General features: G+C 40.8%; 1 protein-coding gene across 6 annotated transcripts; it reads right to left on the reverse strand.

Annotated features, from left to right (window-relative positions):
- Positions 1–15,458: 15,458 nt before the first annotated feature.
- BACH1 (BTB domain and CNC homolog 1) lies at positions 15,459–57,965 on the reverse strand. 6 transcript variants are annotated; one of them, XM_084628602.1, is made up of 9 exons: positions 57,748–57,965; positions 55,658–55,684; positions 52,060–52,181; positions 49,895–49,991; positions 48,744–48,905; positions 39,321–39,618; positions 35,911–37,296; positions 33,302–33,508; positions 15,459–18,427 (listed from the first exon to the last, which is right to left on the reverse strand). In XM_084628602.1, the coding sequence occupies exons 6-9, from the start codon at positions 39,558–39,560 to the stop codon at positions 17,969–17,971; spliced, it is 2,292 nt and encodes a 763-aa protein (XP_084484728.1). In that variant the 5' UTR covers positions 39,561–39,618; positions 48,744–48,905; positions 49,895–49,991; positions 52,060–52,181; positions 55,658–55,684; positions 57,748–57,965; the 3' UTR covers positions 15,459–17,968. The 6 variants fall into 6 exon arrangements, with proteins under 6 accessions (XP_084484728.1, XP_084484729.1, XP_084484731.1 ...); XM_084628603.1 differs by lacking the exons at positions 55,658–55,684; positions 57,748–57,965 and having other exon boundaries at positions 52,060–52,922; XM_084628605.1 differs by lacking the exons at positions 49,895–49,991; positions 52,060–52,181; positions 55,658–55,684.
- Positions 57,966–72,089: the final 14,124 nt, after the last annotated feature.

Below are 72,089 nucleotides of genomic sequence, written 5' to 3' on the forward strand. Positions count from 1 at the left end.
CAAAGTAATAATTTTACAACATAGGGGGTCATGACTCAGTTCACAGCCCTTTAATTAATAGCTGCAATTAATAGTTTAAAGGAGATGTTGGGGGAAAAAAAAGCCAAATGCTTAAGAATTCCCTGAAGGGTCTCACTCAGTATTGGGTGGGTTGGAGTGAAACAGAGCAGGTCATTTTATGAAAATCTCCCCCCTTCCCAGCATCCATGGCGAACAAAGGCACTGATCCTGCTAACATGTAAGTATGATTGTGACATGGTATAAAAGTGCTCCAGCGTGTAAGGGGTTACCTGATTCCTATTGTATAGCTGATCTGGGCAGAGTTATAAAAGGAAAAAAGAGGTTGGTGCAAAGGAGGCAATCATGGGGGGAAGACAGAATGTCCTCTCCCCTCCCAGCTGGCTGTAGTTAGAAGTGCCTCAAGTGATTATTAATCAGAAGTTTGAGTTTATTTTGGTTTTGGGGTTTTTTTGAGGGGGGAAATGGAGCATGAAGTTATGGTATATTCCAACACAGGGGCAACACATGGGGTGGCATGTGGGGTCTTGTTCCCTCCTTCCCCCATTTGTTGCTTGGCTTGTACTGAGCATGCTCAAATGGACTGAGCATGCTGAAGGTGGCTGCCCTCACTCTGGCCCCCATTACCAGCAGGCACAGGTCATCTGTGTTCCAACATGAGGAATATTTGTAGGGTCAGGCCCTAGGTCTTACCCCCAAAATAATAGACAAGCAGTATATCTGGATTAATGTTTTATTACTTTCTTCCATCAGGGTTACAGTTATAAGCCCCTATTTTCAGAGTTTTATAACCTAGTAATAAACATTTTGTGGGCTCATTTTAAGATTGGAAATAATTTATTTCTTTTAAATTGTTCAAACTTTTTTTTTTAAAGGAAAAAAAATACCTGGTGAAAACACTTGTTGGGAAAAATGCAGCTTGGGGCTTGATCCTGCACCACTGAACTCAACAGGAGCAATGTCACTGACTTCAATGGTAGCAGGATTAAGCACAATTTAACTTTAAGCTTGACTTCACTGGAACTCATGCACATGCTTGAAGTAAAGCATCAGCTTAAGTGCTTCCTGCATAAGGATGTTTTCCTGAATTGGGGCCTTATTGCTTAATGTGGATTAAGGTCTGGTGGCATTTTCATGAAAACATTTTGTAGCCAAAGAAATTACTATATTAAAAAGTAGGATCTGTCCTTGAAGATAAATATCCTAATAGCTAAAGAATTTCCCATATATCTAGGACTTGGTTTCAAATCACTGAATGCCCCAAATAATTAGGCTCATCTGATACCAGTGGAACATTTGTATCCCCTCCCACTTCATTTGCAATTAATGAAGCATTTATAATGAGCCCAAAGCTCTGCTTCACAGAATTTATCACATTGTGTCTAATGAAGCCTCAATTATTAACTTTACTCTGGCTTCTGTTTAAAAAACCCACAGATTAGTATCAATCATTTGAATTTAGAAAATGCAAGACTGTGGTGCCAGACTCAGAGTTCATTGCTTCTTTCAGATTCAAAGGCATACACATTATTTCAGCAATGTGCTGCTGCTGCTGTTTTAACAAGAGGGTCCCCCTAAATGGTCTCCTTTAAGTCTGTGATTAACCCCATATACTGCAATGCTTGTTAAGAGGTGTAATCACATTGAGTTTGGGGCAGGAGAATGCATTAATCCTACAGTAAAAAACAAACAACAAGAGAATAGGGAAAAATGTACAACTTCCCCAAGCATATGAGGGAGGGATAGGAAGATCTGTTTTCTTGTTTAAACAAAAATGGTTTATCTTCATAACTAAAGAGGGAGTAACCATGGGGACCTTCAATAACTAAGGATGGAGGCAAAAATCACCTGACAAAGTTTCTATTCATCTGCACTTTGTTTATACTTCATTGCTGGCATATATGGAGAGTATAGCAGAGTACTCAATTTATGTAATATGAGAAGTGGTAATCTCTTCTCCAAGGCCTTGGTTTTTAAAATACCTGCCCCATGATGTAACCTAGCACATTCCAAAAGATGATATATTTGGTCTTCTGGATCTGCTTCTGAAGAACAAAGATAAGTCATCTTTGGCAAAGATTATTTAGCAGTATCCTGGAAGGAGGTAAAGTCGCCCTCCCTTCCCTTTCTTGGTGGAATTTTATTAAGGGGCTTTAAAAGCCTGTTTCGCACATCACTGTGTTGTATGTGTACACTAGCATGATCACAAATTTCTAAACTACAAGCAATGTTACCATGGTGTAGATGAGAATAGGATCAAGCCTAAGAATGTTTGGAAGTTTCTTGTTTGATTTTCAAACTGTGTGATATTTCCATTCTTATATGGACTTTAAGGCTCTCATCCAGCAAAGCACGTAAGCATCTGTTTCACTTTAAGCATGTGAGTAGTCTGATTGGGACCTAAGAAAAGCTTTTAACATACTTTCTATCCAATTTTAAGCAGAGATGTGCAGTATACACAAACTGCAGTACATTATAAGTTATTCCCCTGTGTTTTTACCTAATTATGTACTTTGTTTTTTTCTACCTTTAATAGTCCTAAAAATTGCAGGTGGCTTCTAAAAACAATTAAAAGGGTAGTCTAAGCTTTTAGAAATTGCCAGTTGACTAAAATGGCAATAACATGAGTCTTCTGAATGCTTCAGATGTATTACTAATCTGCTGAACAGAACAAGCTATGTTTAAAAGTGTTAAATCTAATTTTATGGAAGCAGAGGCTGCAGGCTGAAATCACTTGACTGTATATGAATAAATGTGATTGACTTTTTTTTTAAGAAAACTTTATTTGCTAATTTTATAAATGAATTCTCTGCTCAGCTATAAGTTAGTGTGTAGTAGTGTGCTGCCATCTATAGTTTAAAAAAGAAAATGGAGAGTCTACTTCAAGCTTAAATAAACTGCTGAGCAGATTCACAAAACGGTGGTGATGGTGTGACACCTCTTCCCCTCGCCCCATCCCCACAGACACACCCCTAAGGCTGCTTAGTCCCATGGAAAACATCAATAAAAATATCAATAAATAATATCTTTATTAAAGATACAGGAAAAGGAAAACCAGCTAGAGCACCTGAAATGTAAAATATTAAGTAAGGCTTTTCATTTCCACAACATCCCTTGTTTCCCAACATCCAGCGTGGCGAGCTCAGCAGCAGAGGTGACCATGCAGTCCCAGATTCGCGAACAAGCTCCAGCATGGACCGAAGGGGAGACACTGGATCTGACTGCTGTATGGGGAGAAGTATCTGTGCAGGCTGAATGCTGACCAAAAGATGTGCTTATATTATATATATGCCAAAATCGCACAGGACATGTTGGAGAGAGGCTACAGCAGGGACACACAGCAGTGCTGCATGAAAGTTAAAGAGCTCAGGCAAGCCTACCAAAAGACAAAGGAGGCAAACGGGCACTCCGGGTCACACCCCCATACAGGCTGCTTCTATGATCAGCTACATGGCATTCTAGTGGGGGGGACCCTACCACTACCACACCACTGTCTGTGGACACCTGCAAGGGGACAGTCTCACGCAACAGGGAGGAATATTTTGTGGATGAGGAGAAGGAGAATGCGCAGCAGGCAAGCGGTGAATCCATTCTCCCCGGCAGCCAGGACCTTTTCATCACGCTGGACTCAATATCCTCTGAAGGCGGGATCCCCGACCCTGAAGCCAGAGAAAGCAGCTCTGATGAGTGCACATTTGTAACAACAGTACAGAGTTTAAAAACAATAGTGTTTTAATGTTTGATTTACCCCATTCACACTGGGCTGTTTGTGCTTGGCTAAAAGGGATTATCCCAGAGAATAGCCATGCGGTAGGGGTGAAGGGCTCATCCCAGAGGATAGCTATGCGGTGGGGTGGGGGAAGGTGTCTGCTGCATATCCACCCAAAAACCACAACCCCTCCTTTTAAATGTGATAAATTGTTGCTTGCTATAGGAAAGGATGGGGGTGCAGTTTGAAACCATTCCCACATATTATGTGTAAGAAGCCAACCCTGCTTACCCTGTGCCTTACCATAGCTCCCTGGAAACTGAATTCTGCTGCCCAGCCATGTGTGATGTGTCACCATACCGGCAGGCACTCAATATAAAAGGCAAAATGTGACCTTGTACCTAAAGCACATGTGCTATCTGCTGTGAATTGCCTGATTCACTGTGAAAGTCTCCCTTTTGTTCTCAGAAATGTATCATCTTAAATTTTACTGTCCCTTTTTATCTCCCCCTCCCCAGGTGCAAATGTTGCTCTGGTCCTCCTATCATCTCCATCCCTGAGGTTATCGCAGATTAGAAGTAGAAAAAAAACAACGCATTCACAATGACATGTTTTCCAAGCAGTCTTCCCACACTGATAGGGCATAGCTTAATACATGGAGGCATTCAGTGTTAGGCCAGGAAAGCATTAAGTGAGTGTGAAGAGCAGAGGCAGGAGGCGATGCTGAGGCTAATGGGGGAGCAAACTGACATGATGAAGTGTCTAGTGGAGCTGTAGGAAAGCCACCAGGAGCACAGACCCCTGCTGCATCCATTGTATAACTGCCTGACCTCCTTCCCAAATTCCATATTCTCCTCACCCAGATGCCCAAGAACGCGGGGCGGGGGAGAGCAAGCAGCACACAGCAAGCAGCAAAAACAATGGGAATGTTGCTTGTGCTGAGGTCTAACCTAGTCAGCAAACAGCACCAACGAGTTTTTAAACGTCCAAAGGCACATTCTACCACCATTCTGCACTTGCTCAGCCTATAGTTGAACTGCTCCTTACTAGTGTCCAGGCTGCCTGAGTAAGGCAGCATGAGCCATGGGAGCAATGGGTAGGCTAGGTCCCCAAGGATAACTATTGACATTTCAACATTCCCAATGGTAATTTTGTGGTCTAGGAAGTAAGTCCCTTCTTGCAGTTGTTTGAACAGCCCGGAGTTCCTAAATATGCAAGCGTCATGCACCTTTCCCAGCCATCCCACATTAATGTTGGTGAAACGTCCCTTGTGATCCACCAGTGCTTACAGCACCATTGAGAAGTACCCCTTGCAGTTTATGCATATCCCCACCTTGCCAACCAGTACATTCCATCTATCGCCCCACCACAGTTAGGGAACCCCTTTGCAGCAAAGCCATCCACTATGACCTGCACATTTCCCAGAGTCACTACTCTTGATAGCAGAATGTCAATGATTGCATTGGCTACTTGGATCACAGCAGCCCCCACAGTAGACTTGCCCACTCCAAACTGATTCCTGACTGACCGGTTCCAGTCAGGCATTGCAAGCTTCTATAGGGCTATCACCACTCACTTCTCAACTGTTAGGGCAGCTTTCATCTTGGTATTCCTGTGCTTCAGGGCAGGGGAAAGCAACTCAGAGTTCCAGGAAAGTGGCCTTACGCATGTGAAAGTTTCACGGCCACTATGAATCATCCCATACCCACAACACTATGCGGTCCCACCAGTCTGTGCTTGTTTGCCGGGCCCAGAATTGGTATTCCACTTTATCAACCAGCCCCACTGCCGCCATGATGTCTCAATTGCCAGAGCCCATGCTTTCAGGAATGTCTGTGTCCATGTCCTCATCAAAATCCTCCTCATGCTGGTGTCTCTTAGCCTGGTTCTGCATATACTCCAGAATAATGTGCGAGGTGTTTACCAATGCTCACAACAACAGCGGTGACGGTGAGCTCGGACTCCATGCTTGCCATGGTATGGTGTCTGCAGGAGAGCAGAGTTGCAGCAGAAGCGGTGGATGACAACGGTTAGCAGACCTACTGCACCGTCTGCTGACAGCAGCACCCAGGACACAACAGCCACGGTGACGGTGAGCTGAGCGGGCTCAGTGCTTGTCATGGTATGGCGTCTGCACGGAAAAAAGGCATGAAACAGTTGTCTGCTGTTGCTTTCATGGAGGGAGGGGCGACTGACGACGTGTACCCAAAACCACCCGCAAAAATGTTTTTGCCCCATCAGACACTGGGAGCTTAACCCAGAATTCCAAAGGACGGCAGAGACTGCGGGAAATGTGGGATAGCTACCCACAGTGCACTGCTCCATAAGTCGATGCTAGCCACGGTAGTGAGGAGGCACTCCGCCGACTTAATGAGCTTTGTGAACATATGCAATCAGCTGTATAAAATCAATTTCTAAAAATAGACTTCTATAAAATCGACCTAATTTCGTAGTGTAGACATACCCTGAGTTTTTACTCATCATGATCAATGGGATTTTCTTAGACTGAATTCCTCCCTGCCTCCAACTGTGTTTACTGTAATTGCTGCTATGATCCAGTTTTGACTTTTATGGATGATCAGGAAGAAGATACTGAATCCCCGTTCAATGTTTATTAATTGTAAATATTTGCTTATAATGAAGGGAAGTAAACAAGTGGTGCAATTTCCAGTGTTATAATTGCAAATAGGAGGGGAAGTAGTCTATCCAATGGTGAATGGGAGGGACATGTCCATTAGGCAGTCTCTCACGATATGGAAGAATCTAGTAACTCATGTATTATGGGGAATGGAACTCTATAAATATGCATATAGATACATCAGTGCGTTTAACACTGAAGCCTTATTTTATGTACTAGTTTTTGGTCAGGTTTGCTAGACAATTTTCTTCAGGTGTTTCTTTTTGTCTGGTACAAAGGCAGGAAGCATCTAGAATAAAGCAAGGCAATAAACATCACGTATTCTAGGAATCAAGACAGGGTGATGCAGTTGTCTCTAGAGGGAAATGTCTGTGACAACAGTTGAATCATTACAGATGGAACTGAAAAATCTTTTCCAGTGAAATTTTAAATTGCTGAAAATACACTGATTATATTTAAATATACTGAATGGACACTTCACCAATGTTGCTTTAAAGCATTTATATATTAAATAAGAATTATGCCCATAGGTTGAAGTGAGGCTTTTAATTTTTTACGTTTATACTAAATGCTTTTCTAGTGAAATAAATTTGACAAATAACCAGGAGAAAGTAATAAATTGAGTTTATAACTGACTTTTTCCCCCCAAGAATCTGTAGTCTTTTTTCCTTTAAAGAATCCACAGTTTAGAATTAGGATTACAATCCCAATGAAGTCATGATACAGATTAAACAAAGCACATACCTCTGTGGGCCAGTCCTGCACATCTTCAGTGGAAGAAAGTCCCCTTACATTTAATGGTTCCATGGGCAGGGAGGGGGATGACAGAATCAGATCCTTTACTAACAACTGAATTAAGGTGTGATACAAACTATAGCTATGAACTGCACAAAGACACAGATCCTTTAACTAGAATTGCGCAAGTCACATCTACACACTGTGGGGCATCTAATTTTTCATAACAGACTGCATTTAATGTTTAAGGAAGGAAAAATTATTACAAATGCAATACAAAATGAAAAGTTGCATATTTGATGTAGTCCCAAAAAAGAACCTAGAAGTTACAACATTTTATAGAATTTGCAATATTTGAAGTACCACTAATTTAATATTCCACTAGATAACCTGCTGGGAAATTGAATAATTTATTTTGCCCATTAATCAGTATGTTTTGCTACAGTTTTAACAAACATCAGAATTAGCTAGAGTCCATTTGTTATACCAAGCCTTTTAAAAAAATTATATCACATGATTCCAAAGTAAATCAAAGGCCTCAGCTTTGCCTGTGGGTGGTCTGTATTGCTAGAGCGATAATGGATTGTACTTTAATTCCATAAAAATTCTGGATCCGATATTGGTTTTTAGTTTACTCCTACCACCACTTATGACATTAGCGCCTCAACTTGTTTGTTTAAGGGACCTTGTGTTCAAGTAATTCTGTCACAGTTGCACGCTGATGCTGACCACTTCTGGATGAAGGGACCACTGGTGAGATGAGAAGGTCCTGCTGAGGCGATCTGCCAAAAAGTGTTCCTGGCCCCAGTGAGAGGTGCAGCTACGAGATGGATGCTGTGTTGTACACAGAAGTCCCAGAGCCTGAGCGCTTCTTGGCAAAGGGCAGATGATCTGGCTCCACCTTGCTTGTTGATATAGAACGTAGCTGTTGTATTGTCCGTCAGGACCTGGACCACTCCGCTTTTTATGTGAGGTAGGACGGCTTGGAGGGTCAGGCAAACCACTCTGAACTCCCTGACATTGATATGTAGGGAACAATCATAACTTGACCAACAGCCTTGCATGCTGAGATCGCCCAGGTGGGCTCCCCACCCCAGGTCCGAAGCATCAGAGACTATGGTCACCGAGGGGCACAGAGCTGCAAAAGGAACTTCCCCCAACACCAAGGCAGGATTCTGCAACCAGGTGAGTGATGACAGTAGTCCCGGACAGACTACCCGGTCCATGCTGAGTCTGTTAGGTATGAAGACAGATGCCAGCCATGCCTGCAGGGGCCTAAGATGGAGCCACACATGTCAGACCACATGAGTGCAAGCTTCCATATGGCCCAATAATTGCAGGCACATGTAAGCGGTGGTGAGAGGTTGTATGCATGAGATGAGGTCCGCCATAGCTTGGATCCAAGCCTCGGGGAGGAAGGCTCTGGCCTGACTAAAGTAGAGGACTGCTTGAATGAATTCTGTGTTGCACTAGACTTAACGTCGACTTTCTCATTAACAGCCCCAGGTTGCGACAGGTGTAACAAAGCAGATCAAGATGCTGCCGCACCTGCTCCTGGGACTGACCCTTCATTAGCCAGTTGTCGAGGTAGGTGTAAATTTGAACACCTCAGCGCCTCAGGTAAGTGGCCAGTGGTACTATGCACTTAGTGAACACTCTAGGGGCTGCAGAGAGACCTAGTGGCAATGCCATGCACTGGAAATGGGGTTGGCCTAGCATAACACAAAGGAAGCGCCTGTACCACAGAAAAATGGAAATTTGCGTCCTTCAAGTCGAGGGCAGTGTACTAGTCTCCCGGATCCAGGGAGGGGATGATGAAGTTTCGCAAGGTCCTCCTGGCCTCCAACTTCTTGAGAGACTTGTTGAGATGACAGGTCCAAGATAGGTCTGAGGCCCCCTTTTGCTTTCGGGATCAGGAAGTAGCAGGAGTAGAACCCCTTTCTTTTCATGTCTTGAGGGACCTCCTCCACCGTCCCAAGGTGCAGGAGGTTCTCAAACTCTTGGATGAGGAGTTGTTCGTGAGAGGGGTCCCTGAAGAGTGATGGGGAAAGGGGGTTGGGAAGGAGAGGTTGGCCACGAACTGCAGAGAGTAACTTGAGCACCCAACTGTCCAAGGTCAGCAAAGACTAGGTCAACCAGAAGAGACAAAGGCAGTTGAGGAAAGAATGGGAGGGTGGATCCTGGGAGGTAACTGGGGCGTTGTCCTCGAGCGCACCCAACTTCTGGCCTCCTTGGCTTTTGGAAGGCCCAGGCTGAGCAGACGAAGACGACAACGGGTGTTGCCGCTTGGACCGTATCTCTATTCTTCCTCCTGTAGGTGCCCAGCCAGGGAGTCCCCCAGGACCTAGACTGTGGAGACTGAGGAGGCAGGGGGGTGGAATGGCTTCCTGGCCTGCTGAAGAGTATGGAGGTCCAAGGAGCGGAGGGTACACAGGAGTCTAAGGCCATGGAGTGTCAAGTCCATGAGCTCAGAGAAGAGCCCCATCACTTCAAATGGGAGGTCCTGAATAGTGGCCTGCATCTCCTGGAACAACCCAGAGGACTGCAACCAGGAGCTGTGCCTCATGGCCCCTGCAGGGGTGACCACCCTGTCCACTGACTCAGCGATGTCCCAGGCCATCTGAAGGGCCCACCTTGCCACTGCTGTGCCTTCGTCCACCAAAAAGGTGAAATTCTGAGCTTGCTCCTGCGGGAAGGCTTCCTTAAATTTGTTAAGGGAGTCTCAAAGGTTAAAATTGTACCTGCCTAACAGGGCCTGGTGGTTAGACACCCAAAATTGCAGGCTTGCCATCGAATAAATCTTTTTGCCAAATAAGTCCAGTCTCAGAGTCTTTGTTTTTTGGTGTGCCACTGACTTGGCCCTGCCTCTCCCTTTCATTAACAGCAGACAACCAGTGACACCGCTGGAAGGTGTGTATACAGATATTCTAATCCTTTTGTATGGATGTAATACTTTTAAGAAGGCGGAAAAGTAGTAGGCAGAGTCAAAGATGAGGTTTGCCACAGTGATTTGGCAATCTTAAGGACCCCTGGGTGGATGGGCAGCACGACCCAGGCCAGGGTGGAGGAAGACATAATGTTAAAGAGAGCATTGGATTCCTCTAACTTCCTCACTTTAAGTTCAAGTTGGTAGCCACCTTCTTAAGGAGGGCCTGGTGCTCCTTGACGTCGTCAGGAGGGCTTTGTTCTGGAGATGACGATGACAACGACAACTGGGAGACCATCTGGCAGAGGGTGACTTGTGTGGTGGCAAATCTTTGGTAAGAAGCTTGCTGGGACTGGCGGTATGGGGACAGGTGCCTTGACTCTAGTGTCCCAGGTCTCGTGGTGGGAGAGCGCTGCATCGGGGACCTCAGTCTTCTGACTGGAGACCAGGAATGTGATGCCAGGGTCCCAGGCCTTGGAGACTGGGATCTACACCTGCAGTCCAGGGACTGAGGGTGCTCCACTGCCCTGTGAGGCAGTCTGATGACCAGCTTGCCCTTAGGTGTTGGGGCCTTAGCCAAGTCCGGCACCTGGCACAGTGTTGGATGGCCTGCTTGTTCTTTAGCCGCTGGGGCTGCTTTGGGCAATGAGGGCCCTAGGAGAAGCTGTGGTCTCCTGATGCTCCTGGGAGTCAGAGGCAGATCCCTGGCCAGGCTGGGGGTTCTGACCTCAGCAGTACTCCTATGAAGCCCCAGGTTGGACACAGGGCCTGATGTAGGTCCTTTGACAGAGGTCCCTTTCCCTTCCAGTGCTGGAGGGCTCCTTTTCTTTTGCATCAGCGAGGGGAATGGTGCTGGCGACGTGCTCTGCACAGATGCCAAGATGCTCACCGTGGGATCTGAGTGGGAAGGCTCTGACACAGGATGAAGCGCAGCATCCACGAGGAGGACCCTCAAGCGGCTATCCTGCTCCTTTTGGGTTCTAGAGCAAAAGTTCTTACAGATTTCTGCACTTGTCCTTCCTCTGGGCCTCCCTCAAGCACTTCAGACAACTGTCATGAAAGTTACTAATAGGCAGTGGCCTACTGCAGGACAAGCATGGTTTGAAGCCGGGAGAGGGGGGGCATACCCCGCTCCAGGGTGAAGGCGCAGCCAGGACTAACTACCAAATGCTTAACTTAAAGGCTAAACTATATACAAAGAAAAACACAATGGGCTATTGAAGAACCGCTAATGCTCTTGCGATTGTAAGACAAGGCACTCCGACCAACCGTTACGGGCAGTAAGAAAGAAAAGAGGGGGTAGGGTCAGTGGTGCCTATATATTAGTACATGGGTGTGGCACTCAAGGGGACACTACATCTGACCCTATGGATATCACTTAGGCAAAAAACTCCGGTTGCACACGTGGGTGTGCTCACACCTAAAATGGAATAGACCTGAACAAGCACTCAAAGTATTCTTACTTACATTTTGAAGTGTGAGTGTAAACTTATATTCCACTGTTCAAATTGCATTGCGTTGATCGGAGATTTTCAGTAGCAGTGCCTGGTCGGGTCACAGGCGCTCAGTTGGTATCTCCTGTCTCGTTAGAATCTTCCTGAGCGCCTGCATCCCGCACCCCCCTCAGTTCCTTCTCTGCCGTGGAGTGATTATACTAGTACATCAAAGTAGAGGGGAGGAGGATGGGGAGTGGAGCACCCACAGGGACACATCTCTAAGACCTTCAGTTACTGCAAAGTGAGTAACTTCCCCTTCTTCTTCAAGTGCTGTCCCTGTGGGTGCTCCACTCTAGGTGAAAGTGTAGCAGTACCCACTATGGTCGGTGGGACTTTGGAGATGCGGCAGTGAGTACTGTAGAGAGTACTGTATGGCCTAGTGTGGTGTCTGCCATGGTATCTTGTGTGATAGCACAGTGTTTGGCAAACGTGTTCAGATGACCACGTAGCCGCTCTAAAGATGTCAGAAATGGGTACGTTATGTAGGAAGGCAACGGATGTTGAGACAGCTCGAGTGGAATGAGTTCTAATGCCTTTGGGCAGTTGAATATTTTGAATACGTTAAGAGGATCTGATGCAGTCAGAGATCCACTTGAACAGATGTTGTTTAGAGATAGCAGTACCTTTCAATCTTTCGGTGATGGAGACAAAGTTGTGGAGATTTACGAAATGGCTTAGTCCTATCTAAGTAAAAGGCAATTGCTCGCCTGACATAGAGAGTATGTAGGGATGCTTCGTGTGGAGTCTTGTGAGGTTTGGGATAAAAAGTAGGTAAGTATATCGGTTGGTTAAGGTGGAAGGTGGATACCACCTTAGGGAGAAATTTAGGATGTGGTCTCAGACTGACTTTGTCTTTGGAGAAGATTGTGTAGGGAGGATGGGCCATCAGGGTGCTTATTTCACCTACTCTCCTTGCTGATGTTATTGCAACTAAGAAAGCTACCTTCATGGACATATGGAGAAGAGAGGAGGTAGCCAAAGGCTTGAATGGAGGTTAAGATTCCATGTAGCTGCCGTTAGGTAAATTTTAGGATAGAGATTTTGCAGGCCTGCGAGAAATCATTTTATGGTGGGGTAGAGTAAAGAGTGAATAACCTTCTAACTGGTCGTGGAAGGTGGTAAGCACCGCCAGGTGTACTTTGATGGAGCTGAGTGAAAGTCCGTCCTGTTTTAGTCTCAGGAGGTAGTCTAGAATGTTAGGGAAGGTCACCGTATTGGGCGTTAGGTGATTACGTGAGCACCAGAGGACAAAACGCTTCCACTTCTGCAGATAAGTTTTATGAGTGGAGTCTTTTCTACTGTGCAGAAGGACGTATTGGACTTGCTCGGAACAGGCTAGTTCATGGGTTTGGAACCATGAAGGAACCAGGCTGTCAGGTGGAGCTGGGGTTGAAGAACCAGTCCGTTGTCCTGGGAAAGGAGATCTGGCCTGTTTGGGAGAGCCCATGGATGACGGGAGGACATGCGGAGTAGGTAAGGATACCAAGTCTGTCTCGGCCAAGCCGGGGCAATAAGGATGGCCCGGGCCTCGTCTACGATCTTCCAAAGAACCCTGTGTAGCAGAGGGATTGGTGGGAAGGCATAGAGGAGAGAGTTGTTCCACGGGATGAGGAACGCGTCTCCTAGGGATGCAGTCCCGAGTCCCGCTCTGGAGCAAAACTGCTGACATTTTCGATTCTGGGATGTGGCAAAGAGCTCTACTGACTGGGTGCCCCAGAGGGAGAAGAGATGAAGTATTGTGGGATGCAGTTCCCATTCATGTTCTGTTGAGAAGTGTCTGCCGAGTGCGCCGGCAGTAGTGTTGTGGCAGCCTGGTAGGTAGGAAGCGACGATTTGTATTTGATGTTGTATGCACCAATTCCATAGTCAGATGGCTTCCACGCAAAGGGAATGTGATCGGGCTCCCTCTTGTCTGTTGATGTAGTACATACATGCTATGTTGACTGTTAAGACCCGAAAAGATTTGTTCTTTATGAGGGGAAGAAAGTGCAGGCATTTTTGCTTCACTGCTCTGAGCGAATTATGGGTAGGTGCGTCTCTGATGCAGACCACTGGCCTTGTCCCCTGCGTCCCCCTAGATGCACTCCTCAACTGATTAGGGAAGCGTCCGTGGTGAGCATGAGCATTGGGGATCGTTGCTGGAAGGAAACCCCCGTGCAGTGGTTTTCTGGTCTTGTCCACCAATGTAGGGAAGCTAGAACATTGGGAGGAGGAGCTAGCAGTGTCCCTAAGGTGTGTCTGTTGGGTTTGAAATTGGAATTGAGCCAGCCCTGAAGACATCTCATGTGTAGCTTGGCATACTGGACCATGAAGGTGGTGGCTGCCATGTGACCAAGGAGCTGTAGACAGATTCTTGCCTGTGTCCTGGGACAAATAGAGCACGTGCATATGAGCTACATGATAAGTGAGGGATCTGTGATATGGGAACGAGGCCCTGCTCTGGATTGAGTCGAGATGAGCTCTGATGAACTCAATCTGTTGTGTAGGTGTCAGAGTGGATTTTTGGATGTTTATTTGGAGGCCTAGGCTGTGAAAGAGGGAGATGGCCGAACAGGTAGCTTGAAGCGTCTCACCATAGGAGTTGCCTTTGAGGCAATCGTCCAGGTAGGGGAAAAGCGTGATTCCATGTTTGTGGAGGTGAGCCACGACCATGGCTAGAGTTTTGGAAAACACTCTTGGCGCTGAGGAGAGGCAAAAGGAAGAACTGTATTGAAAATGGTCGTGACTGACTGTGAATTGTAGGAAGCATCTGTGAGCTGGATGAATTGATATATGAAAATAAGCATCCTGTAGGTTGAGGGCTGTGAACCAGTCCCCTTGATCCAGTGCAGGAATTATTGTGCCCGGTATGACCATCTAGAATTTTTGTATCCTCAAGAATTTGTTCAGTCGGCATAGATCTAATATAGGCCTCCATCCCCCGATCTTTTTCTGGGTCAGGAAGTAATGGGAGAAGAATCCTTTCCCTCAATGTTGCGGTGGCACAGGTTCCACTGCACCTAGCTGGAGAAGGTGAGCCACTTCTACATGAAGTAGGTGCTCGTGAGAGGGGTCCCTGAAGAGCGATGGGGAAGGGTAGGAGAATAGGATATGAATGGGATAGAGTAACCGGACTGAACTATTTCGAGGACCCAGCGATCCTGTGTAATACGCTGCCGGGCACGTTTGAAACTCTGGAGGCAGTGGCCAAATGGGTAAGTAGGCTGTGGAATCAAGGAGTGGTCGCACAAACTCTTGACCAACGTTTGAAAATTGTTTATTCCCAGATGAGTGGGAGGTGGTTGCTTAAGCTTGATTTTTGTCTGCGCTTAGGGGGTCTAGAGCGATTCCTATTTGTCATATGGTTTGGGTTGAGGCCGAAAATGTTGTTGTGTGCATGGTCTTTGGTAAGGTTGGTATCGTTGTCTCCTGGGAAAAAATGGGTGAATACCCAGGGCGTGCAGTGTTGCTCTAAAATCTTTCATAGAGTGAAGTAGTTTGGTGTTTTTTTTGGAAAACAGTTTGTCTTTATCATAGGGGAGGTCCTCCACTTTGGTCTGCAGATCTTTAGGGAAGAGACGGTTGAGAAGTAACTGAGGGGGGTGCGGGATACAGGCCCTCAGGAAGATTTCAACGAGATGGGAGATACCAACTGAGTGCCTGTGTCCTGACCAGGCACTGCTACAGAAAATCTCCAATCAACAGCACCGAGACACACAGACACCTAGAGTGGAGCACCCACAGGGACAGCACTCAAAGAAGAACAATGAATTTCTTCAACATGTTAAGGATAGTCATCTTTTTTCCTCCCTCCACCCCCAACAAACAGCAAAATTCATAACTTATTTTAAAAAGTCCACAGGAAACCCTCAAAACACAGGACACAATGAATATCAAACTTTTGGGAACTTTATTCCAATTCCGTAATATTTGCTATTGTATTATTCAGGAGTTTGTAAACTGTATAAATAATGATGCTACTGTTTCCAGAGATCAATTTTAGTAGTACTAAATAAATGAGTAATGTAACAGTAAACATTAGCTTCGCACTGCAAGAGATGTACATAAAATGGAAGCCTTTTTAGAAAGGACATTGGCTTTTATTGTATTTTTAGAAAATATTGGATTATGAAAGATACAAAATCAGTTGTAATTATTTCACTTTTTTACACGCTGTATGCCATTTTACTGATAAGGCTTTACAATATCTTGCCCAACAAATTTAAAAGGTATTTTTAAACATGCCTTAAAGTATTTTTACAAGTTCAAAATTGAGTATTTCAACTGAAACAATATTTACCTGAGAATCCTATATCATAAAATTGCCATTCATTCTTAACTTTAGCAAGTTGATGATGTAGCCTATAGAAGTCCACATGCAACCTGTAGGTCTATTGTATTAAATAATCAAAAATGTATTTAGATGCAGCTGGTTAGGCAATGAACTACCTCAAACTTTTCAAACCAGGCTGGTATTAGAAAATGTTGAAGTTTAAGCACACAGGATGAATTTCACCATACTACACACAAAACCAGAGCTGTTGGTTTTGCACTGGGAATCCTGAGGGTTTGTGGGATAGAATTCAGACGCCAACCTATGAACAGGTGGCAGCAATGTAGCACAACACCTCTGTGGTGGCTATTCTAGCCTTAGGACTTAAGTGGTGGTCACTGCTGACCCCCAGTCCCAACAGTTGTCGTTTTGGCCCACTAGATATTCGCAAGACCCTGGCCAGCCCCAGATAGCCCAACCAAATGGCTTTAAAAAATAGATCATTCCTATTGATAAAAATCTGACTATGAAGTTGCAAACCCATGATTTAGTCTCAATTCATTGTATTATGCCATTTTAGAATATGACCTACTTTAGAATGTTATATAAAGGGCCCTAAGTTGTTAATGTAAGTAGAAAAATGTGGTGGCAAAACTGACTAATCATGGGGCATTGGGATAAGAGGGCTAGTGGGTTGCTGGAGAAGACATCACGTGATCTTCATAAGTAAATACATTATAAAGTCACAAAATATAAATGCTAGTCATTTAAAAAGTCTCCTCTCAATAATCTGAAGGGAAAAGATACCCACAACCAGTAGAACCCACATCATCAAGTTGTATTGGAGTAGTACTTTTTTCTAAAGTTCAGTTATTTTAAACTTGCATATCACAATGCTATGCAACACTAAAAAATTCGTCTTGAAAAAACAAATCTATCACTATAGATCTGAATGAACTTGAAATCACCTGGATATGAGGTAGTGTATTTACTTGTATTACATATGGTTATTAGAAGTACTGTTGAGATTTGTCAACTCTTTTATATTTGGCCAATGGTTCATAATACACTTTTATAATATAAATCTTATTAATGCTAAATTACCTATATAGAGAGAGCTTAAATCAAGCACCTTATCAGAAAGGGTTATGTTTTAGTATCCTGGAGGCAAAAATTCTGTCTCACCATAAAATAAGATAAACCTGCAAAGCCAATATTTACAGTCGCAATTGGAGCAAAAGATGACCTTCCATACATGCACACCAACATAAAAAGGTTAATGTACACTGAGGTAGAAAATGAATTCCATTGGCTTGTACAAGATTCTTCTATGTTTTGTTATGTAAACCAGCAAAGTGAATTTTTTTCTATTGTGAGGTTCGGTACTTAAAATGTCTGGTATCAGAACAGCAGCTAAGCAATGAGGGAATATTTGTATGCAATTTGCCTCTAACACAAGGCGAAACAAAAAAACCCTACAGCAGGGATTATTCCTCCCCTCCCCCCATTTGTCTTATTTTAAAGATTGGGTTTATTCTTTACAAAATAAGTAATGAACAAAACCCAACTGGCTCATTTTCTTTTTATACTTGTAAAAGGTTAGAATTAAAGTACAAGCCATTGAAAATGCACTGAAAGTTATGTTTACCCATAAAGGTAACCTGATTAAAAGTTATTTTCAAACACATCCTCACTGGTCCCAATGACTGTAACATTTATAAGCCATCCTAGTCTTTCAAAATACTTTGTTTTCTGACCCTCATATGAGACATTTTACAGGGAAGCATAAGATCATCTGCTAGCAAGTCATTGTACAACAAGAATAGATTTTTGAAAGTATCTGGGGTCGAGATGCCACAAAATCAGGAAAGTAGTTCTAGTACTCCACTAGTCATCATGATGCTGGTATCCTAATCCAACTATAAGTAATCCCATTTATTTGCACTAAAGGGCTGAGCGCTCGTACAAGCTTTTAGAGATGGACGCATTTCTTAGAGTGATGTAAAATATTATGCCCCGAAATTACATAAAATAAAGCCAAAGATCTGCTGAGTAATGTAGATGGACAGATACTAGTTAATGCACTTGCAAAATATAAAGTTTTGCCTTTCCCTTCACTTAAGGCATTTTATAATAATGCTAAAACCCTTACTTTAAATCCCATAAGTTTGAGGTTGGCAATCACAAAACAGATTTATTCATCTGTAGTGCATTTGTCAGTCATCTGCTGACAGAAATCTGTGATACCACCACCCTGTCCACATTGTTCCACAAGTAAAGTTTTCTCCGATGTTTTCATAGAAATTGGACAGAGTTCCTGCACTTGATTATAAGTGGTATCAGATGTGCCTCTTACACATGGATAGCAAGAACTCTGTTCACTGGCCGACACAGCACCTGAAAGCCCACTTGGTAATTCTATACACAATGGGATCACAGGCTTGCCATCAAGAGCCGTTCGTTCTCTCTCAGAAATTAAAAGTGAAAGTGGACAATCCAAGGTGGAATACTTCGCAAGTATCTGTATTTGCTCACGACTCAATGCCGCTTCCTTACATACTTGCTGGCAAAGTCCAGTCAGATTCTGCTTTGTCTCTCCCAACGTTGACAAAATGTGATCTCGCTCCTTTAGCAAGCTCGCCTTTTCATTTTGCTGCAAAGAGACACATGGTTATTGACTCTGTACATTTTAGTGCTCTGAAATCAAAAGTATAGTTTTACTCTTCACCAAAGCTGAAACAAATATTGAATCCAATAGATGTGTATTTTGTTTTTCTTGGAAAAAAGATAACATGTTAAAGTGATGATAAAAAGCAACAGACTCAAGTGTAGCTTTTTTGCAAAGAGCTGATTTTGATTTGAACTTTACAAAACTCCACCTTTTTACATTTAAATAAAAACTATTTTCACCTGAACAAAATGCTAAAGTTTCAAAAGTGATCCCAGGACAATGTGTGAAAGACGTCCATTCTCAAATAATTTCACATTTTCTGAAAAACATTTTTCAGGCTTTTAGAATTTAATCTTTTAGATCAGTCCAAACAATGAAGTTCTGAGGTCATATTTCATCGGAACTATTTTGCACAATTCTATCTATAATCAAATTCCTCTACAGAAGTTCTGAATAGTGGTCATGTGGAGACTGAACTATGAAAAAAGCCTTGCAAATGAAGAATTCCACCCTTGTACAATTTATGCCATCACCTTAGTGATTCCTCAAATGCTATTTGTGAGGCAGCACTAATTTTAATTTATTCTTATACAAGTGTTTAAAGATCTCAAAACTTGACAGCAGAAAAATTAAGGTTTTACTTGAAAAACAGAACCTACAAGTGAAAAAAGCTAATTCTTATTTAACATATTGCATATGCATGCCAAAATTAGTCATCACTATGGTCATGTAATTAAGATACCATGTTTAAGGCAATTACTACAGGATCAATAAAATTGCTAAATGGAGTGATCTACCAAAGTAGTTATGTTAACAAATTAAACATTTAATACCAGACACTATACTCTCACTGAGGCCAGTATTCCAAGAGATAAGTTTAAATCCAGATTTCACACCATATTGTGTACCTCTGTGGTATTGTACCTCTCCTTCCACTTTGTGTAAGTAAATGTTTCTGAATTGGGGAATGTATGTCTTCTTCGTTGCCACTTCCCTTTTCAGGGCTGGTGACTTCTATAGCCTTTGTGACTGTTGTGCAAATGGAACTGGGGAAAATATGTAGTGAGCGTAGGTGGATAAAGCAGAGCACTCTGTAATCCTAACCAAAATATCCTCTCTGACAAACTGTCAGTCAATACAGTTTCAAAATACTGTCTGGAATGGTGTAACAACTGTGGAGAACTTAAACAGAGGATGAAGTAATAATGGACAGGAGGAGACTGGTACTATTTCTGTTGCTGTACTTAAGTACAGAAAATACACTGCTGAAATAGTATATTAAGTGAGGATGCCAGTTGAACATTTGGGTTATTGTATTTATTCACTGATCATCCATAAGCATAATAGGTTGTCAGACAGACACAAAAAAGAATGTTCCTGCTCTGAAGAGCTTACAAAGTAATTACATATATAATGCAAGAGTGAATTTACAAAAACTGGGAGACTGAAGGGAAGACAAGGGTTATTGTAGAAGATAAAATTATTACAAACCTGTTCAGTTTCTGGTATTCTTTGAGATGTGTTACACAGGTCACGTGTGCACACTAGCACGGCAAAGCAGATCTTTCTCCCACAGCAATAATTTTGGGACAGCACATGCGCACTCTGCATGGTTATGCAGCAAACCTCTTCGAAAGAGGACTGATCAAAGTGCATTGATGAACTTCTTACTACCCTCACTAACAAGAGCTCTGTAGTCCTCTTTAGCATTATCTAGCAACTTTAGGTCTAAATTGGATTACATAACAGTTTGAGGATGTCATAGAGCTTGATTTGAAATTCTAAATTGTAATCTCGATAATGAATAAAACCTCTCCCCCAAACTAATCCAGTTTCTTTGAATCTGTCTTTGGGAGTAGATTTAGATCATCCTTGTCTCACCTTTTTATGCATGGCCATTGTTACCAAAGATCCTGTGGCTGGGTACAAATAAAAGTACTCCTATCTCTGGGAACAAACTTGGAACCTCTTTGGTCCTTTCGACAATAAGTGTCAGACAAGGGAGGGAGGGGATGGATTGCCAAAAGGATTTTGGTAGGTTCCAACACAACCTCATTAACAGGTAAAGTCACTTGAGCAGACCCTGTATCTCCAACAGAGATGGCTATGTTTTTCTTAAGTTTCTAATACATCTTATGAATGTCTGGAACTGGAAAAGATGATTCAGAGACAGTGGCATCATTGGGAAATGATGAGGAACTGTTTAATGGGGGCACTATAGAGTCCACCTGTTCTGCCATCTGCTGAAGTGCTGTACCAAAAGAAGCAGGCACTGGAGAAATAGATCATCTGCTTGGTGGGTATTTGGATCAGTACTGGGTAGAGAACATTGCCTTCATGGTAACAGACATACGGCACAGAGTCTGGAGGAACCACAAAAGATTCCAAAAGGGCCACTGCTGTACATGATATGGTACTTGGGCCAAGCCACAAAGTATCCCCTCCTAGGACCTGCTATTACACAAATGAGGGTGCTGAGACCAAGGATAAATGAGAAGAAGCATATGGCCTTCTGTGATGGGATCCCCAAAGGTAAGAATCCACCCTTAACTTTGAAGGGTAAGCATAATCTGAGGGCCAATGTGATGCAACACTGGACAGCGGTCCTGCTGAAGGTATTGTACATCTGCTCTGTTAAGAGCTTCTGGTCACTATGGCACCAAGTGCTCTGTCTCTAATGGTGCTGAATAAGTAAATGTTGAAGAGATCCCCAGTACCAGAGCTTGTGTAGCAGGAATAATTGGTACCTGAACTTCATCCTGCATCAATGGTGAGTCTAGCACAGACAGGGAAAAGTGGTTCTGGTTGCCATGTATGCTTCAGGAGTCATCAGTACCAAGGGCATAAGATGCATCGTAGGTGAAGTCGATATCATAGAAAGTCTGGAAATGGAAGCAGTCTCGACAGTAACACGTTGTATGCTGGAGTCAATGGCTCTACATTGCTAAACTACAAATGGAATATTAGGGAGCACCTAGCTGGAGCTGGCTTAGCTCTAAACCTTAGTACTGGTTTTCTTCTTGTGTGATTCTGTTGATCATCTAGCCCTAGAAGATGAAGAGGGCTTCTTCTAGCTAAAAGAGATCTAAGTACTCTATTTCTGCTGCATGTGAAGTACTGGAGATAGACAATGGCAATGAGGAGATGCCACTGAGCGTAGTCGTACGCTCTTAGATCAGTAGAGTCAACCTCCATGTACTGAGCAGCAGGATTCTGGATGTGCGTGCATGCAAAGTTGCTTCCACCAAGAAATGTCAAAGCTGAACTTCTCAATCCTCGTCTTAACCTACCTACAGATAGGGCACTTGTGCCTCACGTACCCTTCTCCCAAACACTTTAAACAGTGAGAGTGGGGATCGCTGATTGGCATAGATTTGTTACAGCAAGAATAGCAGAAAAATCCTGGGAATTTAAGCATGCCCCAGTACTGAGCTTAAAGCTAGAAGGAAACGCAACAATTTTTTTTTAAATGTACCGTTAATTAGAACTATGCTAAAACTACCTATGTACTACTACTACAACATTTAGAAAAACTTTCTCTAAAGAGAAATTGGGAAAGAGCATAACTAGCTCAAACATGCTCTGAATGCTGACAACAGGCAGTGAGAAAGAATTAGGGGGAGCACTGGTGTTTAGGGCTCTGTGACCCTTGATACCTTCGCCCAGCAGAGCGTAGTGGGCACATGCACAACCCCAACAAGTTCCAGTGTGGGAAAAAAATCTCTGGTTTCAGTGCACTTGTGCTCACACACAAAGTGGAATGAACATGTGCAAGCACTCAAAGAAAATGCACTTATTCAAGCTACGTACATATTCATATGGTATGGAGGGCTCAGATAATTTAACAATGCTTGTGGGGTTTTTGTTCATTTTGTACTAAATTGTGACTGTTTACGGGCTTTTAAGATGGATGGTGGAAGTGGAGGCTACCAGGGTAGGAGAGGCTCAAGAAACGGACATGGAGATGGCAAGGACTGACTGATGGGACAATTAGGATGAGGGGAGGACACAGAGGAGGATAAGAAGAAAGAGTGGAGAAGTAGGAAAAAGCAAGTTAAATGAAGCAGGTGGCAGTAAAATCAAGTTGTGATTAACCTGGAATTCTCCAGATGGTAGAGATGGACTAGGCTAGAGGCAGGGGGCTATGTAGATTAAACAAGCGTAAGACTTAGTGGTGCAATATAATCGGTTGATGCAGCTTTAAACAAATGAATTTCTCTCCAAAAAACAAAAAAAACCTAGACTACATACCCTGTTTATCCACCAGCTCATATGCTACATTGACTCCTTCGTTCATAAACAATTTAAATATTTTTAAAGTTTTACTTCCATATTCTCTCCTTTCCTCCAAGCTTTCCTTTTGCAACAGAGCTTCAAACAGCATCCTTCACTACTATCTCCCTGAAAAAAACTGATGAACTCTTTAGTGGTACTTTGCAGGGAAGCAGGTGCTGCCAGTCCTTCCCACGTCAGCTAATCAGTAACAGTGTTTTGCTGCCCCACTTCCACTAGTTAACAGAGGGAAGCAAGGCTGGCAGGAGCTGCTGCTTCCTTTCTGAAGTCAATCAATATACACACATCTTGTGTATGCTGAGGCACTTAGTTGCATATTGTATTGGTAAACTGATGTGGACTGTTACTTAGTACTAAATCCTATATCTCCCAAAAATATTTCCAGTTAAGGTATTTTTCTATCTACAGTGAATACTAATTATTGGATATAACCAATATTTTAACTAAGTTAGAAGGAGCTCTTCCAAATTAGCAGCACTAGTTTTAATTACCAACATAAAAATACCAATTAATTTTGAGGTTACCTGCCAGTAATTACTGCTCAGAGTGTCACATCCCCATATTCAAACTTGTGGAACTGGCATCTCCTGGTATTGAGCAGCAGAATCTTCTGGAGATAAAAGTCTGCTGGGAATACTCACCCTTTCCTTTCCTGCAGAATTCCAAGCGTACAAGAGGTGGTGGCCCCAACCACATCTCAGTTCCTTCCCTAATTTTGGAAACCTTAGCCCAAGACCAAAATGAGGAAAGTGGGTTGGGAGCATGAATATACAGAGGCACCATTCCTCAAGTACAGTTACTGGAAAGCATCCTCTTATTCGCATGGCCTCTGCATATGCCCACTGGTTGGAGATTAGCTAACGGTATAAGCCCCCCTTGGAAGGTGGCTGAGGAGTTCTACGTGAGTAAGGATGGCAAGACTACCAAAATATACTTTAGGTTAGGACTGCAGGACATGAAATAACTGCAATTTCACTTCCCTTCTCCCAGATCATACTTCAGCAAGGAACAAAATTTTTACTTCAAACTACAAACAGAGTTTTCAAGAAGAGTTTTGCAAATTCTGTGAAAGAGACAGCATGAAGGCATACAATGGATGCTATCATTGTATTAGCTGAATGCTACACTGGCAAGTGTTGGGGAAAACACACAGGCTAGCCCGCGCAAAATGGAACTGGGGATGAGGACACCAACCATGTCACATTTCCCACACAGTCTACAATATTATAGAGGATTGGCCATCTCCAAACTCTGTGAGCTGTAGCTATGGGTATGAAGAATGCCCTCTTTCACAGCGGTATAATATTGCACATCTGAGGTTAACTGCACCTCTACCCGCTTTAGGTCTCAGACCTCAGCCATCCCCTCTCCATAGGTGAGGATCCACATCCCTCTTCCTCCAGACAAGGGATTTAGGTTTGCATTCTTCCTGAAATTCACTACGACTATCCCAGCAGTTCTGTCCTTTTTTCAGCACCTACGGCTCGCTCTCTTAATGGGAGACATTGTCAAAGCCTGTGATGAGCCAGCTTTCACAGTTCATTGCAGAGATAACATATAATAAAATAAGCAATCTACATACATACTAAGCTTAGCAGGTGTCACCCATCTTCCACATGGAGACCCTGGCAGGTTCCAATCCTTCCAAAGTGGTTTTGTCCTCTAAGTTACAATCTCATGTCAGCTTCTGGATCAAAACCAGGGCCATGCAGCCGGGTTAGAAAGACTGTTCCTACAAAAAGTCCTTTCTTCATCTCCTGGACCTCTTGAACCCAGTCTGAATCCATATATGTAATTCCACCCCAGGTATTTATACTTCTCTGGAGTGGTTTACCTGTCCTGGGATCTGCTGTTAAACCCCCACAACTGATTTTAGTTCCTGGGGGATAGCACAGTAACCCTCTCCATAAAGAAAAGGAGGACTTGTGGCACCTTAGAGACTGTTAGTCTCTAAGGTGCCACAAGTCCTCCTTTTCTTTTTGCGAATACAGACTAACACGGCTGTTACTCTGAAACCTCTCCATAAAGCTACAATACAATCCCCAGTTCACAAAAGACACACACCACATTTATAGATTCAAAAGTTTATGCCTAATCCCTTGGCCATGTTGGGCCATCACAGTATAACAGGTTTGTGAAGTATCCATGCTTCCAAGATCTCACATCTGTCACACATGGTACAGATACCACCTTGAAAGACAGCAGACCAGAGGTTCCAGGAGCTCTGCAACACAAGACTGACCCCAAAGCAAAAACACACACACACAGAGGGGAAAATCCCAAGGGCAGCTAAACAAATACATCTGCCCCACGGTACCCACAACATAGCAAAGCACATCGCTTAGAAGAAATTTAATTTCCTTTGCTTTGCTTTGATGGCTGGGCCAGTACTTCATGCAATGCCCCCAGTGGAACATGGAGCAACTTTCACAAAACTTGATTATAAAATGAGTCAGGACTGTTGTCCCAAGTAGGAGGATGGAAGCTGAAATCACAACCCATATAGCCTGGTAGAGTTCAAAGTGTCAATAGATAATGTTCAAAGCAAGAGATTAATTTAGTCAAAAAGTTCCTATTTTTCAGTAGCAGCCACCAGACTTCTGAAGAATTTGTTCTCATCAAGCATTTTGGCAATCAAGTAGTTAAGATGTCAACCTGAGAATATTGAGGCTCAGATGGATTGTTTTACCCCCACCTGAAGACAAAAGATTCAGCAAATTGGAAAGTGGGGCAAACAGACATAGGGGTTTTGAAGATAATAGCCCTGACCAGGCCTTGGCAGTTTTAACTTGCTGACTCCATACTGACTGACCTGCAGATAGATCTCCTGAACCAGTGGAGGCAGGGGGAACCCAGAGGAACTCCTAATTCCAATCCAAGAAAGGAGAAATTGCCAGTGACGACGGGTTACATCTGACCCTGAAGCAGAGCTGGAGACAATGGACCTTCTCGTCAGTAATAAAGAAATCTAGTCAGGACTTAACTCCCATTGCATAATACAGTGCCAGACTCCAGCCCAGAGTTACAAGGTCTCAGCAGGACTTTCCCTGAAACTACAGCTCCCAGAAGCTACAGAACAGGCACTGAAACTGAAAGCAGGGAGATTGGCCTTTGCTCTTAATGAACCTTCTACTTGTGCCACCGAGGCAGCACAGAAAAGGAATGTGCCTGACTTGAACACAGACAAGAGCTGGACTGTGGGTGGGAAGGCGAAGGAACAAATTGGGATAAGGGGTGGAGAAGATACAGGACTGGGAAAGTGTTATGTTGGAGGGGATGATGCAGAAGAGTGTGACCACTACAGAATACTCCCCTTCAGCATCTGGAATGAAACTCAAGATTTCCAAGACTCATCATTACTCTGCTTTTAGCAAATATCTATGAAACCCTTTGACAAAGTGCATGTGTCTCAATCTCCTCTACTGCTGGTTTACACAGAGGATGACAACCTAATACTGCGATCAGTTACTTCCTTAATTCAAATAGGAGAGGTCTGTGCAGTGGATTTAAAGGTTCCAACCCTGCTGGTGACCTATAGGGGTGTCAATATTTGTCATGATGGAGTTAGTTTTTTTCAGTATGTTTAAAAGATTAAAAAAAAAGGGGGGTCATAAGGAGAGTTTATTCATCTTGTATAGTAATAGAGTTCCAGATGTGTCCCCTTATGGGAGCTGCACTTCAGGTGTGCAAGTGCCCTGGGCGACCTTGAACAAAGATTTCTGGTAGCAGTACCTGTTTGGCCTGAGCATGTACCCTACATTTGAGGGTGAGCTACCCTAACTTCCTTCTCCATCACAAAGTCCCACCGAAGAAACTCTTAAAGGGGAAGGACATGGGTAGAGGAGCACCCATAGGGACTCATCTCGAGCAACTGCAGTTACTGCACAAGCTGAGTAACTATTCCTTTGAGTAGTGTCCCTATGCATACTCAAATTCAGGTGACTATCGAGCAGTCCTCACAACTGGAGGAGGGAGCTTCAGAGCCAAATCCATGAGTAAAGACAAGACTATTTCCAAGGGATGCATCTGATTTAGAAGAATGAACTATCACAAAGTTTGGAAAAGGTATGTACTGAAGATGAAGGTGCAGCTTTGCAAATCTCCAGAACAGGAACACATTTGAGTAATGACAGAAGTAGAGAGAGGCCTTGTGGAATGGGCCAACACCATAAGAAGAGGTTGTATAAACTGGAAGATTGATAAATACAACTAGAAATCCACCTTGAAAGCCTCTGGACATTGCAAACCCTACAGACCTTTCAGAAGTAGAGACAAACAATCTAGAAGACTTTCTGAATGATTTGGTTCTGTCCAAACAGAAGGTGTGACAATAGAAGGCATTTTTATGGAAACATGCTTATGAACGTATATATGACATAATTAGAATGTGTTTTATGCTACTACATATGCCATGTAACATATCTCGGTAAAAGTTATGATCTACTGAATCTATTAATCCTATTTGTATGCATGTATCATTTTTGTATTTGAAGTTATGAATACTGGCTGCATACTTGTTTGATTCTAAGGTTTTAGTGAAGCAGTTGGTCAGCTTCATGAGAAAAGATTATTCTCAGTAAGTGCCCTATCAAGAAACCCTTAAGCCAACAATGAACTTGGAGACACCAATCCACATCTGGGCTTTTCCAGGAATGTGGCCTGGCTGGTAAGGAACTCAGTCATGCATGGACATGTGACTGCCCAGGTGACTCCAAAACTCCATTTTGTAGATGGACTTTGCATAGGAGAGAGGAGGGGGTCTCCACCCACAAGAAAAAGTCTATTAAACCCCTGGGAGACCCCTCCATTTTGTCTTCAGCTGGCTAAAGAGAGCCTCTCCACCCACAAGGATACCTGAAAGAAACTGGAACAAAGGACAGTAACTACAGGGGGTGTGAGTGATTGCTGGACCCAGACTAGAAGGAGACTAGTCTGTAAAAGGAAGTTTACTGGGTGAGGATTTTATCTGGATTCAGTTTTATTATTGTACTAGACTCAGACTTGCATGTTTTATTTTATTGTGCTTGACAATTCACTTTGTTCTGTCTGTTACTACTTGGAATCACTTAAATCCAACCTTCTTTCTTTAATAAAATCACTTTTTACTTATTAATTAACCCAGGGTATGTATTAATACTGGGGGGGGGGGCAAACAGCTGTGCATCTCTATCAGCGTTGTAGAGGGCGAGCAACTTATGAGTTTACCTTGTATCAGCTTTATACAAGGTAAAATGGATTTATTTGGGGTTTGGATCCCATTGGGAGTTGGAATCTGAGTGTTAAAGACAGGCATACTTCTGTAAGCTGCTCTCAGTTAAGCTTGCAGTTTGTGGGACGTTGTTCAGACCTGGGTCTGTATTTGTGGCCGGCAAGCATGTCTGGCACAGCCAGGCAGAGTTCTGGAGTCCCAAGCTGGCAGGGAAGGCAGGGGCAGAAGTAGTCTTGGCACATCGGTTGGGGGTTTCTGTGATCCAACCTGTCACAGAAGGCTAACGCCCTCCTGACATCCAAGGTAAGACTAGTCAGGACTCTGCCTTTCGTAAGTGGCTTTGGGGGAAAAAAAAGACAGGAGATGGATAACTTGGTTGAGATGAAATTCAGACAATAGCTTGGAGGTAAACATTTCACATGTGGTTGTAACGATACTTTGTCTTTGAAGAATACTGTAACAAAGGGAGGGTGTCCCCTGTTAACATCCCTATTTCCCCTACTTTTCTGGCAAATGCAATAAAAAATGGTTACCTACCTTTTCGCAACTCTTGTTCTTTGAGATGTGTTGCTCATGTCCATTCCATTCCATTCTAGGTGTGCACATGCCCATGCACGATCAAAGATTTTTGCTTTAGCGGTATCCGTTGAGCGCCCCCATGAGTGCCACGCTCATGAGTCAGTATATCAGGCTTCACCAGCCCTACGCCCTCTCAATTCCTTCTTGTCAGCAACTCCGACAGAGGGGCAGACAGGAGGGCTGTTATGGAATGGACATGAGGCAACACATCTCGAAGAATAACAGTTACAAAAGGTAGGTAATCATTTTTTCTTCGAGTGCTTGCTCGTATCGATTCCATTCTAGGTGACTCACAAGTAGTGTCAGTGGAGGTGGGCTCAGAGTTCATGGTCTTGCAGCATGCAGCACTGCTCTGCCAAAGCCAACATTGTCCCCGGTCTGTTGGGTAAGTGCATAATGGGACATTAACGTGCGGACGGATGACCAGGTAGCAGCTCTACAGATCTCTTGGATTGGCACCCGAGTCAGGAAGGCCGCTGATGATGCTTGCCCTCTAGCTGAGTGCGCCTTGACTATTAGTGGTGGCACTTTTGCTAGCTCATAGCGGTAGTGGATATAGACCGCGATCCAGAACAAAATCTCTGCTCCCCCTCTTTGCTGGTTGATGTACAATATGCAGACTACAATGCCTGTCATGATTTTGATGGATGTGCTCTTGATTAATGGCAGAAAGTATAAGCAACCATTCCTGACCGCCTTCAGCTCCAGGAGGTTGATGTGTAAATGAGCTCCTTGTGTTGACTACCTGCTCTGAATGCTGTGCATCTCCAAGTGTGCTTCCCATCCGAGAAGACTCATCTGTTATGGTAATGATTGGAGGATGCTGAACCAACGAAACACCTACACAGATGTTGTGGGGATCCTTCCACCAACTGAGGGAGTCCCATCTTTTTGAGGGACCAACACCAGTCTGTCTAGACTGATCTGTCTGGAGTATAAATTGTTCTGGTCCACCCCTGGAAGTGGTGGAGATATAATCTGACACGCTGTGTCACAAGGCACAAGCTGCCACGTGTCCCAGTAACTGAATACAATTGCTTGTGGATGTCTCTGGGCTTATTTGAATCTCTTCCACTAGATTTGAGAGAGTCATGAACCTGTTCCTGTCTGATTGTTACAGCATTTAAGGAAGCTCTTATGAACGCTAACCTTTTAGTACTGGTGCCAAAGTGGACTTTGATGTTGAGCTGGATGCTGAGCTAACCTGAGAAACAGGGACAGTGCTGAAAACTTCATTGTAAGATCAGCCTTTGATCAGTCAATCAACAAGATATGGAAAAGCTATTGTCTCCAGCTGAGGAAGGTAGGCAGTGATAACTTCCAACACCTTGGAGAATACCCTTGGAGCCAAGGAAAGACTGAAAGGAAGAATCTGATGCTGGAAAGGGTCTTGACCCATTATAAATCAAAGGAATCTCTTGTGAGATGGATGAACTGCAATAGGGAAATAGGTGTCCTGGAGGTTGAGGGCTGAAAACCAATCCTCTGATGGAATCAGAGCTGCCAGAATCACCATCCTGAACTTTTATGCCTTGACAAAAATGTTTAGCAGTCTCCACTCCCGCATCCCTCATTATTTTTAGGACCATAAAATACCCTTCACCTGTGCTGAGGTAGAACTGGTTCTATCACTCCTAACCAAAGGAGGGAGATGATTTCTTGTCTCAGCAAGTATTTGTGCAAGGGGTCCCTGAGAAGGGATAGGGAAAGGGGGTGGGTTGAGTGATAGATGTACTCTAGATGGAGTAATCGGATGTTATAATCTCCAACTCCAGTTTGTTTGATGTAATCCCGTCCTATGCTGGTTAAAATCAAGAGAGATTGTTACCAAAGGAAGGAAAGCAGGTAAACTGGCATAACTGAAGGATCAAAAAACAGCACTGTTCCAGAGTGTAGACTAGTCCATCAAATTGACATTTCAGTGATGAAGATAGTTGAGTGGCCAAAGCAGATGTAGTGGGTGGTCTCTTATGAAGCCCAGCCTCTTCCTAGGAGGCTTGGCACATCTGCAGAACTCCTAAAGTTGGGCAGGGTGGGATCACTGCATTTGCTAAATCTTCATTTGTTTGCAGATGTACAGATCTCCGAATCTTTCAACATGTATGGCAAGTCATCAGTTGTCTCAGAGAAGAGCTTCAGTCCATCGAAGGAGAGATCTTCAACAGTATTCTGGACCACCCTAGGAAATCCAGAGAGTTGAAGCCAAGATGGTAGATGCATCATGACAGCATAGACGAAGTGAACTGCGCATAAGCTGACCCTTGGCTATGCTGGCCTGGAAGTGATCACAATATTCTGCTGGAAGATGTTCAATGAATGACGTGAATGTTGAATGACTGATATGATCATATTTTGCAATAATGGCTTGATAATTTGTGATCCTGAACTGTAGGGTCACAGATGAGCAAGCCTTACAGCCAAAAAGATCAAGGAGTTTTTTATCTTTGTTGTAAGTGTTCAGTTTAGCATGCTGCCATCTGTCATGTTCATTTACATCTTAGCTACCAAGGAATTAGGTGAAGGATGAGAAAAATAATAATAAGCTTATCAATAGTGAAGCAGGCATGCTGACACTCCATCTCAGTCAGAGGTAATTAAGAAGAAACTGAGGGTGGTTTGCCTGTACAGCCCTATATACCCTTGGTGAAAGGCATGACAACATGTTGGTGCATGTGCAGTCCGAATGAGTACTGCTACCAGAAATCTCTGATCAAGGCCAGGTGGGATTCACCAGCACCTGAAGGGGAGCACCCATATGGACACTATTCAAAGAAACAAAACTGAAACATGAGGAAATGAAGATAAGTTGTACTCACATTGATTTTCTTGCTGCGAGAGCTTTAGGTCTCCTATGCTTAAATGCAATTACTGCATTAAATCAACATTACCCTTTAAGAGGAAAATATATGGGCAACTGAAAAGAGACCAAACATCTACTCTCAGTTCAGATTTTATTATATCTGGGTAAGAAAGTTAGTAAAAGCATCCAATCAGTTTTGTATATAGTTTAGTTTACATTTAATTGTTTCTTCTGCTTAAGGTATTTCAAGTAAATACAATGCTATTTTACAAAAACACTGTGTAATAGATATGTCCTTGAGTAAGATTAAGTCCATTTACAGAAGCAAACACTAGCTGTGTACGCTATTAGCTCTATATTGACTTGCAGTGACATTATGGCAAATATTCAGTGCCTGCTTTGCCAGACATATCTCAAGTATTTTGTGAGTGGCTGCCTTTCCTAAATTATTCTAACAAACACAGAACATGTAGGCCAAGTTCAGCATCCTTCTGAGATTTGGCTTGATTAACAGATCATTTAGGTTACAACAATCACCTCAAAACTTCTTTCCAGGTTTGGCTGCTACCAGCATTCCTCCCTCAAACAATTCAAAGTCCACACTCTGGATTCTCTCTTATCTCCCTTATATTTAATAGGGTAACAGGTCACCTGCCTAAGGTCAACCAGCTAAAAAGGTGGGGATATTTCAGGCAAACACTGCTTGCTTATTGTAAAATTAGTCTACATTAGGGCTTAATTTAAATATTTATATGAACATTAAAGTTTCAATGGCCTTTTCCTTTTAGTCTATCTTTTTCAAGATATGGCAAGTGAAACTGAAAAATATCTATTACTTTTTCAATTTGAAGTCAGAACTGAAGGGAAAAGAACAAGCCTATCACCCTACACAGTTTTTTCCAAGTTGACAAGAGTAGAATGTTTATTTGTCCTGGGAAGGGAGCAGAGCAGCCATGCACTGATCTAATAGTGGCCTCCTACATCAGTACTTAATCTGAGGCCATCAGACTACTACAATGGATTTATAGGAAACAAACACTAACTTGTTACTGCAACTTACTACTGCAGATAAGAAGCTGCTCACTGTTTTGAGACCCACCTTACCTCTCTTGCTCCTCCAGTAGTCTTAAATACTGCTTACTACAAGGGAAGCTCATGTTTATGACACACAAAACTCAAGAAGCATCTCTCCAGCCCAAGCTAAGTGTCGGCTCTCACACCACAAAGCTCAACTCACAGTATATGTCCAAGCTGTGTGCTACTCAAGGTTGGGATGTCAGTTGACACAGTGGAGCCTAGACATGTGCTGTTAGCTGATCTTTATGGTGTGAGAGCAGACCCCCCAGGGGACCAAAAAAAAAACTAGCTAAAGTAAGGAGTATCACAACTTACAAATTATTCCATATAAAAATTCTCAGCAACTTCATTACACAGACTGCGAATCACTGTTTCAGGAAGTAACTAACTACATGGGAATACATAAGTCCTTGTCTGTGGAGTCATGGGACAAAAGAAAAAAAAAAGTCATTCTGTAGTTTGATTTTTTAAATCTTTTAAATAAACATGCTTCTTCAAGGAAGCCTATAAACAGTTTCTACCCCTCCCAAAGAAACATTAAAACAGATTACAGAAAATATGAATTACAAATCCAAACAAAAGTTACAGTACCAACAAGGCTTTCGGTTTTGGTGCTACCCAGCTACATAGTGTCTATTTAGACCTGTAATTTTAAAGACAATATACCCTGTTTTGATCTATAGAGTGCCTAATATTTTATTTAATATAGCATCAGTACAGCAACATTAAATTACTGTAGGAAAGTGCTGTATGTGAACAAAATTTTCAAAGTTGAGTGCCTAACATTAGGCAGCTAAAATCACACTTACTCCACATTTGACCAAGCTGTCTGACCCAAAAAAACAAAACCTAATTTGAGGGATGAGTCAGATCTCATTAAGGAATTTTCTATACATACCAGTTTTTCAATTTCAGATTCAAGATTCTGTATGCAGTCAAGTTTTCTCTTACGACAGCGCTGTGCAGCAATTCTATTTTTACTTCGTCTTCGGATATCATGAATACAATCCAGCTGTTCAGGAGTCAATTTGTGCATTTTCAGAAATGACTGAAAGTCATTTCTAGAAAGTGAAATGATCCTTTGTGAATTAAATGGCAGTTTTACCTAAAATATAAAATATAGTTTTGAACCAAGGAGGAAACTGATACAAGCAAAATTAAAATTAGCTAAACTGGACAGGTTTCTCGAAATTAATAAAACACTTACAAAAAGCAACTTCATTGGAAGAACATGAGCAGAACTAGAACACCAATATTAACCAGAGGCGCAAAAGCAATGTCATCACGTTTGCACAGTCACATAGATAAAATCCCGAGATTTCAGACAGATATCTTGATAGAATCCAGTAGATGTAATCCAAAGATTTTGCACATTTAATCTCAGGTTTTCCAAAAAAATATTAATTAAGAGTAAAATTTACTTCTGTGCAGTGGATCACAACATGTCAGGTATCAGTTAGTGCAACGATTCTCAACCTTTTTGGGCTCAGTACCCATTTGTAAATGTTTATGTCCTGTCACAACCCAGTAAATAGTCTGGGGGTCAAGGCCCCCCATGGGGTTGGGTCCTGCCCCGCCATGGGCCCACAGTGGCATCTCCTATGCTGTGGGGCTAGCTAGGCTTGGCTCTCAGTGTTGCAACCTCCAGCGTTGCAGTGCTGCTCAGGTTTGGCCACACCCACCTGACTGGACCAAACTGGAGTTGTGGAATTGTGACCTGGCTCATGAGGTTGCAGTGCCACTCACTCAAATTTGGCCGACTTAGACTCCCTGTCATCATGGCTAGGCCAAATCTGAGTGCCCAGCCAGCCCTGGGGGACAGGAGCCATAGGAGCTACCACACAACCCTTTGAAACATTTTGGCAACCCAATTTTGGGTCCCAAACCACAGGTTGAGAAATCCTGAGTTAAGAGCTTCTAGAGGCGTCCCCCAGCATAGTCTGAATTTCACCCTAAATCATTAGCAATATATAATATTGCATATATATTTTACATCTATAAATGTGTATAAAATTGTTTCTATTGTAAGGGTAACTGGTTGCAACTCCTGTATTTAGGTTGCTTAACACTTTCTATTATTATATATAGAATTGAGCCTCCCCCACACTATGCATGCTTGACCTTTGGGGACAGCAGATGCCACAAATATGCACACATACCAACATTATAAGGCCTGTCACCAATGCTTGGTTCATGCTGAAAGCCATCTTCATTTTTCAAATGCAATATTTATATTTTAAAGTAAGCAATAAAGAGAATATATGCAGACTTAAAAATAAAAATGTCAACAATAATATCAGCTTACTTTCACCTAAAGAACTGAATGCAGGGAGGGAGTCTTTCAACGGGTTTCTACTACTACCACCAGAGACATCATTAACACTAAAGAAGCGGATGGAATGCTGCTCCAGACAATAATGCCATTTACCATTCCATGAATTTAAGGAATAGGACACATTCAGCACTGGAGTTAGCTAGTGTAGCTTCCCCCTTACTTTCAATGCAAGTTGTGCACTGCTTATATTGGGAGGGCTGAATCAGTTCTTAAATCCTGAAAGGTAAAACACTTCTTTAGAGTTCTATATGACAGCATCATATTGTAACTTTAGAATTTCTAAAAATCATATAAATTTCCATTTTTTCTACATAGTCTGTGGAAATTGATTACTTACGACATTCAGCTGAACGTAAAAGTTTACCATATGAACAAAAAAACAATGCATTGAGAGGGATGGGGAGAACAGAACAGGAAAAACAGGAGTGCTTCACTTCATCACAAAAACAAGCATTAAGCAATTTCTGCAGTTGAAGACAGATAATATATAACCAAAGCAGCAGAAACATGCACAATATAAAAGTAGTCTGGAATTATACAGAGTACAGCTTGTCAAAAACCACAATCCCCACCGCCCTTCTAAAAAAATATTTGCCGCCAGATTGCAACAAAATCCAAGACTTCAAAGTTTCCAGTGGAATGAAAATTCCAAAAAGTTTTTAATATGAAACATTTTGTTCTGGCAATACTTAATCATTTTGACACTTACAGTATATTTTAAAATGTATTTAAGTCAAAACAATTCAATATCAAACAGATGGAAAAGTCATTTCAGTTTTTTCCCCATTGAAAATTTTGTCAAAACCAAACATGTTCACGCAAAATATTCAATTTTAACTAAACTGTATATTTGATAGAAAATTTTTCCTTAGGAAAATTATGCAATTAGCTCTATAACCGACATGTCTCCTCTCATCTTGCACATTTCCACACACTTCAGAGACATTATGAATTTCAATAAACCTCCTTTAACAACCTAATTATTTAAAATTACTAGCTGTATTCCCAACAGATTTTTTGACTATTTTAGACGGAGAAATAAAATGGTACTTTCCCCCTAGTGTTTTGAAACCAAGCAAGAAAACTGTCTGGAACTAAGAGGGTCTAGAATTAGATTTCAGAACAGAGCATACAGATGTATGGAAACAAAAATATAGCCAGAATGTCCTCACCTCACATTCCTGTTCTCTTGCTGAACATGACTCGCTGTCTCCCTCAGTGTCAGTTTCAGAGTCTTCTCCCAAACTTATCACACAAGTATATGGACATTGTTCTTGTTGTGGTTCCTGGATATAATCTCCACTATTTATCTCTGGGCTGTTTGAGCATACTTCAGTACCAAGATTACTTATAAATGGGCAGTTGACAGAGTTCAGAGTTGTAAAAGTTCTTTGAGAACAAGGTTCAGGGCTCTCACTGAGACTGATACCTAACCATGGGCATTCTGACTTTTTTCCTGAATATACTGGTTCTGAGCATTCTTTTGCTGTTGCAGGTGACAAACGCATTTGACAAGCAGTCTCTGTATTGTAAATATCACTCCAGAAACCTTTTGCTAGGTGTTCAGCTACCTCTCTCTCCACACTGCTTCGGTCACTAGTTGATGTAATGCTTATGTCTTCTCGAGTGCACAAATCAGACTTCAAAAGCGAATCATCTTGATTTTCACTGACTGGTTTATCATTCCTAACTACAGTACCTGTCACAGTTTTTTCAGCTACAACTGTGTTTTGCATACTACTGAAATTCAAGTTGCTGTATTGCTCATATGCATTTAGAAAAGGTGCAGAATAAAGTTCATGAGGTGCAACAGAAAAATTTTGGGGAAAAGAAGCAACATCTGTTTTCTCCATAGGATATGAGATACTCTGAGACACAGATTCTCTCTTCAATTCCTCTTCTTTCTCCCCCTCTTCCATTTCTACCTGAGTCTCTTCACATTGTGAGACCAGCTGCACAGCTGTGCACTCCTGAGCTTTTCGTATGGCATCATTAAATGATTCACTCTGATGAATGGATGTAGCTGATGTTACCTGATCATCTTTAATACTGGAACCAATCTCTGCAGTATGGACTTTGTCACTCCCAAAAGCTTTCTGGAACTTCCTATATTTTGGGCATAGGGAAAACAAGCCAGAAACATTATCTTTTTCTAAATATGCAGGATCGCATGTTTGATTGGTATTATCTTGGAGATGAGGAGATACTTTTGCATTTTCTTCACCTTTGCTGAGCTTTGAATTAGGAGTTGCAGTGTATCCGGTTTCCAACAATTCCTCCACTTCGTCATCTATTTCTAGGCCCCCATCATCCACAAGGGCAACGTTAACGTTTGCTTTCTCACAGCGTGAGGTACAACATTTCTTTCTAGGGCATTCCTGCTGGTCTGCTTTACAGTCCAAAAACTTGAATTTGAGAAACTGGAAGCAAGATTCTTCAATGTTATGTACTCCCAAAAATTTTGCACACTTGCAAACTTCAGACACATTGTCTTTATTTAAAATAAGTTTGGCAGTATATGCAAACTGAAGCAAAGGAGCAAATCCTTTAAGTGTCACCTGTTTGGTTTTTTTTTGTTTTTTTTTTTTTAAAAAAAGAAGAAAGAACAAACATGTTAGTATGGCCCATTTCTTGTAAGGCTGACACTTGACACAAACCACAGTCTTGTCACTCTTATATAAGAGGTCAATATGAAACGGACTCAAATCTTCCCTGCCCAATGACATGCGAGCTACTTATCCTGGTCCTACAACTGTTTGCTGACAAAGATTTGGCGTCTGGTCTACCTGGGCTTAAGACAGCAAATGGGGGCTCCTATCACAGGAACATTCCCTGCTCGGTCACGTCAAACAGGAATTAATGAACAAACAGATCCAGTCCTGTGGGGAAATGGTGAGCAGAAATGAGGAGAGGAGAGAAGGTGGTTTTCCTTAAAAAGAAATTAACCAACACTTATATCTAGCCAACTTCCCTTAAAAATCCATCTTTGATATGACAGGATTTTATTGTGACCCTTTTATAGTAGCGTTCTACTTCACAGTGTTAAAGAAATTGATAAATTCCAGTATATTACTATTCCTCAAAGATTAAAGTATCACTGTTCACTGAAGAGCAGTAAACAGATGCAAAAGCAGGATTATATTTTCAGGTTTCCTTTCAAAACGCAAGGTACTCCAGGATAATTTACTGGCAAAGTCACTATACTCCTGACATCTAACACACTCCTTTTTAAATGCAGCCGCCATTATTCATTCACAGTCTAATGTGTTACGGATTCTGATATCAGTCAATAATAGTAATTTGGTCATAACTGGTTATTTACTCCTTTAGTACAGGGTACACCCTCCATCCTCAGTTCCTCCCATTAAAAGGAAATTTGATTTCTGTCTGAACAGATAGCAAACTGACAAATTACTCTTAGTTTAATGACTCACTGGAATCAGGTCGATTTCTGAAAGCTCCACACCCTATTACTACAAGCCCTATTTCTGCTAGGGATCTGAATCATCTCACAGAGCAATACAATACTCACTGAATACCCCCCAAAAGAGTCCAAGAAATTTGTTCTCTTCCGTTTTAACGCCAATCTCATACTCTTACTTCCATAAAGGTTTAGGGAGAGATTCCGGTTCCTTCTACGAACCCTTCATGTTTAGTACTAACTTATGCCACGAACAGATTCACTGAAATCAAAGGAACTACTTGCAGAGTAAAGTACTACTCAACTTAAAGGTGGCGGACCGTGACAGCGAATAAAATCAGGTTCTATTATACTCTACAATGTGATTGGGACGACTATTTTAAAACAATCATAACGGTATGCTGCAGAGTGTTCCAAACACATGGGGATATAGATTTTAGAGGAATCCTGAAACATCTTGTGACGTTTCTAACTATTTTGGAGCATGCTCTGAAGACAGTGTACAAGACAGTTTGCACGTGGCACTGTTTATAATCAGCACACTAACTTAGCTTCAAACACTTGTAAAACCAAAAGGGGAAAGAGGATGTCAACCTTCTTATCTTCAAATCCCAAACATATATGCATTAGTGGCAAATAATTAAATCTAACTAGTGACCTGATTTGTTGAGTGCTAACAAAGCACACTGCATATACGAACTGAAATGGTGAATAATATAATGTATTCCAATAATCCAAAGTATTCCCTTCTCACACACAAAGCACAGTGATCTACAATCAGCAGCATTTGAAGCCCACACAAGCTTGGGGAACATGAGAATGTAACTTCTGTGCTGCACAAAATATTTTTCAAACAGAAGCTACAATCCTGCAAGCAAGCAATATTAATTTCATTTACAGCTTTTTAAAGACATAATTTGATGTTAAATAGCTCATATTCATTCTCATTTGAGTGTCCCCCACATCCTTACACTGAATGCCTGATAAATGACAATTCTGAAGCAGCGGTTTGTTCACCAAATAGTTTCCCAGTTCCTAAACCACTTAAGATTATTAGTTACTTAAAGTTAACACCAGCCTATTGTATAGCATAATTTAATGTAATGGTGTAGAAACATAAGTATGGTGATGTACAGAAGTATGCCAATTAGTGCCACTCACCTCTTCTGGTAAAGTGATGAGAAGATCAGCATCCAACTGTCCCACAATTCTTGAAAGAAGATAGCTGCTGCAAGCTGCAAGCACAGACCGATGAGCCCGAAATCGCTGATCTTCCACTAGGATAGTAACATCACAAAGAAAATCTTGCTTTCTCTGATCATTGAGACGGAGTAGAACATTGGTACTGTGTACCGAAGACTCATATGCAAAAACCACACTATTCTTCTCGCTTAAAGGCATCGTGTATCAGCAGTGTTAGTGCTATTCTCAGTGGAAAGCATTCTTCTATTCTTCAAACCTGAAAAGAAACGTGAAAATTTACAGAGTACATAAGTATCTGATAGGAATTCAGGGATAAGAATACTATGACTCACAAGAGGGGACAATTTAAGTTACACATATTGCACCCTTAAGAAAAATAAGGTCACTGTTTAAGTATACAGATTCTAAGCTAAACAAAATGCAAACACAACATAGTTTAGATACTTATTTTTAAGCAAGTTTCTAAATACATTCTTTAGTAAGCTCATGTTTCATTATATGATTTTTAAAAATAACTCCTGCTCCTATTACTCATGGAGGAAAAATACATTTGAAAACACTTGAAAAATGAACACAATTGTTTTTGGAGATGCATGTTGATTAAAAGTGACAAATTTACCATGAAACTCTATGACATGAAATAAGTATCTGTATTTAAAGATCTTTTCCTGACTGCAGCACTACAGAAATTGAAAGGAACAAGTATAGAGGCTCTAGATCAAAGTTCATCAAGATACTACATAAGCTGCTTTTGTTTGTTTAAATGTGGTGTACACTCTACGTTCTTCTATGAAGAGAAAACAAATTCAAAGAAATCCTACAATATGCTACTTAAATACAGCAATAATGACTCAATAGCTCAAGTGATCCCACAATAAAAAAAATGGAAATAAGATATGCAACATTTTGCGACTAGTTAGTTGGTTTGCATGGCTGCTTGGTGGCCTATGTGGAACATGCTTGCATTTTCAGGGAGAAAGCGCCTGCATCATAGACACTAGAAACAAGCTTCCTCATTGGCAGTCTCAAAAGAGGCACCTGGAAAAAAAGTTGAACAGCCATGGAAACGGAGCTACTATTTGAAGCCCAGAGATGGTCCCTCAGAAGTCACAAAGCAGTTTCACTTAAAAAAATTTGCATACATACATTATTACTACATACATGACGTCACTAAACATGACGTTTTTAAACTTTTTTTCACATGGCCTTGGAAAATAGCAACATTTTTCTTAGGGCTGTCAAGCGATTAAAAAAATTAATCGCAATTGTGCAATTAAAAAAATCAATCACAATTAATCACACTGTTAAACAATAGAATACCATTTATTGAAAATTTTTTGGATGTTTTTTAAATTTTCAAATATATTGATTTCAATTAGAACACAGAATACAAAGTGTACAGTGGTCATTTTATAGTTATTTTTTATTACAACCTAATAAAAGTACTGTAGTGCAATCTCTTTATAATGAAAGTTGAACTTACAAATGTAGAATTATGTACAAAAAAAACTGCATTCAAAAATAAAATAAAGAAAAACTTTACAACCTACAGGTCCACTCAGTCCTACTTCAGCCAATTGCTCAGACAGACAAGTTTGGTTACAATCTGCAGGAGATAATGCTTCCCATGTCTTTTTTATGTCACCTGAAAGCGAGAACAGGCATTCGCATGGCACTGTTGTAGCTGGCATTGCAAGATATTTACATGCCAGATGCGATAAAGATCCATATATCCCTTCATGCTTCAACCACTATTCCAGAAGATGTGTCCATTCTGATGACTGGTTCTGCTTGATAATGATCCAAAGCAGAGCGGAGCGACGCATATTCATTTTCATCATCTGAGTCATATGCCACCAGCAGAAGGTTGATTTTCTTTTTTGGTGATTCAGGTTCTGCAGTTTCCGTATCGGAGTGTTGCTCTTTTACAACTTCTGAAAGCATTCTCCACACCTCGTCCCTCTCAGATTTTGGAAGGCAGTTCAGATTCTTAAACCTTGGGTTGAGTGCTGTATCTAGCCTTAGAAACCTCACACTGGTACTTCTTTGCATTTTGTCAAATCTGCATGAAAGCGTTCTTTAAAATGAACACGTGCTGGGGGATCATCCAAGACTGCTATAACATGAAATACATGGCAGAATGTGGGTAAAACAGAACAGGAGACATACAATTCTCCCACAAGGAGTTCAAACACTTTTTTTTTTTTTTTTTTAAAAAAAAGCATCATCAAGCATGTCCCCTGGAATGGTGGTCGAAGCACGAAGGGGCATATGAATGTTTAGCATATCTGGCACCTAAATACCTACAACCCTGGCTACAAACATGCTATGCAAATGCCTGTTCTTATTTTCAGGTGACATTGTAAAGAAGCAGTCAGCAGTATCTCCCGTAAATCTAAACGGACTTGTCTTAGCGATTGGCTGAACAAGAAGTAGGACTGAATGGACTTGTAGGCTCTAACGTTTTACATTGTTTTGTTTTTGAGTGCAGTTATGTAAAAACAAACAAAAAACCCTTACATTTGTAAGTTTACACTTTCATGATAAAGAGATTGCACTACAGTACTTGTATGAGATGAACTGAAAAATAGTATTTCTTTTATCATTTGTACAGTGCAAATATTTTTAATAAAAAATAAAAATATAAAGTGAGCACTGTACACTTTGTATTCGGTGTTGTAATAGAAATCAATATATTTGAATATGCAGAAAAACATCCAAAAACATTTAATAATTTTAAATGGTATTCTATTAACAGTGCAATTAATCAAGAATTATTTTTTAAATCACAGTTAATTTTTTTTGAGTTGATCACGTGAGTTAACTGTGATTAATAGGCAGCCCTAATTTTTATTCAATTGTTCAAAATGCCTAACATTAAAAGAGCATTCTTTTTAAGTCAACTGGCAAAATTCATCCTTAACTTCATATGCTGCTATGGAGTAATACCAGAAACACACGTTGTCTAGTATTTGATCTATATGATGGATTGAGGGATACCCAGCAATAGTGGCAATGGTAAGAGCTATTGTTTGTTTTTATAATCTTGGGGGTTGGTATACGGACAATTACTTGTAATTTTGTCATTGCATTGGCAAGGTTTGTAAGATACCTAGAGATTGAAATAGGTGTTTCAAACCTGACATGGCAAGCGTGCACTGTAATGACTATTCCTCTCTCTAGAAAAGATGGACCCAGTTCCCTCTACAACTAATCTACCAAACCAATCAAGGTAACTAACTTTCCTTTCCACTTCCCAGCTGATCTCTCTACTTCTGTCCTTTCCTTCACACTATTTTCTTCCCACCTCACTTCGTTTGCATGTGTTCTTTTCTTCTACACCTATTTATCACTGCTGTCTCATTTCCCCACAATGCATGATCACTCTCTCTTCCTCTAATTTGTCTGTCTGTGTTGGATGAGCAAAGGCTCTGTACAACAAAAACAGCACGTCTCCCAATATGCGCAAGTTCATATGTTTGAACATGCAGTTTCAACAAACCAAAAAACACCAACACATTCTTTCATTACCCATTGTTATATTGATGTCACCTGACATCATTTAGTAGAAGTGTCACCCCTCCATCCCTAATGGGAAGGAAGAGGAGGGAACTACAAGAGTAAGAACGATAGTTTCCAAAATATGGCCTTGATGCCAAAATTTGTTTAGACTGACATGACTGATAATGTTAGTATTCCCACTAGGCTGAGAGATTCTGGTTGGTGGAAAAGCTTCAGATTATCAGTAAATCACTATTTAAGGGAGTACATGAATACATGATTTAAAACACAACTTTATGACTCATAGAAGAGCTCATGCACTCCATTTTCCTACAGATATTCCTAAACTCTCAGGAGAGAACGTGTGTGGAGAAGAGGAGAGTACCCAAGGAAAACAAAGATAGCAGACATCCTAGCCTCTCCACCCCTTGTTATCTGCTCTCTTCCAGCATCTAGCACAGACCAAGTTCACTCACATTCTCCAGTCCTATCTCTATGCTATATTTGTACATCCCCACCTTCTTTAGAGACAGACTCCTGATGGAACACAGACGGTCATGGTTGAATAAAGTTGTAAAGGCAAGTTGGTTGATACCAGGCTGCCCAGTTTTTTGTAGACCATGACAATCTATATTCAGCAAGTGTCAGCTAACCGCAATTAAAAGATGCTGGGGCCAGAGTATGTCACATTTAGCTGACAAGGCTGAACACAATTTGTCCAGACAGCTGCATTATGGGCAAGAGTGTCACTTAAATCTAATCTTGACAACTGTGTTCAAACACATCTGAGTATTATAATGTACACAAGGTCACTGTCATTTAACTGCGGTAGAAAATCCTGCATTCAATCTACCCTGCAGCTTACAGTGTTGGTTGCACGGCTGCTAGAGAATTTTCTTAGTGCAGATACACCCATAAAGTTAAGATACTTTAATCTACCTTCATAGCCTAATGTCAGCCAGAGTTGTATTTTTCCACTGGGGGATCCTATAAGAAGTCTGTATGGTTTTGTCAACACTAGGGGTTTTTGTTTTTTTTGGGTTGGGTTAGGAAGGGGGTAATAGTACTAATACTGGTAAAAATGCCACAACCCAGTCTGTTAGCACTCAGTACAGTGTTAGTGTTCTAGTGGGAGATTCTCCCTTCATACCCCAAAAACTAATCCAGACAACCTATCAATGAAAAATACAGAAATTATGCTCGCTATTTTTAAACAGTCACCAACATCAGTGAGGTATCAATGACACCAATAACGAGAACCAGAAACTCCCCTGCACTACACTTAACATTAAAGGAAAAGCCACAAGTCCCTTTAAAACAAGCCCCCATAAAATTGGATCTTGAGAACATAAGAACAGCCATACAGGGTCAGACCAAAGGTTCATCTATCCTAGTATCCTGTCTTCCGACAGTGGCCAATGCCATGTGCTTCACAGAGAATGAAAGAACAGGTAATCAAGTGATCCATTCCCTGTCGCCCATTCCCAGCTCCTGGCAAACAGAGGCTAGGGACACCATCCCTCCCATCCTGGCTAATAGCCACTGAGGGACCTATCCTCCATGAACTTATTGAGGTCTTGTAGAAGCAAACAGCTTCTGAAGAAAAGGAGGTAAAGTTGAGCACAGCGTCCAGAATAGTTGGCTGGAAATTTTTTCCACAGCTGGAAGGGTATATCACCTCAACTGAATATCTATCACAGGCCCCCCATTTAGACAGTGAAATTACTCACTGAGGTAAATGGGGTAGAATGAGGGACAGATTCATACTCTTGATGCTGATGTTGTTTGGCTGGAAAATCTTCTGCAGGGCTGATTTTACAGCTATGTAGCCTATTATTTTACATTGTGAAGACCAACTTTGTGACACCAACCCTGCCTTGATAAAAAGTGAGGATTTTTAATAATACAGTACAGCCTCAGAGTTATGAACACTAGAGTTACGAACTCACTAGCCAACCACACACCTCATTTGGAACTGGAAGTATGCAATCAGGCAACAGCAGAGACCCAAAAAAAGCAAACACAGTACAGCACTGTGTTAAACGTAAACTACTAACAAAATAAAGGGAAAGTTTAAAAAAATGATGAGGTAAGAAAATTGTTTCTGTGCTTATTTCATTTAAATTAAGATTCTTACGCATTTTTCTTCTGATTAGTAAAGTTTCAAAGTTGTATAAAGCCAATGCTCAGTTGTAAACTTTTGGATGAACCACCATAATATTTTGTTCAGAGTTATGAACGTTTCAGAGATACGAACAACCTCCATTCCTGAGGTGTTCCTGAGGTTCTATTGTACATCAACTGGGAAAAATAGCAAAAACTGCATAAAAACAAAAAATTAAAAAAGAGTAGAAGTTTTCATGTCAGGTTTTCCACGAATATACAGCCACAGCATGGCTGTAAAGCCTGAGCAGTCTTTTTTTTTTTTAAATGTGAGAAAGACCTCAAAGTAACATTTGAGATTTTAAAAACACACATTATTTCAGATAAAAAAACATGTAAATTAACTACTAATTATATGCAACAGTTTGCATAGGAATTGTTAAATACATAGGTCCCCTTGTTTCCAGTTTTTATTTTATTTTTTCCCAGTAATTTATCAGTGTTTATTACCATCACAACAAAAACAGGTGAAAATAAGCGCAAAAAATTATTAATTTTTCTGGGTAAATATCGAGGTTTATTTTGGTGGATGGAAATACAGGGGGACAGTATGCAGTAGATTAATGCGCTAATTCCATTCATCAGTGTGGTTTGCTGAAGAACTAAAACAGAACTCAAAACACAATGCCACCTCTGAGTTAAAGAAAACAATACATCTCTAATCCCCAAATAAAACTTCTCATTTGAATAACCGGCTTACTGTTATAGACTTAACTATTAGCCTATATTTATATTTAATAACTGGGCGACACCATTTGCAGCACACACCCTCAACTTCATCCTTTTTTCCTATTTTGTTTCTTTTTAAACTTTCGAATACTTTCTTGTGTTCTGAAACATATTCTGATACAGATTTCTGTTTTCTTTCCATTTTAGTGTGTCAAATCTTTAAACATCATCTGCTAACAGCTTGAAATGTGTACGCGGTCAGCATGAGATTCATCAGTACGTTCAGATGCACACACACTTTGGCGCTTGCATGCATGCCTGTTTGTTTATTATGTACATCTTCTAGACTAATACATAGCCTTACTTCAACAGGCAGCTTTTCATATACACACAGATTAATGTATTATCATAATACATAGTATCTCATGTAATGTATTTTCCGAATAAAACTAGTTATTTTTTATATATTTGAATGATACAAACCTAAGGTAAAAATTGGAAAAAACTCAATACTTCTTGTAAAATCCAGAAATTTTTCAGTAAAAATTGGTTTAAACTGAAAATGAAGGGGCTTAGAAATATATAATTTAATTAAATTTAATTAATTTAAAATATATAATTTAATTAATAAATAATTTAGTTAATCAATAAATTCCATTCTACCTGAAGAGTCATACCACACCAAAATGTACGCATCATTAAGAGTGAAAAGCAAATAAAGTAAATTAGGATTCCATGCCAGATATTGTAGTGCAGAGATACAAATGGTGGGTGTCTCACAGTATTCAAGTAATTTCCTTGTATACAGTACCCAAAGGTCACAAAGGCACAGCAAGGAACTAGGAATACGATGGCAAACTAAAAAAAAAAAGTGAAATGCAAAACTGGAAACAGATAAGATTTCATTGCTAGGATGAAAGCTCACGCAAAGCTAGTTGTGTCTATAGAAGATGGTAGAGTAGATACATACAGCATAAGTTATAAAGCAGTTTTTTAAATTGCTTTTTCCACCCTCCCAAATGAAATCCTTATGCACTCACTCTGCCTGCTTCACCAAACGTAACCAAGAATGAGACAATATATACACCAGAAATCAAAACCAAGGTTTTTCTAGATATGAATCCATTCCAAGATCTATTTAGTCCAGTTAAAATATTCCCTTCTGCATACTAGAGGACCAAAAAGCCTATTACGCATACGCAGAAAAGGATAGTCTCCACCCAATGACTAAACTACACGTAAGATGATTTCAAACCTCTCCCCACTTATATGTTTAAAGTCAGCAGTGAGCTGCCAGCACTGCTTCTATCACAATGTTTAAGTTTGGTCCCTTCAGTTCGTGTTAGTTTGTTTAAACAATTCAGGTGCCTTCAAATCAAAATTTTAAATAAGCACTTTTTATCTGATTTTTTAATTTGCTACTGACAAGCTACTCCTTTAAAGAACTCAAAATAAAGTAAGTTCTTATTTCCATTTTTTAAATTATTTTTAAGCATGAAATCCAGATTTTGAAATATTTTAGATGCATACAATACAGGAAATTGCACATCGTATTTCAAAGTTTTCAGGAAAGGACAGTTTCATTTCTTTTAAAATTGCTGTAGTTAATGAAATGCTTCCTCGTCAAGTCTAAATAATGGCATATAAGAAACAAAAGGGAAAAAAAGTACAGCACCACAAATGCTCATGGAAAAAAAAAAACTGTCAAAACACAATACACAGATAAAGCATAGTTTAGAGAAGTAAAGACAAAGATCAAAAGGATGGCTATCTTATTGTGGTTTTTTTAACTGAGAAATTAGGGTGCTTCCCTCAGCACAGGCTTTAAATGTCCGTCTAATAAATCATCTATTCTTCTCTAATGTTGGGGCTCACACACACGATTAGAGACCATATAGCTGTACTACCATGTCCTCATGTCCGCACATGCACCTGCAGACCCACCATATTCTCTCTCATATGCTAGACCCAAAGATGGCAGTTTTCAGAAGAGATGTTAGGATTATATCTTGGTTTAGTAGCCAAGGATATTTAAGAATTGCCCTTCCCTGAAAAGGGATCATCTGGGGAGCATAACCAGCTCCACAGTAGACTTTTAAAAGGTAGTGAGTTAGCAGGCACTAGTGCACATATGAGTTGCTAGGTTTAGTCTTCTTCAGGGAAAACAAAGCAAACCTTTTTTTAATTTTGATATTTATGGTGTATCTGTCTCTTAAGAGAAATACATAGGGTTATTAAGTTTTTCTACTTCGTGACAGTCTTAGACGTGTCCCCCGCAACAATCCATAAATGAGCAAGCAAAGCACAAACAGCAGCCAAACAGAATGGTCAGCGCTGACAGTTTATTTCATTATTTCAAAAGTGAACTTTTAAAGTCCAAATCACATTGCCCCTTCAAAGAATAAAAAGCTAGCAGCTTATTTTAAAACTAATACTTGAGTAAGAAACACTAGAAATTAGGCAGCTGATAACTTGTAAGAGAACCTCAAATATCAACGTATTACTGTAAAATTAACACATAGCCAATTAAAATAATTTACACCAGATTAAGTGGCCAAATGCACCAGATAAGAAGAAACAGAATATGCAGGTATTCCCTTGCGACACTTTTACAGTTAGGTCAGCAAAAAATTTCCCTATGAGATAAACATGCCCTTCCCCTCCGCCCAAATAAAAAGAAACAGATGCAGTGTGACAACTCACTACTAAATTAATATGAAACTTCCATCATGTCCGAGTTATAAAATGAAACACTGTCTTCAGTGCTATAACAGTATCAAAGGCCCTTAGGCCACAAATTTTACATAACTTTAAAGTTGTACATTTTTTGGGAAATATGGTCCTGTGTACATACTTTATTTCACCTCCCCAACATATTTTGATATTCCACTACAAGTATCAAAAATATTTTTGGTTCCTTTAAGTGCAATTCTACTCTGAAAAGTGAGAAAATATTAATCTGAGGTCCATGTTTTCTTTCATGGATTTCCAGATCAAAATATTTAGCTTGCAAGTAAAAATATTTTCCGTCTTAACCACCAGCCTTACAAGATTATCTCACGTTCTCAAAGTCCAGCTTGGTTGTTTCTTTCTTGTTTGTCACCACCAGCATAAAGATTCTGCAGAGTAAATTAGATCTCAGTGACTTCTGTGCAATCCCAATGCTTTCAGTGGATCTGTACAAGTGTAACTTGAACTGAGTAAATCTCTCTATAAGGATACACAAGAATGCACACTATTTTAACAGTGTTGGCACTGCACTGTCAACATAAGTAAAAAGCAACACACAATAATTTCTCTTTCTAAGGTAAATAGATATTGCCAAATACATACAATGGAAGGATCTGAGTAAGAAGGTGGATTAAAAAAAAAACAAAACCACACAACAACAACAGCCACCTCTAGTCATTTTTCAGGGTAGAAAAATCCTATGATCTGTAGAAGAATTGTGTGTTTCTGGTATTCTTATTAAAACAAATAATTCATCAGTTTAAAATTTTACGCAAGATGTAAATTTTATGGTGGGGGGAAATACATCCATCTGAACCTGACAAGAAGGTGCAGAGAAACTACTTTACCATATTCATTATAGGGAAAGATAACTAGTAAATGAGTATAAAGCAAGTCAGTTTCAAAGCAAGCCTCAAACAAATACAAGAGTCCAGAAATATTCTGTATGAGGTATTTTAAAGGATCTCTGTCAGTCTCTTCATAGCAAAAATACCCTTTCTACATCAAGTCTTCCTAGCAGAGCATCTCAAGAAATCAGAACTTGAGACACCGTGATTCAGTTCTCATGAATCAGAGAATTATACTGGATTAGAAAAGGTGGTGTTGTAGTGATATGATCAAACTCATTCTGATCATCTTTTTTTTTTAAAAAAAAAAAAAGAACCTGAGCCTTGTGTACTCTACAACGGCTCAATTTAGTATTAAATCAATTTCTCAGTAAAGAGTTGTGCCTCAGAAAAAACTTTCTAGCTCTTATGGCAGCAAAGAAAGCCCTGAAATTGTTAGCATGTACTGATCTGGTGCAATACTAGAGTCTACAGACAACCTGAAACACAACAGGCAAGAGGTCTGAATGATACATGTTATTATGTAAGTTTCTAACCTAAAAAAAGACAGTTCAAATGTCACTGCTGTTCACTATTTCACTGCTGGACATTTTAATAGAAACATCCAACAAGTGTGCTTACCCCACAATCCTTAACTGCCTCCCACACCTCCAAACTGCCCTCTATTCAACTGCCAGCACCTCCAGCTTCTCCATTTGTGTTGTCCATATAAAAAAAGCTTTGACACAAACACCAGAAGTATAGAGAAATCATAAGATCAATTTCATATACTACCATAATAGACATGAGAGACTATGGGTTCCTTTATTTAATTTACTTAAATATTAAAAAGCTACTTTTTATAGTTTAAATGAAGCAGCTGCAGAATTTCCCATGTACTGCACCAGTCTTTCAGAACACTGGAATCTTGCCATAGAATTTAGGTCTAGGTTGCCAAGTAGTCTGAGACCTTAGCTCAGTGGTTCTCAAACTTTTGTACTGGCAACACCTTTCACATAGCAAGCCTCTGAGTGCGATCCCCCCCTTATAAATTAAAAACACTTATATATTTAACACCATTATAAATGCTGGAGGCAAAGCAGGGTTTGGGGTGAAGGCTGACACACCCTCCCCCATAATAACCTTATGACACCGTATGGGGTCCCAACCCCCAGTTTGAGAACCCCTGCCTTAGGTAATACCAACTCCAACAGACTATTTTGTCTTTACTAGTATAGGATTAGTATGATACCTCTAGACATTTCATCAACTTTCCCAGCTCTAACCAGGACACTTACTATCTTCACAGGAACTAGCAGGGAAAGCACATGCAAGCTTCCTTCACCAATGTATGGAGATGGCTCAACTTGCCAGAACAATGTTTTCTTGGCACCAAGAGCTTCTTGTTTAACCAAATGGTAAATAAACACACTTCTGAGGTCCCCAAATGGAGGAAGATCTGATCCACCATTCTCAGACTCAGGTATCAGTTACAGGTGTGTTTTCCACCAGTCAGCTAACTCTGTATGCATGTTTTCCTTTACTTCTAAATCTGGGGCCAACAGACATTTCCCCCTTAAGACAAGCTCCATCCTCCCACCTGCAGAACTTTGCAACACAGCAAGCATGAGACTTTTATTTCACAATTTGTGTAGAACATGGTGACAATTCTCCATTTCAATTAGTACCACATTTGGGATATTAATCTTTTGTGATAAGCAAGTCTCACCTTCTGAACATTATGTGCAGTTAACCTCTTCAGGAACTCTGCATGAACTGCATAACTAAGACAGAATGACTCTCTAGTAACTGCAATCTGATCTGATTTAGAGGTCTTGAAGCAGTTTAAGTTGTCCACTGTGCCACAAAGACAGTGAAGCTGTCATTTATCACTTGGATAGACAGAGTGTGGGACTTGAAGCCATTAGTAGCTGCTAATACAGACAAAGGTGGTCTGCATCACTGTGCATGTAATGTATGTGCCTTAATAAAAAGTTTTAAGTTCTTAAATAGTTAGAGGACAATGTGGTCATCAGATAGGGCACTAGATCAGGAGACAAGAAATCTGGGTTCCCATTTTTGACTCGGACATTGAGCTGCTATTCAACCTTAAGAAAGTCACTGTACCTCCCTCAATTTCCTCATCCGCAAAAGAGGAATGATACTTAGACTTTTATTTTTTTTTAAAAAAAAAGCTTTGAAATCTATAGATGAAAAGAACTAAAGGTATTTACTACTATTCAGAGAACCAGTGTGGCCACTTGGCAGTTCAGCAAGACGTTAGCAGTAGATTTTAAACAACAGTTTATATCTATGCCCCTTCCCCCAACTCTCTCTCCTTTTATGGATACAGAGTTATGTTTCAGATGAATGCTTGCAGTAGTTAAGAGTTGCTGATTCATTATGTTATGCTGACAAGGCATGAACAAGCATTCTATCTGTTTTTGTTCATCTTTACTTTGCAAACATTTTTAAAGGAACCAGGATGATTTTTAAACAAAGAAATTAAGATAGTATTAATTTTATTTCCCAACATAAAGCAAAAGAAGCAGTTACCTCACTCATAAATTAAGAACAAAAGTGTATTCTTTAAGTCACTAGTCAAAACATCTGGCACAATACTAACATTATACTTTCAATATAATTAAGAGCTTATTAGGTCATCTAGTATGTCCCTATGCCGACCCATGATTCTTATCACAGTATTATTTTGAGCTTTGCTGAATCCAAATTAAGTAGTCAGGGGCCAGCAAAACCATTTTTTTTTTGTCTTAAAAAAATCCATGAGATTTTGAAAACAGACTTACAATTGTTTTGGTTTGCCTTCTGTTTTGTTTTGGTTTTTTAAAACTTTTAGGGTTCACCTTGTCCAGGTTTTCTTGGAAGTTATGTGAGCTAAGAGTAAGTGGTAAGACTCTGGAAGCTGGAGCTTTAAGAAAAAACACTAAAATCAGGTAAGTTTTCAGCAATGAATAATGCAGTTCACATATTATTTCCCCTACACTAGAGCTACACTAAAGTAGAATATTCTAAAGCTAGAAACTGTTTCCATGACTCAACCTAATTCTTCCTTATCTTAGAGCATGTTTGATTCATTACCCAACATTCACTGTTTGGGTCAGAGTCAGTAATAGCCTTATTAAACTTTTCTGGGTAGTAGTTTCAATTTTAAACATTTTTAAGGTTGGGCATGGGATTTAGAAGTCCCCACTCCTACCTTCCATCCACCACAAATTCTCACCCCAATAGCATTCAAAAGAAATTCTTGTGAAAAACAGTGCAATTATAGAGATACGTATTGTGGGCATAGCCCACATTTCAAGAAGAACATAAAGCACTGCAACAGTTTGACTTTCTAAAAGAGAATTGGAATGGACCACAATAAGTCAATTTAGTGTAAGAGTGAAATTGTTGTAACATGACTTATGTTAAATCCATGAAGCAGGTCACATGGTCATACGGTTGGGTCTTCTAAACCTCTACCCATCTTCAGACACCATTACTTTACACTCAAAGTGTCGTCTCACATTTGAGACAAGTTCCAAGATAAAAATTCACATTTATGAACACTCCCAGGGTTAGAGAAAAGAAATATTCTTAAATAGTGAACCAGAAAATGTGTGTAAAAATTTAAGAGAGTTTACTGTCAGCTCCTGCTTTATTTAAAAGGTAAAATCCTTCACCTTTCCCCTCATGACCTAGAAGCTTTGCAAACTCATTCCCTCCTAAAAATGTGAATTGTTTCATATATTTTAGATTTAAATCATTTCATTTCTTAATTCAAGAATTTCTTAATTCTTTAACATTTTTTAAGTATGGAAAATGACATACAATGGCTTTAAACACAGCCCTAAGGATTTTGTTAGTTGATTAGTACTGGGGAAGCTGCTTGAGTACATACACAGGTGAATAAAACGCATTTAATAAAACAGAACTAACTGTGCAGAACTCTTATATATTACTTACTAATCTGAGACAGAGCCAAGAATCATCCTGAAGGATTTAACAGAAGCAGTTACATTCGAGAAACAATTTTAAAATATTTGATCAAAAAATCTAACCGTGCCCAGTTGAAAAAGCTTTTCAAATAAACATTTGCAAAACTGAAATAAGTTTTCAGAAAGTAAACGGAATAAAAAGTTTAGAAGTAAAATTTTGAAGATTTCACCTCAGTGAGGACAAAGGTATAAATAAATTTGACTAGAATGTGCAGGACATAGGGAAGGGAAGATAGCCTTGTGGTTAGGCACAGGACAGCTACTCTGAAGACTTGGCTTCAATTTGCAGCTTAGCCACCCAGACTCCATGTGCGACCTCAGGCAAGTCAGTCTCTCTGTACCTCAGTCTCCACATAGAAAATATGGATGAAACTTTCCTACCTCATATGAGGGCTGTGTGGAAAAGAGTCATTAATGTTTGAAAAGCTCTCAGATATTGTGACCTATGTACCTAACACAGGTAAATACACATATATATGGATATACCATCCAAGATCTGCTCATAAAGAAACGACCCCATGGAAAAGGAAAACAGGTCTGGTTTTCAATTGTGTTGTCTTAACATGACTGAAAAGATGTCAATACTCAACAAGATCCCAACTAATATACGAAGACATGTTAGCAGGCCACGTGATAGCCTAAGCTTCCCCTAGGGTATGTCTTCATAGAGATTATTCAAGTTATCTGTGCTCAAGTTACTCAAGGCAAGTTGGGTGTGTATTCCCTAGCAAAAGGGGTAATGTTAACTCATGTCAGCTAACATGCAGTAACTAACACAAGGTAAGGAATACTTGTGGCACCTTAGAGACTAACCAATTTATTTGAGCATAAGCTTTCGTGAGCTACAGCTCACTTCATCGGATACAACTGTAGCTCACCAAAGCTTATGCTCAAATAAATTGGTTAGTCTCTAAGGTGCCACAAGTACTCCCTTTTCTTTTTGCGGATACAGACTAACATGGCTGCTACTCTGAAACCTAACACAAGGTAAAATCCTAGTGAAAACAAAGCAATTTGTCATAGTCACACAAGTTAGCTGGTTGAAGTAAACCCTAGGTTCTCCCACGGAACCGTGGCCTGCTAACTCACATGAAAACTAAAAACTACTTTGTGTCACCTAACATGCATTCAGAACAAGCCTTTTCCTAATGAAGATGAGGCCTTAGCCTAGATGGAGTGAGTGGTCACAATGTAAAACAATATTAAAGTTGTATCCACAGTGGCAGCGCACTCATTTGTGTGGGGCACTAGATTTCTGGGGGCACATCCCATGGTTCTTAGTGCTGTCGTAAATTGGGCCACTATCAATTTTTTCTTGTCGGTATTTTCTGGGCACAGGGTGGGAGATGAGGAAGGCACTGGAGGACTACCAGCACTTCAGTGGTGTTAACACACTCTGTACGGTGGATGCAAACTAACAGCTGACAAGTTGCCATCATTCAAGTTTTAGCCTATTCTCCCCTCCTCAGCCAATCAACTCAAGTTAAACACACCAGAGCACCTGAGTTAAGGGTAATCATGTGTGGCCAAAACTTGCAGTAACTGGCAGCAAATACAGGCCCAAAACCAACGAGGAGTCCTTGTGGCACCTTAGAGACTAACATTTATTTGGGCATAAGCTTTCGTGAGCTAAAACCCACTTCATCAGATGCATGGAGTGGAACATACAGTAGAGAGGTATAAATACACAGGGGGGTGAGTGCTAATGAGCCAATTCAATTAAGGTGGAAGTGGACTATTCTCAACAGTTGACAAGAAGGGGTGGAAATCACTTTTGTAGTGCTAATGAGGCTAATGTAAACAAGGTGGCCCAACAGCTACAGATTAAAAAAACCAAGCAATGAAACTAAAATTCTCGTAAACAACTAAGAGGCCTGTCCATACACACTCCTAGCTAGCATGCCCCACACATTGGGACAGGTTGGTGCAGGGTGTACCAAAAAGTGTGTGTGTGTGGGGGGGGCTTATGTGAACATAAATTTCCCAAATTTACATAACAGGAAAGAAGAATTCTACCTATTTGATCTATATTTCTCAGATTATAATTTCACTAATTTTGGAATAAGATTACTTGGGACTCGATCCTATCATGCATGTATGAAAATACCCCTTTCACACCCACAATGGTGGTGTCATGTTAGACTGGGTAATAAAATGTGAGGACAGTTTTTACATTGGGTGATTCCAACAGCAGCAAATGATAAGGGCAACAATCTACCACATGCTGACCCCAATAGCCACAAGCAACTTCTGATACTTTATACTAAAACCAAATTGACATAGCCTAAAAACCCCCTTATGAAACACCTGAAACTGTTTAGCATCAGACAATGTATTACCTAGGTCCCCAATCTTGCAAACACTCAAATACATGACTAGTCCCAATGAATTCAGTAAAATTACTTACATACACAACGGTTTGCAGGATTGGAGCCTAGAAATTTAAACACACACAGTTTAAAACAACATTAAGATTGACAAACCCACAAAAGCATGAAAATTTATATTGAAATTCCCTTAGAACACTTAATTCATACCCATGTTTGTTTTTGACTACAGCAATGATTTTGAACAGACAACTACAGCATTACTTCAGAGTTCAGGGGAGCAAAATCACTTAGGGTATGCGTACGCTGCAAAGAAATCCATTGTACTGAGTTGCAGCGCCTGGGTGAGTTGACTCCAGCTGCTGGGGCTCACCTTGCAGGGCTAAAAGTAGCATTTTTCAAATAATCTGGATGTAAACGAGATATGTTTTTTTTTCTTTTCAATGATTTGTGAAGCTGACCAAGATGAGAAAAGTACCTACTGTTCCTGTTCTAAATCCCAGCTTAATTAAATGTGGTAATTTGCCACAATGTTGAGATGCAAACCTAAGCTTTCCCTAAGTTTGGGGATGTTTGGACTCAGGGTTCCACAGTTTCATTAAAATTCAGTGGGATTTGGGCACCTACCTCCTTTAGTCTCCTTTTGAAAATTTCAGTGTTTAAATACTATCATGTGGTTTGGCAAAGGCAGGAACAGAAGCAAAGAAGAAGTAAGCAGAAAAGTTAGCCTGACTTCACAAATGAGGCTTATACAATTAAAAAAGCCTAAAGTGGAATCACATGAAATAACATAAGCTCCTTCAAGAAAGGAACAGAGTAATATCACAAGTAGTCAGAGGTAGCAACTAATACAGTACTAGATGGAACTTGAGGAAGGGAATAGCTGAGTAGCAGTTCAAACTGAATTTCCTTATGCAAATAAAATATACTAGTATATACTGATAAAATCTGCAGCAGCAGCAAAAATGTTATACATGAAAGTTATCATCCTGGCTTATGCTTACCCAGCTATGTCTTCAGTTCAGAAGGGATATAACTATAGGGTCACTGGTATTTCCTAGTTTTATAATGGCAGGTGTTAACGTTCCGTATTAATTTGAAATTACTACAATATTATGGTGTGAAAAATGCCAATACATGTCCTCTAAATGCTAATTTAACAGTGAAATTGGTGATGATTCCTCCATAATTCTAGTTTTCAATTTTATTTTACATTGCCCTTCATATCATAGGCATCTCACAGTACAGATAAAATGTAGATCTCCCCAGGAAAGTCTAAAATGAATCCTCCCGGGCCACTACAATTGATGACAGATACTGTAGTGTTCAGATTTAGGATTTGTATAAGATATTTTACCATCAAAACCAAATAGTTGATCCCAAATTAGCAACACTGAGGGGCTCCTTCGTTTTAAAGAGGACGGACATTCCCAAGCGTTTGGGGGCGTATGATGTGCCCGGAGCACACAGGCGTGCGGACACGCAGAAGGGAGAAGATGAATAATTAGATGCCAGATGCTGCGAGAGAGCAAGCAGCGTGCTGACCGCGCCAAAGCCAGCGGCTGGGATCTGCCCGAGTTCAGCGGGAAAGCCTGAAGACACGGTGCCGTGGGGGCGGGGAAGAGGGGGCGGCTTCTATTTACCTTTCCCGGGACGGGCCCCGACGGCTGCGCAGAGCAGCCCATTCCGCCCAGCTAACAAGCAACAGCTCGGCCCCAAACGGTTCCACCGCCCCCCCCCGCCTTACCTGCCCGGGGCAACCCCTGATCGGGGCAGCCACGGGCAGAGCAGGCCAGCGCTGGGGCGGCTGTCCCGGCGCCCAGCCCGCAGCTCTGCCTGGGTGCCAGGGGAAGACACGGTCCCTCCCACCTCCGCTCTGCCCGCCCAGCTCCCCTCCAGCCCCAGCGAGCAGGGGCGCGGATTCTGCCCGCGGGCAGGCAGGGGAAGCCGGCTGGGGCCGCCCCCAGCGGATCTCAAAGCGCTGCGCAGGGCGGCGTGACCTGGGGTCCCCGAGCCACAGCGCGCGCTCCCGCCTGCCCCGCCCCGCGCGCACGGGGGTCACCCGCCCCGCACCCAGCGAGTGACCGCCGCCCCCACCCGCCTCCGCGCGCGCGCGCGCGTGGGGCACCGGCGCTCACTGCCCCTGCGCGAGCCCAGCGGCAGCACCAACCTCCTCCGCGGCCACCCCCGGGCGCGCCGCAGCTGGCTCGCCGCAGCACCCCCCACCCTGCTCTTCTGCCGCCCGACGCCGGTCTCCGCAAGCCCCGTCACCCTCGGCCGGCCGGACAGGGGCTTCCTCCTGAGTGCCTGACTAGGCTGCCCCAACCCGCGGCGATAAGAATCAGGTGACTCGCAACAACATTCTCCAGCCTTCCTCCCCCACCCCCCCATTCGCCGCCCGCTGATTGGACGCAGCGGGCCCGGTTGACGCTCTGACGCCTACGTCGGCTCCAGCGCGCTTGCGCGTCGAGAACAACACCTTCGCCTTCATTCTGCGCTGGGGCGGCTGGGCCTCCGGGAGGCGCGAGCGTGGCCGTTGGGCTTTGGAACGTTCGGCTTCCCGCCCCCCGGACCGGGGCATGGTGGGGGAGCAGCGAGCCCTGGGGGAGGGGCGGGGGCTGTCTCAGGGGGTGTCAAATCCAGGGTTCAGCGCCACGCGCCGCTCTCCTAAAGCCACTGCCCCATCCAAGGCCTCATGTCTCTCTGTGCCCGTCACCCTGGAGAGCTGGCACAGCCCCCTGCTTACCCACGCGTGGACCCCCCACCCAACAGTGTCGGGTTGCCAGTGCCGCCTGTCCTGATTTTCCCAGGCGTGTCCCTTTTGTGGGGTAACTGTTCTGGGAAACCTGAAAAGGGGCCCAGTACACGTTGTCAGCTGGCCAGTTTTGTGGGTTGGTTCATTCCGGCATCGCTGTACCTCAGAGGGGTCAGGGTGGCACCATCCTCCCCAGCCCCAGGCAGAGGGCAACAATTCTCTTGCATGGCAACTTGAAATTTGGTTTTGTTTCACATTGAAACAGACAAAACCCCACAAGCTTTTCAGTAGTTTTGAGGAAATAAAATCGTGTTGAAATCATAGAAATGTAGGGCTGGAAGCGACCTTGAGAGGTCCCCAACTTCAGCCCCTTGCACTGAGGCAGGACCAAGTAAATCTAGACCCTTCCTGACAGGTGGTTATCCAACCTGTTCTTAAAAATAGGGCTTCCACAATTACCCTCCAATGCTTTTTTCAGAGCTTAACTATCCTTATAATTAGAAAGTTTTTCCTAATATCTAACCTAAATATCCCTTGCTGAAGATTAAGCCCACCTTCAGTGAATATGGAGAACAATTGATCACAGTCCCCTTTATAACAGCCCTAAATATATTTGAAGATGATTAGGTCCCTCCTTGGTCTTCTTTCTCTCGACTACATGCCCAGTTCTTTCAACCCTTCCTCATAGGTTAAGTTTTCTAAACCTTTTATCATTTTTGTTGCTCTCCTGGATACTCTCCAGTTGGTCCACATTTTTCCTTAAGTGTGCTCAGAACTGAACACAGAACTCCAGCTGAAGCCTCACTAGTGCCAAGTAGAGTGGGACTATTACTTCCCTTGCCTTACATACAACACACCTGTTAATAGATCGCAGAATTTATGTTAGCCTTTTTTGCAACTACAAGATATTGTTGACTCTTATTCAATTTATGATCCACTATTATCCCTAGATTCTTTTCAGCGGTATTACTAGTTATTCTCTATTTTGCAATTGTGCGTTTGGTTTTTTCATCCTAAGTGAAATACTTTGCACTTGTCTTTATTGAATTTAATCTTTTATTCAGACCAATTCTCCTATTTGTCAAGGTTGCTTTGAATTCTAATTCTGTCTTCCAAAGTGCTTTCACCCCACACAGCTTTGTGTCCTCTACAACTTTTATAAGCATATTCTCTACTCTGGTATTAGCTCATCTTAAGTGATCACTCTCCTTACAGTCTGTATGGTAACACCCATTGTTTCATGTTCTCTGTGTATATAACTCTCCCCACTGTATTTTCCACTGAATGCATCCGATGAAGTGAGCTGTAGCTCACGAAAGCTTATGCTCAAATAAATTTGTTAGTCTCTAAGGTGCCACAAGTACTCCTTTTCTTTTTTTAATAAAAATATTGAATAGTACCAGACTCAAGACTGAGCTTTCCAGGATCCCACTAGCTGCTGCCTCCCAGTTTGACAGCAGACCATTGATAATGACTCCTTAAGTACAGTCTTTCAACCAGTTATGCACCCATTTTATAATACTTTCATTTAGACCATATTTCCCTAGTTTGCTCATGAGAATATTTTATGGGACTGTGCCTTACTAAAATTAAGATATATCTATTGCTTCCCTGCAAGACACTAAACCAGCAACCCAGTTAAAGATGGAAATTTAGGTTGGTTTGACATGATTTGTTTTTGACAAATCTGTGCTGGCTATGCCTTATAATCCTGTGTAATCTAGATGCTTACAAATTGATTGTTTAATAAATTGCTCCTGTATCTTCCCAGATATCAAATTTAGGCTGACTGATCCCCAGGTCCTTCTTGTTCCCCTTTTAAAGATGGGTGACTATTTTTGCCCTTCTGTCCTCTGGGACCTGACCTGTCCTCAAAGATAGTTCTCAAAGATAATTGTCACGAGTTCTCAAAGATAATTGTTAATGGTTCCAAGATTGCTTCAGCCAGTTCCTCAAGTACCCCTAGGGTGAATTTCATCAGGACTTGACAACTTGAATACATCCAACTTATCTAAATATTCTTTAACCGTTCTTTCCTTATTTTGGCTTGCATTCCTTCCCCTTTTTTGTTAATACTAATTGTGTTAAGTATCTGGTCACCGTTAACCTTTTCAGTGAAAACTGAAGCAAAATAGGCATTAAACACCTGGGCGTTTTTTATATCATCAGTTATTAGCTTCCCTTCCCTGATAAGTAGAGAACATACACTTTTCTTTGTCTCTCTCTTGCTCCTAATGTATTTAAAGAACTTCTTATTGCTCTTTATGTTTCTTGCTAGGTGTAATTCATTTTGTGCTGTGGTCTTTCTGATTTTGTCTCCACATGCCTGTGCTATCCTTTTGTCCTCCTGCTTAGCAATTTATCCATGTTTCCACAGTTTATAGGATTCCTTTTTGATTTAAAAGAGCTCCTGATAGAGCCATATTGACCTCTTCCTATTCTTCTTATGTTTCCTTTGCATTAGGATAGTTTGTTTAGTTGTGCCTTTACTGTTGTCTCCTTGACAAACTGCCTGGTCTCCTTAACTCCTTTATCTGTTAGATTTTTCTTCCCATGGGACCTTACATACCAGTTCTCTGAATTTGTTAGACTGCTTTTTCGAAGTCAATTGTCCTTATTCTGTTGTTCACATTCCTTCCTTTCCTTAGAATCATGAAAACTATCATTTAATGGTCACTTTCACCAAAATTGCCTACCACCTTAAAATTTACAACCAATTCTTCTCTGTTGCTGAGATTCAAGTCTAAAATGGCTGGTCCCCTGGTTACTGCTGCCACTTTCTGAAACAAAAAGTTGTCCCCAATACATTCCAAGAACTTACTGGAAATGTTGTGTTTTGCCATATTACTGTTCCAACAAACATCTGCATGGTTAGAGTCCCCCATTATTACCAGGACTCTCTTCAGATCAAAACCTGAACTTTTCAATTTGGGAAGTGTGTGGGTATGTGTGGCAGAGGGTTTCATCCCAAATCACTCTGGGATTTGAACCTTTGTCTTCCTCCCTGGTGCCCTAACCCCCATACAAGCAAGCCAGTAAGAACTGGTTTATACCAGAATTCTTCCATCAACATAGCTTCTGCCTCGGGGGGGATTACCTACATTGATAGAAAAATCCCTTCTGTTGCTGTAGTAAGTGTCAACACTACAGTGCTTCAGCAATGTAGCTGCAGCTATGCTACTGTAGCACTTGTAGACATATCCTGAATCTCTCCCTTGCTGCGTCCCCTTCTTTGAAACTCATATGTCTCTGTGAAACATTTTGCTGAAAATATTCCAACCAGCTCTATTCAGAAGTCATGATATTTAAATGGACTTGTTTTGATTTGCCTTAGGTTTTTAGAGCTGATAGGATGTGCTTCTTCAAGCTTTTCCCTGCAATCAGGAGGGCTAGAACCATCCATTTTTATTTAATGAAAACTGAGATTCTCATATAATTGCATAACTCCAGGAGCTAAAATTACCAATTCTGCAAGAGTTTACCACACTTTTACCGATCTTGGAGAAGGGTACAGTTGAGGCACACACGAGTGTCTAATTTCAGTACAAGTGGATCCCTAGTCCATATGTACCCATCAGAAGAACAGAGGGGAAGCCATCACCTTATACATGAGTTCACGTTTTAAACAGAAGGCAAAACCACAACACGAATTTCTTCCACCTTGCTTTTAAACAGTTCATTATAGTTGTAATGAGGTTCAAACTTATCCACCTCCTGTAGGTTGGTTTTATTCACAAAAGGAACTCAAAATGACAAAAAAATCCAGGCCAAGCCTTTTCCACAGAACTTGCCTATTCCCAGATTTCCTTTCTGAAGACTTCTCAGCCCATACTGGGGAGAGGAAGAAGCTCCCTGTGAATGGGAGGGGTGAAGGGAGAGGAGAGGGAGTGAGAGGAGGTACTGAAACTTGGCTGGTGGGGGAACAGGGGAAACAGCTGGCTCCAGACTGGAAAGGACAGTCCCAGGGATCCCAGCCTGTTCCTAGGTCTATTGCAGTTCCTTTGGGTCCTGTTCCCTGCTCCCAAGCTCAATCCTGGGTTCTGCAGTGGCTGCTCCATCCCCTCCAGCAACACATTCTAGAATTTCTAGAACAATTTTAGGGTTGTAGACACCAGAAGTTATGGGCTTATTGCAGAAATTATTAAGTTAGGTTCTTAGGTATTATGCAGGATCTCAGACTACAGGGTTGTAGGGGTCCCTGGTCCCTTCTGGCCTTAAAGTCTATGGCAAGGTCTACACTAGAACCTTGTTAGTATAGTAATGTTGGTTGGCGGTGTGATTTTTTGGTAACATTTCTATACCAGCAACAGCCCTTGTGTAGATGCAGTTACACTGGTATAAAAGAGCTTTTGCCAGTATGATTTATTTTGCTCACCAAACTGCTATAAATTACCCCAGCACTTTTTTGCTGGTATGAGCTGCATCTACACTAGGAAGGTTTACCAGTATAGCTATATTTGCAAATTTGTTTAGTGTATACCTTGCCTGTGAGTCTATGAACCAGGGATCAGATTTATGCTGTGCCTTACAGGTCGAGCCCACATGGAGAGTGAGGTAAAAAGTGGCTTACTGCTTCCAAAATCTGGCCTCAGCTAGAGGCGTCCCCAGCTCCCAAAGCAATTTGGAGCAGACCTGGGGTCTGCTGTGCAACCCAAAATAGCCACTGAGCAGAGTGCTCCTCACCCTGATGTCATCTGCTGCCTCCTTGCAGGACTGTGCAAGAAGGTGATGTAGGGCCCTTCTGCCAGCATTATGTTACACCGGAAATCCCTTTACCGGCTGTACTTCCCATTTTATGCTCCTGGAGTACTGTAAAGGGAGTACTGCAGAAATATTTTTTAACTATTTTTGAAGTTGTGTTTTTATTCATGCATGTTCTAACATTCTTTTTTTAAAGATACCATGTTAACTGGATTCGTACTCTTGCATCTTTTTCTTGCAGTGCAAACCCAGGCAGAAATTCCCAAAACTAAGAGGTTTGAGAGATCCTGATGCACCGCAGTGATCAGTACATTCAGACTGCACAGTGGGCTAAGCAGCCCCTTGTGCACCAAAACATTTCCTTTTTCAAGTGAAGGAGCTCCTCAGCTGATGGCTACTCTTCAGTAGTCATTATACCAACTTAAATCTGATAGAACCCAGGGAAAAGTCTCATGGAGTTCCTGATTTTTATCTATTCTTTTCCCCTAACTGGTCAGTTTAAATCAACACATTGAAATAGGGGGAGACTGTTCTTCTGAGATTGTTTTTTTTGTTTGTTTGTTTAAGGCAGAGTTAGGCCTCACTTTGCCTTGGATCACTTCTCTATCTCTTGTTGGTTTTGCTTTTGTAAGGTGTTTGATATTAATAGTCCTCTTGTTCTCTTTTTATTCAGACACCTCCAGTTCTGTTCAAAATGGCAGGTTGAAGCACTGGTTGCAGCTGTGCCTTACCACAGAGCATCCATGTATGTTCCAAGTGGCATTTGTGGATGGCTCACTCCATGTCCAGGGGCCTCATTTCTTCCAGAACCTGGGAAGTTAGACCACTAAATTTCAGAGTTGTACACATGCATGGAAAAAAAGCTTCAAGAAAACATTTGATTACTGTAAAACTCCAGCCACCCATCAGCAGCTGTATTAAAGATAGACATTAACACTGTAGGCCAGATCCTCAGCTAGTGTAAGTTAGCATCGTTCCATTGTAACACTTGCTGTAGACCTGGCACACAAACTTTAAACATCCCCCCAAAACAATGCTCCTTTCAGTTTGCTGTGTTGTAACATGATCCAGTATTCCTAAAACAACTTAATGGTTCTATACTCATTTAACATGCGTTAATATTTCTGAACAGCAATCATATCTCTTGTAACTGACAATTTTGCAACACAAAATCAAGGTAAGATTAATATATGAAACATTCTTTATCATATTAGTTGTACAAAATAAAATTTGGTCAAGCAACATTTTCCCTTCCAATGTCAAGCAACATTTTCCCTTCCAATGTCCTACAATATGCAGAAGTATATACTTGTAAGCTGCTATTGTACAAAAGACCATTTAAGGAACAGCTGCGCTTCTGCAACTCTGCAGATAAGAGAACAAGGGAAGATACAAAATCACCAAAGGGGGTACTGAAAAAGTACAAAGAAAACAAGGATGATGTCAAATATATGATTGGGTGGGAGACACAGAATTCAATGACGTTTATCAACAACAATAACAACAAATTTAGATCTTAGTTTGTGGCTGTGGAATTTTTTGTATAGTTATATTGTCTATTTCTCATAATTCATTTTTAATTTTTTGCTCTTAAGCATTTGTTCTCAGAAGGAATTATGATGCCTTTAAGCTAAGAAAAAACACTTCCATTAAGAAGAAGGATTGTTTTCTGGTTAAATCACAGATCATGGAGCCCAGAGCTCTGGACTCAGTTCCTGGCTTTCCTTCCTCAGCCAAATTCATCCCTGGTGTAAAAGCACTAAAATCAGGGATGAATCTGTCCCCATGACTTTGCTAAATAACTTAACCTCTGTTTGTCCATTTGTAACATAGGGATAATAATTACCTATTTTCATAAGTGTTAATAATCGCAAAACTCTTCTGTTTTAATCAAGTACAATTTTATCAAGGGCTATATGGTTATCAAAGGCAGCTATATCTTTACATGTAGGGTGATCAGATGTCCCGATTTTATAGGGACAGTCCTGATATTCGGAGTTTTTTCTTATATAGGTGCCTATTACCCCTCACCCCTGTCCTGATTTTTCCCACTTGCTATCTGGTCACCCTATTTACATGAGAAATACCCAAAAACCTTTAAATTGCATTTAGGATTAACCAGGATCAGACATCATGGAGAGGGGTTGCCCGGTTTCACTAGCATGCATATGAAGATTATGAGGACAAAATTCTGAAACTTTTAATTTTGATGGAGAATAATTTACATTATCTTCCAGTGGATGGCTCTGTGTCTGCTTTCAAGCTCTTTAAAAAGAGAGTGTACGTGAAATGAGAGTATACTGTCTTTTTAGTTGTCTAATGCATCTCATAGGAATCATCGACGTTTTTCTACAAAATAACATGCATCATTTCTGGTTTAGCTGGCATAAAGATCTCCCCAATAGAAGATGAAAACAAGGACAGCAATTTGCTAATGTTAATTTAATGACACCAGAATTTTGTGTTCTTGCTTGAAATTTGGCTGAGAGTTACTGATGCTTTTAGTGGCAACAGCTTTCTATTCTGAATCTCAATTTATAGAGCAGCTCTTCATTTATGGCATGATTATGGTTCTCATGTTCCCACCTACTTCCATGGATATTGGTAGTTGTCATAACTCTCAATTTGCTTAAATCCAGATATGAGGCAAGTAGCTTTAGGGGAACTGTTTAACTGGAAAAATTCTGTTGCAGGAGCAGGTTGAAAATCTGAAATGTTCATATTTGCAAATTAAGAATGACAAGGAGAAAACTATTGCAGAAGTATAAGACAAAGAGGGCATAAAATATAAGGGTCTGTTACAAGTTTTATGGATTTTCCCTTATGACTTTTTAGTGGGAGGGTGGAGGGAAAAAGGAAATCAAAACAAAAAGAACTTTTACTCTGGATTGAAACTTGGTATGCAAAATATTGCCCCATGTGAACTAGGAAGAGATTCCTGGCTACTGTTTTCAGTGCATCACCTTTAGCAATGCTGACTTCCTAAACAACTCAAGACAGAATTAAAATATGTTGTAATACCCTGTTTCTCATACATGACCACACTGAAGAACCTAATACTGTCTTTATTGAATTAGGCACTGCTTGAAAGGAAAAAAATAATAGTCCAATTTTTTTTCCTAAAAAAGAGAAATGAAACTACCAAAAAGGAGATCTGGGAGTTAAACTGAAAATAGGGAAGCAGACCTTCCTATAGATGAGTAATGCTGTGGTTTCAACAGGCTTAATAATGCATGAACTGAAATTAATGCTCATTAAGAGTTTTCAGAATAAATGAAAAAGCTAAACAAAAACTAATGACCCATTTACTGATTTGTAATGCAGTTCTTTTTGCCAATCCAGAAGCATAGAAGGGGGTTTACATGACCCTCACACAATATCCTTGTTTCTCCAACTTATATAGAGCTGACAACTGATATAGAGCTCCATTTCCTGCCTCCAGTGCAGCAGATGTGCCAGACTAGGCTGGGGAGAGAGGAGATGTGGCTGGATTGCACTGTGCTCTGCTTAGTCTGTGCTGGTGTAATGGCTCACAGAGGGCCTTTGCAACTCAGCACAATTTACAGCCCTTTGACTGATCTTAGTTGTTCTATGCTTCTGGCATAGCCCAAAATAAGGGTGTTGCAAAGATGGCTTAAAACGTATCTTTGCCTGCTCCTGTTTCCTTTGTTGTACACAGGAACAACAAACCACAGAAATTTAGTTAATAAATTCTCCAGAGGAAAGTTACAACAGATCCAGATTCTAACTGTGTGCTCCTACATGGAGCCAGGCTCAGAATAACCACAGTAAAATCTCTAAAGACCTGAGTCTCTTCTTTCTTACATCAGTGTAAATCTGGAGTAATTCCAATAACATTTAAGCTACAGTGGTATAAAAGATGTAAGTAAGAGTAGTCAGATTCTAACATATTTAACTTGCCTGAGCTCTAGTTGAAATTGGAATATCTATTGGTGAGGCATGCTGTTTACCAATATTCCCAACCACTAGTTCATTTAATGGACAGCATATAAATATACAAATGATTAAACTTGGAAAAAAACCCCACTTCGTTTACATTTTCTACCTTTCAATCTTGCTACCAAGTAGCTACTACTATATTTTGTATATTTAAAGGGCCAGTTTCTCAACCTCTGTAAATTTGTATAGTTCCACTAAAGTCAATGGCACTATGCCAATATGTACAGGATGAGGATCTGGTTCCTTGTCTTTTAGTGTGATAAACTCTTAAAAAGAAGTTTTTTTTAAAATCTCAGGTGGACTCTCTTATGTCACATACTTTGTGAAAGAAAGAAAGAAAGAAAGAAAGAAAGAAAGAAAGAAAGAAAGAAAGAAAGAAAATTCTACTCTGTAGCTGTCCTTCAGTGGGGACATGTGTGGTACCATTTGCCTCCATAACTACATGTATTTTTTATGGTTTGTTATTATAAAAGTCTTTAGTTCACACTCAAAAAGTGTAGTATTAATCACAAGATAAATACTTTACATTTATAAAACCAAAAGAAACAGTTAAATAAACAAAAACAATATTGTGTTTGCTGGACAAGACTTAAAAAAATGTTATAAAACAATTAGTGTCCACTATTGACATGAACTAACCAGTTCAGCGGTCAAAATTATAGTTTATATATATGGTTTATATATATAAAATTAAAAATAAAAGCCCTGGGAAAAGGCATTGAAAATGGTATAAGAATAGTTTCTCAGATACACACAGAGATAGATTAATAAAACCTTACAGCATATACAATAGATTTAAATGTTTCCTTAAGAATTGTAGTCATACTCTCAAGAAAGGAGGAGGCTGTTGAGTCATCATGAAGAAAGGAAAAAGGAATGGAATGTGTTCTGATCATAACCATTACAGATGTCAGATGCAACTGAGACAGACATATGAACAACAAAAATATTCATCAAATGATGCAAGAGACTAATAAAGTTGTCTGGCATTTGAGGACAAACACTTATGGCACTTTGAAAGAAACCATGGAAATGAATCTACATTCTAGCACATCTGAACTGTTTGACTCGCACTTAAGAAATACAACACTAGCTTTTTGAGCTTGTGCTGCTTTGAAGTCTAATGCCTGAGGAGAGGATTAATTTTAAAGGTGTTGGGTAGTAAACTATTTGCAAGATTTACACACACAGCTCATTTTGAAGATCATTTTAAATATATCAGTGCAACAGGTAAAGAGTCAAGTTGCTTTTACATTTGGAGACTTCGCTTCTGGTGGACCTGATGACAAAAAACAAGATACGATTCTATACCATGTGGCATAACATCAACATTTCAATAAAAATAAACCCAACTTTTTTGTTTGTAGTGGATAAGCTACCATCAATTGATATCCAGTCTACTTTTGTTGTAGAGCTAACACAAAATAAACAACGTAAACAAGTAGGACTTATTTTCAAATATTTTGGCATAGCTCCAATTTTAAGGACCAGTGGTTCTTATTATAACTTACTTTTTCTCTATTGGTCACAAGGTAAATTGCCAAAAAGAGAATTGGATTATTCCTCACCTTAACTCTATTTTATTTCCTTTTTTCAGTATCTATAATCCTTTTCTGAGATTACTCATTTACTTTATAAAAGAGGGAGTCCTTGATTCTCCCCCTCTTTGTTGCTCTAACCCAGTAACACAAACCACAAGTACCTAGTTTTCTTTGTGCAGCAAAAATTAATTCTGTGTCTGTCTCTTCTCCAAAATGTAGAATTGCATGCCCCATAAATGAGGCTACTCAGGTCCAGGCACTAATTAACCCAATCAAATTCTCAACTGTGGGGGTGACTCACAAAGGAATTTAGGCATTGGAACGTTAAGTGTCATGGCAACTTTTAGACACCTAGAAAATCACAGGAACAAAACTGAGTCCACAAAGCCAGACCTGGGTGCCTAGGCTCCCTATACAATGAATGGAGATAGACAGGCCGTTAGACTTTGATCCAGAGAAAAGCCTGTACGCTTGGCAGGGGCTTAGGTCAGGTAAGTGTTCCAAGCCCTGCCTCTCTAATGGAGATGGATGCTTAAGTCCAGGCTGCAGGTAGGTGCCTAGCTCTGCTTGTGATTGTTGAGCCAGGGAAAATAGGCATATGGCTACCTAAGTTGTGTGCAGGGCTGGAAACAAAACAGCTAGTGGGGAGGTGGGCCTCCTTTAGAACCAGGCTTCGCAGAATTTGATTTTTATTTTTTTATAATTTTGACAGATAATATTGATGTTTATTTTTCAGCTTTTTTCTATTTTTATCAATTTAAATTTTTACAGCTGCAAGAAATTATACGGGGTGAGAATAATTATTTAATGACAGCCGATGTTGAGATTCAAAAAGTTAAAGCTTTATAACTATTAAAACACAAATTGTCAACATCACATGTCAAACTATACAAAGTAAAAAGAACAGGAGTACTTGTGGCACCTTAGAGAGACTAACAAATTTATTAGAGCATAAGCTTTCGTGGGCTACAGCCCACTTCATCGGATGCACAGAATGGAACATATAGTAAGAAGATAGATAGATATATACACATACAGAGAAGGTGGACGTTGCCATACAAACTGTAAAAGGCTAATTAATTAAGATGAGCTATTATCAGCAGGATAATATGCAAACTAGATACCATTAACTTGGATTTGAATAGAGACTGGGAGTGGCTGGATCATTACACATATTGAATCTATTTCCCTATGTTAAGTATCCTAACACCTTCTTGTCAACTGTCTAAATGGGCCATCTTGATTATCACTACAAAAGTTTTTTTCTCCTGCTGATAATAACTGCAAAGAAAAACAACATTCACTGTTAACACTTGTCACATAACTCTTTAGAAAATTTGTGCATGAACATATTGTAGCATATGGGGTAATTCATGACAATATTCTACAAGGGATTATATGGCATGATGAGACCATATATTACATTAGAAGTCCTTTTTAGACAAGTAAAAAAGAAGCAAAAAGTGCACAGCTACTAAAGTCTGACAGTGAACTGTACTAAAAAAGAATTAATACAATATTAGATCAAGTAATCACAACAAACTGCAACATGTATGTTTTTGCTAGTGAATCAGGATTCTCAGTAAACCAGATATTAACAACATATAAGAAATTACATGCAAATGGACAGTAATTACTGTGGAGACCAACATAATAAATAGTAAGTGTTGTACCAATAAAATAAAAACCAGCAGGATCTTATTAAAGGGAAAAAGGCAAAATACCACATTTATTGTGAATACAGAAAGAATCATAGTAAGCAGTTAGTTATAGTTATAACATTCCATTCAATCTCAAATTTATTCTCACATTCATTCATTCATACAAACATATATACACACACACACACACACACACACAGGTTCTGCAAGGTTGTTATCATAGTTACCAGCCTTAGAGTTGCTCATGCCAAGCCACTGGCCAGGTGGCCTGGACATGAGGAGGGAGCAGGGCCTTGTCAGATGCTCATCTGATGCTCCTGGAAGTTGGTTTGCAGAATCAGACCCCAAAGTTCTCACTTTTTAGAGTCTATTTTTATAGGAATTTCTTCCTATGCCAGTCTATGGGAATTGCTTCATCATGCTGTTGCTGAATCAATCAGCAGATAGCACATTCCTGACGGCTCCAAGATGTTATCTTGTTCTTTGGTTCTCCCATCCTTGAGGCTGTTGGGTGGATTCCAGTCTGCCCTCTGGGTGGGGTCCTCTGGTTATTTCCACTTGACGCCTTCTTCAGCCGATGGACACTGGATTCTTAGGCTGGCACCTCCCTGATCATTCAGTTATTATCCACACCAAGCATCCATCCACATACATCCTCTATCTCTATTTTAATCACAATTGTTAATACAACAAAAGGGTGGGGAGTCTCTGGGCGCTGTTTCTGTTGTTAGAGTATTGCTTTGAGTCTCTCTCTCTGTGAACTGCTTTGAGAACAGACTCTGTCTTAGAATGTACTAACACAATTAGCAGCTTGCAAGTTTCACACATAGAGGGAGAGAAACAGTACCAAAAACCAAGAGACCTCTTAATTAGTAATACCCTGGAATTTAAACTCTGGGGAATCAAACTCATTTGTGATTTTAATACAGAACTTCTTTAATATGATCCAACATAATCCCCCTTTTGACACTAAGATTTATAATCGTCAGTGTCACTTTCTATGTAGCCTATTCAAGAGAAAGTACTGTGAGGCAATTTGAGTTTGTGATTCCAATTCTTGCCACATACATGATCCTAGTGATGTATCTTTACTACAAGGTTCTGGGGCAACAGGCAAGGTGAGGCACACCCACTTTTGAGGAGTCCATTCGGTACAACCTCTAGTGTCCAATAGCTTCCCTCCCTCCCCAGCCCACTGGCTCAAGGTCCAGGGTAGCCAAAAGGATCCCATGTGTAATATGGGGAGTGGGTTAACCTTCAATACCTTTGCCTCCAGGGACTGTTGGTGTGCAATTTTGACAACAATTTCTCCCATTAACAAGTCTGGTTTACAATAGTGGAAACATATTGCATCCATTCATATTGATAAGTGTCAAACAATGATCTTTCTTTTTTAACAAATGCATCAAACCCTTAATATTTCCCAATATGACCCAGAACATTTTGTGTTCCAAAGTAGCTAGTGCAAGTATCTGCATTTCAGTGCATCCCATAGCTATGGCTGTGTAGTTTCCTATTTCTAATATTTTTTTTTTCTTATGGATAAGCCATGTGGTAGTATTAAGCCATTACTAAAGATTCCATTGGCCTTTTAGGTTACCCAGACCAATTTGGACCAAGTCTACATTGGCATGTACTTGTTTTTGTATTAGGCTGTCCTGTAGCTGGGACAGCAAGCTTAATTTATTTTTAAGTTCCTGCAGGTCTTCAGTATTTTTTTTTAAACACACAACAGTGCTAGCAACAACACAAAACACAAGACAAAACATAGAACACAGAACACAATTTCTATTGTGACAGTAGATTCATGGTATTGGGTTGCTTTTCAGCTGGCAGCTTTTCCTGATTTTCTGAAAGACAAAAAAACATGTTTCTACCCCTTTTGGGGTGGCAG

The sequence above is a fragment of the Lepidochelys olivacea genome (genome assembly GCF_965140295.1).
Source record: "Lepidochelys olivacea isolate rLepOli2 genome assembly, chromosome: 1".
NCBI classification, from domain to species: Eukaryota; Metazoa; Chordata; order Testudines; family Cheloniidae; genus Lepidochelys; species Lepidochelys olivacea.

Coding starts and splice junctions, on each gene's coding strand:
- BACH1 (XM_084628605.1), bottom strand. CDS start 39,560: ATGCCTTTAAGCGAGAAGAATAGTGTGGTTTTTGCATATGAGTCTTCG. Junction 37,297..39,320: donor TCATCACTTTACCAGAAGAG/GTGAGTGGCACT, acceptor AAAACCAAACAG/GTGACACTTAAAGGATTTGC. Junction 18,428..33,301: donor AATCTGAAATTGAAAAACTG/GTATGTATAGAA, acceptor GTCTCTTTGCAG/CAAAATGAAAAGGCGAGCTT.